Below are 67,773 nucleotides of genomic sequence, written 5' to 3' on the forward strand. Positions count from 1 at the left end.
TCTGCATTACAGAGGGGTTCATCCCTCCCATTATATTCTCTCAGCCTTTCTTTAAAACACTTAAACATTGAGTTAAGTAGTTTCACGCTGAGTAGATTATGATGCCTTTAATAACCAGGAGAGACACACCTTTTGCACTTTGCATCGCACATTTCTGTTATTACAATAAGCAGGATTTACTTTCACAGAGTCATCTGTGCATGTAAACAGAGCCGCATGTGGTCACAGTAAACACAGACCGTAGAGGTTTAGGAACCCTCCGGTTCTGCTGTTAGAACCTCAGACTGCATTATGACTGACTCTAACCCTCAGTCACTGACAGCAGCATCAACGGGGTTTACAACAGAGTCAGGGAACGCCTTCATGGATACGTGGCTTTAATTCTTCATTTAAATACAGATATACAGAGGTGTAAAGTACCTGAGTACTTCTGCTTTAGCTCAGGTAAGAGATCTGAGTACTTCTACTTTCACTACAAGGTCTGAGTACTTCTACTTTCACTACAAGATCTGAGTACTTCTACTTTAGCTCAGGTAAGAGATCTGAGTACTTCTACTTTGACTCAGGTAAGAGATCTGAGTACTTCTACTTTCACTACAAGGTCTGAGTACTTCTACTTTCACTCAAGTACAAGGTCTGAGTACTTCTACTTTGACTCAAGTACAATGTCTGAGTACTTCTACTTTCACTCAAGTACAAGATCTGAATACTTCTACTTTAGCTCAGGTAAGAGATCTGAGTACTTCTGCTTTCACTCAAGTACAAGATCTGAATACTTCTACTTACACTACAAGATCTGAGTACTTCTACTTTTACTCAAGTACAGAATCTGAGTACTTCTACTTTTACTCAAGAACAAGATCTGAGTACTTCTACTTTCACTCAAGTATAAGATCTGAGTACTTCTACTTTTACTCAAGTACAAGGTCTGAGTACTTCTACTTTAGCTCAGGTAAGAGATCTGAGTACTTCTGCTTTCACTCAAGTACAAGATCTGAGTACTTCTACTTTAGCTCAGGTACGAGATCAAAGTACTTCTACTTTAGCTCAGGTACGAGATCAAAGTACTTCTATTTTAGCTCAGGTACGAGATCAAAGTACTTCTACTTTAGCTCAGGTACGAGATCTGAGTACTTCTACTTTTACTCAGGTACGAGATCTGAGTACTTCTACTTTTACTCAGGTACAAGATCAAAGTACTTCTACTTTAGCTCAGGTACGAGATCAAAGTACTTCTACTTTAGCTCAGGTACGAGATCAAAGTACTTCTACTTTAGCTCAGGTACGAGATCAAAGTACTTCTACTTTTAGCTCAGGTACGAGATCAAAGTACTTCTACTTTAGCTCAGGTACGAGATCAAAGTACTTCTACTTTAGCTCAGGTACGAGATCAAAGTACTTCTACTTTAGCTCAGGTACGAGATCAAAGTACTTCTACTTTAGCTCAGGTACGAGATCAAAGTACTTCTAGTTTAGCTCAGGTACGAGATCAAAGTACTTCTACTTTAGCTCAGGTACGAGATCAAAGTACGTCTACTTTAGCTCAGGTACGAGATCAAAGTACTTATACCTTAGCTCAGGTATGAGATCAAAGTACTTCTACTTTAGCTCGGGTACGAGATCAAAGTACTTCTACTTTAGCTCGGGTACGAGATCAAAGTACTTCTACTTTAGCTCAGGTACGAGATCAAAGTACTTCTACTTTAGCTCAGGTACAAGATCAGAGTACTTCTACTTTAGCTCAGGTACGAGATCAAAGTACTTCTACTTTAGCTCAGGTACGAGATCAAAGTACTTCTACCTTAGCTCAGGTATGAGATCAAAGTACTTCTACTTTAGCTCAGGTACGAGATCAAAGTACTTCTACTTTAGCTCAGGTACGAGATCAAGTACTTCTACCCTTAGCTCAGGTATGAGATCAAAGTACTTCTACTTTAGCTCAGGTACGAGATCAAAGTACTTCTACTTTAGCTCAGGTACGAGATCAAAGTACTTCTACTTTAGCTCAGGTACGAGATCAAAGTACTTCTACCTTAGCTCAGGTACGAGATCAAAGTACTTCTACTTTAGCTCAGTTACGAGATCAAAGTACTTCTACCTTAGCCTCAGGTACGAGATCAAAGTACTTCTACTTTAGTTCAGGTACGAGATCAAAGTACTTCTACTTTAGCTCAGGTACGAGATCAAAGTACTTCTACTTTAGCTCAGGTACGAGATCAAAGTACTTCTACTTTAGCTCAGGTACGAGATCAAAGTACTTCTACTTTAGCTCAGGGTACGAGATCAAAGTACTTCTACTTTAGCTCGGGTACGAGATCAAAGTACTTCTACTTTAGCTCGGGTACGAGATCAAAGTACTTCTACTTTAGCTCAGGTACGAGATCAAAGTACTTCTACTTTAGCTCAGGTACGAGATCAAAGTACTTCTACTTTAGCTCAGGTACGAGATTCAAAGTACTTCTACTTTAGCTCAGGTACGAGATCAAAGTACTTCTACTTTAGCTCAGGTACGAGATCAAAGTACTTCTACCTTAGCTCAGGTACGAGATCAAAGTACTTATACCTTAGCTCAGGTAGGAGATCTGAGTACTTCTACTTTAGATCAAAGTACTTCTACTTTAGATCAAAGTACTTCTACTTTAGCTCAGGTACGAGATCAAAGTACTTCTAGTTTAGCTCAGGTACGAGATCAAGTACTTCTACCTTAGCTCAGGTACGAGATCAAAGTACTTCTACTTTAGCTCAGGTACGAGATCAAAGTACTTCTACTTTAGCTCAGGTACGAGATCAAAGTACTTCTACTTTAGCTCAGGTACGAGATCAAAGTACTTCTACCTTAGCTCAGGTAGGAGATCTGAGTACTTCTACTTTAGATCAAAGTACTTCTACTTTAGATCAAAGTACTTCTACTTTAGCTCAGGTACGAGATCAAAGTACTTCTAGTTTAGCTCAGGTACGAGATCAAAGTACTTCTACTTTAGCTCAGGTACGAGATCAAAGTACTTCTACTTTAGCTCAGGTACGAGATCAAAGTACTTCTACTTTAGCTCAGGTACGAGATCAAAGTACTTCTAGTTTAGCTCAGGTACGAGATCAAAGTACTTCTACTTTAGCTCAGGTACGAGATCAAAGTACGTCTACTTTAGCTCAGGTACGAGATCAAAGTACTTATACCTTAGCTCAGGTATGAGATCAAAGTACTTCTACTTTAGCTCGGGTACGAGATCAAAGTACTTCTACTTTAGCTCGGGTACGAGATCAAAGTACTTCTACTTTAGCTCAGGTACGAGATCAAAGTACTTCTACTTTAGCTCAGGTACAAGATCAGAGTACTTCTACTTTAGCTCAGGTACGAGATCAAAGTACTTCTACTTTAGCTCGGGTACGAGATCAAAGTACTTCTACTTTAGCTCGGGTACGAGATCAAAGTACTTCTACTTTAGCTCAGGTACGAGATCAAAGTACTTCTACTTTAGCTCAGGTACGAGATCAAAGTACTTCTACTTTAGCTCAGGTACGAGATCAAAGTACTTCTACTTTAGCTCAGGTACGAGATCAAAGTACTTCTACTTTAGCTCAGGTACGAGATCAAAGTACTTCTACTTTAGCTCAGGTACGAGATCAAAGTACTTCTACCTTAGCTCAGGTACGAGATCAAAGTACTTCTACTTTAGCTCAGGTACGAGATCAAAGTACTTCTACTTTAGCTCAGGTACGAGATCAAAGTACTTCTACCTTAGCTCAGGTACGAGATCAAAGTACTTCTACTTTAGCTCAGGTACGAGATCAAAGTTACTTCTACTTTAGCTCAGGTACGAGATCAAAGTACTTCTACCTTAGCTCAGGTACGAGATCAAAGTACTTCTACTTTAGCTCAAGTACGAGATCAAAGTACTTCTACCTTAGCTCAGGTAGGAGATCTGAGTACTTCTACCTTAGCTCAGGTACGAGATCAAAGTACTTCTACCTTAGCTCAGGTACGAGATCAAAGTACTTCTACTTTAGCTCAGGTACGAGATCAAAGTACTTCTACTTTAGCTCAGGTACGAGATCAAAGTACTTCTACCTTAGCTCAGGTACGAGATCAAAGTACTTCTACCTTAGCTCAGGTAGGAGATCTGAGTACTTCTACTTTAGATCAAAGTACTTCTACTTTAGATCAAAGTACTTCTACTTTAGCTCAGGTACGAGATCAAAGTACTTCTACCTTAGCTCAGGTACGAGATCAAAGTACTTCTACTTTAGCTCAGGTACGAGATCAAAGTACTTCTACTTTAGCTCAGGTACGAGATCAAAGTACTTCTAGTTTAGCTCAGGTACGAGATCAAAGTACTTCTACTTTAGCTCAGGTACGAGATCAAAGTACTTCTACTTTAGCTCAGGTACGAGATCAAAGTACTTCTACTTTAGCTCAGGTACGAGATCTGAGTACTTCTACTTTAGCTCAGGTACGAGATCAGAGTACTTCTACTTTAGCTCAGGTACGAGATCTGAGTACTTCTACTTTAGCTCAGGTACGAGATCAAAGTACTTCTACTTTAGCTCAGGTACGAGATCAAAGTACTTCTACCTTAGCTCAGGTATGAGATCAAAGTACTTCTACTTTAGCTCAGGTACGAGATCAAAGTACTTCTACTTTAGCTCAGGTACGAGATCAAAGTACTTCTACCTTAGCTCAGGTACGAGATCAAAGTACTTCTACTTTAGCTCAGGTACGAGATCAAAGTACTTCTACCTTAGCTCAGGTACGAGATCAAAGTACTTCTACCTTAGCTCAGGTAGGAGATCTGAGTACTTCTACCTAGCTCAGGTACGAGATCAAAGTACTTCTACCTTAGCTCAGGTATGAGATCAAAGTACTTCTACTTTAGCTCAGGTACGAGATCAAAGTACTTCTACCTTAGCTCAGGTACGAGATCAAAGTACTTCTACCTTAGCTCAGGTAGGAGATCTGAGTACTTCTACTTTAGATCAAAGTACTTCTACTTTAGATCAAAGTACTTCTACTTTAGCTCAGGTACGAGATCAAAGTACTTCTACTTTAGCTCAGGTACGAGATCAAAGTACTTCTACTTTAGCTCAGGTACGAGATCAAAGTACTTCTACTTTAGCTCAGGTACGAGATCAAAGTACTTCTACCTTAGCTCAGGTACGAGATCAAAGTACTTCTACCTTAGCTCAGGTAGGAGATCTGAGTACTTCTACTTTAGATCAAAGTACTTCTACTTTAGATCAAAGTACTTCTACTTTAGCTCAGGTACGAGATCAAAGTACTTCTAGTTTAGCTCAGGTACGAGATCAAAGTACTTCTACCTTAGCTCAGGTACGAGATCAAAGTACTTCTACTTTAGCTCAGGTACGAGATCAAAGTACTTCTACTTTAGCTCAGGTACGAGATCAAAGTACTTCTACCTTAGCTCAGGTACGAGATCAAAGTACTTCTACCTTAGCTCAGGTAGGAGATCTGAGTACTTCTACTTTAGATCAAAGTACTTCTACTTTAGATCAAAGTACTTCTACTTTAGCTCAGGTACGAGATCAAAGTACTTCTACTTTAGCTCAGGTACGAGATCAAAGTACTTCTACTTTAGCTCAGGTACGAGATCAAAGTACTTCTAGTTTAGCTCAGGTACGAGATCAAAGTACTTCTACTTTAGCTCAGGTACGAGATCAAAGTACTTCTACTTTAGCTCAGGTACGAGATCAAAGTACTTCTACTTTAGCTCAGGTACGAGATCAAAGTACTTCTACCTTAGCTCAGGTAGGAGATCTGAGTACTTCTACCTTAGCTCAGGTACGAGATCAAAGTACTTCTACCTTAGCTCAGGTATGAGATCAAAGTACTTCTACTTTAGCTCAGGTACGAGATCAAAGTACTTCTACCTTAGCTCAGGTACGAGATCAAAGTACTTCTACCTTAGCTCAGGTAGGAGATCTGAGTACTTCTACTTTAGATCAAAGTACTTCTACTTTAGTAGCTAAGAGATCAAAGTACTTCTACTTTAGCTCAGGTACGAGATCAAAGTACTTCTACTTTAGCTCAGGTACGAGATCAAAGTACTTCTACTTTAGCTCAGGTACGAGATCAAAGTACTTCTACCTTAGCTCAGGTACGAGATCAAAGTACTTCTACTTTAGCTCAGGTACGAGATCTGAGTACTTCTACTTTAGCTCAGGTACGAGATCAGAGTACTTCTACTTTAGCTCAGGTACGAGATCAAAGTACTTCTACTTAGCTCAGGTACGAGATCTGAGTACTTTCTACTTTAGCTCAGGTACGAGATCTGAGTACTTCTACTTTAGCTCAGGTACGAGATCAAAGTACTTCTACTTTAGCTCAGGTAGGAGATCTGAGTACTTCTACTTTAGATCAAAGTACTTCTACTTTAGATCAAAGTACTTCTACTTTAGCTCAGGTACGAGATCAAAGTACTTCTACTTTAGCTCAGGTACGAGATCAAAGTACTTCTACCTTAGCTCAGGTACGAGATCAAAGTACTTCTACTTTAGCTCAGGTACGAGATCAAAGTACTTCTACTTTAGCTCAGGTACGAGATCAAAGTACTTCTACCGTAGCTCAGGTACGAGATCAAAGTACTTCTACTTTAGCTCAGGTACGAGATCAAAGTACTTCTACCTTAGCTCAGGTACGAGATCAAAGTACTTCTACCTTAGCTCAGGTAGGAGATCTGAGTACTTCTACCTTAGCTCAGGTACGAGATCAAAGTACTTCTACCTTAGCTCAGGTACGAGATCAAAGTACTTCTACTTTAGCTCAGGTACGAGATCAAAGTACTTCTACTTTAGCTCAGGTACGAGATCAAAGTACTTCTACCTTAGCTCAGGTACGAGATCAAAGTACTTCTACCTTAGCTCAGGTAGGAGATCTGAGTACTTCTACTTTAGATCAAAGTACTTCTACTTTAGATCAAAGTACTTCTACTTTAGCTCAGGTACGAGATCAAAGTACTTCTACCTTAGCTCAGGTACGAGATCAAAGTACTTCTACTTTAGCTCAGGTACGAGATCAAAGTACTTCTACTTTAGCTCAGGTACGAGATCAAAGTACTTCTACTTTAGCTCAGGTACGAGATCAAAGTACTTCTACTTTAGCTCAGGTACGAGATCAAAGTACTTCTACTTTAGCTCAGGTACGAGATCAAAGTACTTCTACTTTAGCTCAGGTACGAGATCTGAGTACTTCTACTTAGCTCAGGTACGAGATCAGAGTACTTCTACTTTAGCTCAGGTACGAGATCTGAGTACTTCTACTTTAGCTCAGGTACGAGATCAAAGTACTTCTACTTTAGCTCAGGTACGAGATCAAAGTACTTCTACCTTAGCTCAGGTATGAGATCAAAGTACTTCTACTTTAGCTCAGGTACGAGATCAAAGTACTTCTACTTTAGCTCAGGTACGAGATCAAAGTACTTCTACCTTAGCTCAGGTACGAGATCAAAGTACTTCTACTTTAGCTCAGGTACGAGATCAAAGTACTTCTACCTTAGCTCAGGTACGAGATCAAAGTACTTCTACCTTAGCTCAGGTAGGAGATCTGAGTACTTCTACCTTAGCTCAGGTACGAGATCAAAGTACTTCTACCTTAGCTCAGGTATGAGATCAAAGTACTTCTACTTTAGCTCAGGTACGAGATCAAAGTACTTCTACCTTAGCTCAGGTACGAGATCAAAGTACTTCTACCTTAGCTCAGGTAGGAGATCTGAGTACTTCTACTTTAGATCAAAGTACTTCTACTTTAGATCAAAGTACTTCTACTTTAGCTCAGGTACGAGATCAAAGTACTTCTACTTTAGCTCAGGTACGAGATCAAAGTACTTCTACTTAGCTCAGGTACGAGATCAAAGTACTTCTACTTTAGCTCAGGTACGAGATCAAAGTACTTCTACTTTAGCTCAGGTACGAGATCAAAGTACTTCTACTTTAGCTCAGGTACGAGATCTGAGTACTTCTACTTTAGCTCAGGTACGAGATCAGAGTACTTCTACTTTAGCTCAGGTACGAGATCAAAGTACTTCTACTTTAGCTCAGGTACGAGATCTGAGTACTTCTACTTTAGCTCAGGTACGAGATCTGAGTACTTCTACTTTAGCTCAGGTACGAGATCAAAGTACTTCTACTTTAGCTCAGGTACGAGATCAAAGTACTTCGACTTTAGCTCAGGTACGAGATCAAAGTACTTCTACTTTAGATCAAAGTACTTCTACTTTAGCTCAGGTACGAGATCAAAGTACTTCTACTTTAGCTCAGGTACGAGATCAAAGTACTTCTACTTTAGCTCAGGTACGAGATCAAAGTACTTCTACTTTAGCTCAGGTACGAGATCAAAGTACTTCTACTTTAGCTCAGGTACGAGATCAAAGTACTTCTAGTTTAGCTCAGGTACGAGATCAAAGTACTTCTACTTTAGCTCAGGTACGAGATCAAAGTACTTCTACCTTAGCTCAGGTACGAGATCAAAGTACTTCTACTTTAGCTCAGGTACGAGATCAAAGTACTTCTACTTTAGCTCAGGTACGAGATCTGAGTACTTCTACTTTAGCTCAGGTACGAGATCTGAGTACTTCTACTTTAGCTCAGGTACGAGATCTGAGTACTTCTACTTTAGCTCAGGTACGAGATCTGAGTACTTCTACTTTAGCTCAGGTACGAGATCTGAGTACTTCTACTTTAGCTCAGGTACGAGATCAGAGTACTTCTACTTTAGCTCAGGTACGAGATCAAAGTACTTCTACTTTAGCTCAGGTACGAGATCAAAGTACTTCTACTTTAGCTCAGGTACGAGATCAAAGTACTTCTACTTTAAAAAAGTACTAAGGTCCTGAGTTTTTGTTACACAGAAGTGTCATTGAAGCCTTAACACCTCGGACGTTACACTAGTATTTATCATGTAAACACCATGATGTCCATGTAGAGACGCAGTCAGTGTGTTTCACTGGAACCTCAGTTCGATAAGAGATTATTTTCTGAGTTCTTTAACTTAGGTACTCTCTCTCTCAAAATGATAATATGCATTATGTTTTAATTATACTTCTTATCATTCAGAAGCTTGTTGTGTGTGTTTATGTTTTACTGAGTGCTTATTGGCCATTTCCATCCCAGTATTCAGTCAACTGTTTATTTTCTGTGCACATTACATAGACTAGCTAATATTCTACCTACTGCTTGGGACTTTGAGTCTTCAAAATGTCCAATGCCACAGACTGGGACTTACTTTAGAGTCAGTTGTATTTACATTCAGTATGACTTGTTATGATTCAATGTGAAAGAGTATACTGCTCAATACATAATGATCACTTCACCACCTCTCCTGACATCGAGGCGCTTGAGAGTGAGTCAGAGGCAGAACGCAGGGACAGTGGAGAGAGGTCCGTTGCTGAGGTGAGTGATGAAAGGGAAGTGACAGTTTAGAGTCAATTGTGATGTGGACTCTCATCCCAGAGTGTTCAGGAAGTCAGTGGGGATATTGAACAGGAAGCATTTCAGTCAAGGGGCATCATGTGACCAATATAGACAGAAGAGCAACATTTAAGTCAGTGATACCATTCCTAGGTGAACTTAACATCCGTATGGAGTCAGATCAGTCTCGATGTTAATAAATGCTCACAGAAGGATTCACAAATGTATTTTGTGATTTATATATAAATGACTCTCCACAACAATATCTCTCAATGCACTCACAAATATTTATTGTTGTATATAAATGTACAAAAAAATGGGCATTTAAACTGCTTTTTATTAATTCAAAGACGGCTCTGAATTAATAATCAAATATGTTTCCTTTCTTTACGACTGGATGGAATTACAAAATGTACCCATCATTTCCCTCATGCTAGTATAGCCACAAAGAAGTATCAAACCAACTGTTAGAATGCACCAGAATACAAGAAATCTATTTGTTTTTTTCGTGGTGGTGGGCGACCCCCACACCCCCCCGTTTAAAAATGTCCCCCCCACATTCAGGATGCTTCCTACGCCCATGGCTTCACCTCTGCAGAGAACATCACCAGGTGAAGAACAGCTGTGATATTAAGAATGTATCTACTCCTTTCTTCCTCAGGTGTTTCTTACACGACCACTAGAGGTGCTCAACTAGGTCGTGATAAGCTGCTGAACAATCGACCTCTTTTTGGAGGAGGACAGGCTGCAATGTCTACCTGTTTGGCTCCCTCTAGTGTCCCAATGGCTGCATGACATCTCCATCTGAGTGTCTGATCAGCAGCTACTTAAACTCAGGTGTGTGAGTCTCACGTTGAATCACTGTGTCTCTCTCACATCACTCCTCTACCAGGTAAAGCCACTCCCTTATAACCCCAAAGTGTGTTCTCTGCCCATCAGATGGCTGTTTGGAAACTCAGCCAGATGTTCATTATGATACCTCAGCACAAGAGCCACTCCGATGGGACGTGCTAATCAGTGAGATCAGTAGGTGTGGCTGTTCATTTTGGCAGCTATTTTTGATTTAGAAAATGCTTGTTAGTTTTAGTCACATTTGAGTCCTTCATAGTTTTAGTGTAGTTTGAGTGGAAATGAACATGGTGTGGTGCAAGGTGTTGAATGCCAACAGATCCTCAGCAGAGAGACACTCTGGCTCGGGCCTTCCACTGCTCAGGTACCGGTGCCCTCAATCAGTGCTGATAGGGAGGAAGGGAGATCGTGACACACACACACACACACACACACACACACACACACACACACACACACACACACACACACACACACACACACACACACACACACACACACACACACACACACACACACACACACACACACACACACACACACACACACACACACACACACACACACACACACACACACACACAGGGGTCGTCACAATACAACATTTTGAGTTTACACAAAGTGAAGTGTTAACAAGGAGCACACATCTGATGGCTATGCAAACACCACAGGCTTTATGTTGCACTTGTATGAACACTTGCTTCAGGGTTATGAATCCATACTGGTAGTATAATGATAACACATTATTGCTCCACTGCGGACAGAAGCTAAGAAGGACGACTGGATTGCACTTTGTTTACTCGCTTCCAATGCCTTTAAACGGCTCTCAGTGTTTCAGCACGTCATGTGACTTTCAACTGCTTTTACTCATGTTTTCAGATTTCATCCAGTAAGGCTTTAGAACATGTTGGATTGTGTTTTTGTGAAGGGGACAAAATAATCCGATATCGTTCAATTTCTATCAAAACAGATTTGACTTGATTTGGATGAGTTTATGCTGTTTTTCATGACTATACATCGGCCCTGAAATATGACTGGTTTTGTGTGAAGGCTGCTTTCTACGGCGCACAGAGTGTGAGATCGTATTTGGGCTTTCTTTTGTTTCAGAGCTGACTCGGTTGTTTCAAAATCAAGCTTTCAAGCTGGCGTAGGTGCAATGCTCTTTGATGCTGTTGGTAGATGTGGAGGTATGTACATGTGATGTTGTGCTTCGTGTGGAACCTACTTGCTGACAAAGATCAATGGGACCTGCCTGGTTAAGTCGAGGTTTGATGTGAAACATTGCACCTTGTGGATCTGGCTGGTTCAGAAAGGCAAAAGAAAACCAAAGCAATCGTTTGAAGGAAGGTAACTGAAAGTGTTGCTGACCTGTATTTCTATGCTGTCTTACTGCATTTCTGTTCTGATGCCATTCCACTCATCTTTAGGCATCAGCATCAACCGTGTCCTTTGTCTGGGTAATGATCCGTGCCGTGGGGATGAAGGCAAGCAGACACGCTTTGTCCCGTACAGAGACTCCAACCCGTCTGCTTCAAGGCACGCTTTGATTTTACAGTTCAAAAGTTAGCGCTCAAACAAATCTCTGATTGCTTTGAGGAACTTTAGACATCAGCCAATCCTGTTTGCACAAAAACAACTGCTTTATTGATTGCATCGTTAAATAGGGATGTCTCATGTTGGCCATGTTAAACAGGATCTGTGTATGGACACCAGTGGCGGCGCCAGCGTATGGCTGGGGTAGGCTACAGCCATACCAAGAGATGGCTTAGCCCCACCATGAACAATGATCTTGAAGTAAGCAAATTCAATTAGATAATAAGCTAAATGTTGAGAACACGGCTTGCGAAAATATACGGGTCGTGTCCACAACACACAAACTGATCCTGCTGTTACAACAAGTGCACGTTACTGATGCAATATGGTTGAGACCATTCGGGCTTGTGCTAGAAGAGGGGTGCAAGGAACAGTCTAAGTAGTGGGGGAGTTTTATACACTAAAAGGTGTGGAAATTCTCTGGCGTTATAATATCAGCGCGGCCGCGGTCAGATCAAAATGCCTCCGAATGCAATTTGAATAGAGTCAGACCTACAGCCAATCAGAGCAACGAAACGTTGCGTCATGCTGCATTAATGATTGAGATCAATCGGAACCGCCATTCAGTATCCCATTTGAATCTTCAACGTGTACTATCATACGTCACGTGCACAGTGATCCCTTTTTATTTACTACAAGACAAATGTGCCGTTTTATTTCATACAGTTCCATTTTGATTGAGACAGGGAGATAATCTAAACCTCACGCATGGCGTTTCACTGTCAAGGGGGCGATATAGCGTGTATGTAATTACATTGCAAATACTGACTTGAGCCCCACCACTGATGGGTTAGCCCCACCATAGATTACCCAACACAAATACTCTGGCGCCGCCACTGATGGACACCAAACCAGCTGTGTTTGCACTTTACTACTTCATATGGCCCTTTTGACCTGCTATGCCACTTTTCTTTAACCGTGTAGGATTGATTAAGCATGAATGTATTGTCAGTACTTTTACTCAAGTACAAGACCTGAGTACTTCTACCTTTACTACAAGATCTGAGTATTTCTACTTTTACTCAAGAACAAGACCTGAGTACTTCTACCTTTACTACAAGATCTGAGTAGGCCTACTTCTACTTTTACTCAAGTACAAGACCTGAGTACTTCTACCTTTACTACAAGATCTGAGTAGGCCTACTTCTACTTTTACTCAAGTACAAGATCTGAGTACTTCTACCTTTACTACAAGATCTGAGTAGGCCTACTTCTACTTTTACTCAAGTACAAGACCTGAGTACTTCTACCTTTACTACAAGATCTGAGTACTTCTACTTTTACTCAAGTACAACATCTGAATACTTCTACTTTTACTCAAGAACAAGACCTGAGTACACTACTTTTACTCAAGTACAAGATCTGAGTACTTCTACTTTTACTCAAGCACAAGATCTGAATACTTCTACTTTTACTCAAGCACAAGATCTGAATACTTCTACTTTTACTCAAACACAAGATCTGAATACTTCTACTTTTACTCAAGTACAAGATCTGAGTACTTCTACTTTTACTCAAGTACAAGATCTGAGTACTTCTACTTTTACTCAAGCACAAGATCTGAATACTTCTACTTTTACTCAAGCACAAGATCTGAATACTTTTACTCAAGTGCAAGACCTGAGTACTTCTTTCTTTACTACAAGATCTGAGTACTTTTACTCAAGAACAAGACCTGAGTACACTACTTTTACTCAAGTACAAGACCTGAGTACTTCTACCTTTACTACAAGATCTGAGTACTTCTACTTTGACTCAAGAACAAGATCTGAGTACTTCTACTTTTACTCAAGTGCAAGACCTGAGTACTTCTTTCTTTACTACAAGATCTGAGTACTTTTACTCAAGAACAAGACCTGAGTACACTACTTTTACTCAAGTACAAGACCTGAGTACTTCTACCTTTACTACAAGACCTGAGTACTTCTACCTTTACTACAAGATCTGAGTACTTCTACTTTTACTCAAGTACAACATCTGAATACTTCTACTTTTACTCAAGAACAAGACCTGAGTACACTACTTTTACTCAAGTACAAGATCTGAGTACTTCTACTTTTACTCAAGCACAAGATCTGAATACTTCTACTTTTACTCAAGCACAAGATCTGAATACTTCTACTTTTACTCAAACACAAGATCTGAATACTTCTACTTTTACTCAAGTACAAGATCTGAGTACTTCTACTTTTACTCAAGTACAAGATCTGAGTACTTCTACTTTTACTCAAGCACAAGATCTGAATACTTCTACTTTTACTCAAGCACAAGATCTGAATACTTTTACTCAAGTGCAAGACCTGAGTACTTCTTTCTTTACTACAAGATCTGAGTACTTTTACTCAAGAACAAGACCTGAGTACACTACTTTTACTCAAGTACAAGACCTGAGTACTTCTACCTTTACTACAAGATCTGAGTACTTCTACTTTGACTCAAGAACAAGATCTGAGTACTTCTACTTTTACTCAAGTGCAAGACCTGAGTACTTCTTTCTTTACTACAAGATCTGAGTACTTTTACTCAAGAACAAGACCTGAGTACACTACTTTTACTCAAGTACAAGACCTGAGTACTTCTACCTTTACTACAAGATCTGAGTACTTCTACTTTTACTCAAGCACAAGATCTGAGTACTTCTACTTTTACTACAAGACCTGAGTACTTCTACTTTTACTATTATGCTTTTATTCTGAAAGCCAACCGTCAAGCTGCGCAGTGGGCCAGTGCGCAGCTTGACTGTTATCACAACAGATCAGACTTTGGCCGGAGAGAGTGAAGTTCTTCACTTCGGAGCACATCTTTTTGTTCTTTTTACGGGTTTTTAAGGCTTTTTTATCGTTGGACTTTGCACGCGTTACTTCCAGGATGGTCAAGGTGTCTTTTAACTCCGCTCTGGGCCAGAAGGATGTGAAAAGGACGCAGAATCTCTTATTCCCGAAGAGGACAAAGTGAGTAGAAAATGGCTAACTGTGCTAATGCTAACTGTGCTAGTGCTAACACTAAGAGTTAGCTCCAGGAAGAAGACGCAGTCGAGAAAAACCCAGTATTTCTCTTAAATTAAACCTTAAAACAATATTTCTGCATTGTTTATAGAGGTTTCTCAAGTAATTCATGTTCATGTTGCACAATTACGGTTACTTCCTCTTCCTCCTTTTGTATTTGTTTATCTTTAATGCATTTCTAAAGTGTTATATTCTGAATCTTTCACACATTTCAACTATTCTGCACCTTTTGGGTGTTTTTCCTCATTTTAAATGCGTATTAAAATCAAATATCGGCATTATTGTATAGAGGTTGCTGTTGCGTAACAAGGGTTACTTCCTCTTCCTCTCATTTCATGTCATTTATTACTTTCATAAACACTTTAACTTCATGTTGAATGTTTTTGCATTTTAAGAAACTAACATAACACAATAAACACAGATAGAAACATAAAATAACTTCTGCTTTTACTACAAGACCTGAGTACTTGTACTTGTACTACAAGACCTGAGTACTTCTACTTTTACTACACGATCTGAGTACTTCTACTTTTACTACAAGACCTGAGTACTTCTACTTTTACTACAAGACCTGAGTACTTCTACTACAAGACCTGAGTACTTCTACTTTCACTACACGATCTGAGTACTATTACTTTTACTACAAGACCTGAGTACTTCTACTTTTACTACACGATCTGAGTACTTCTACTACAAGACCTGAGTACTTCTACTTTTACTACAAGACCTGAGTACTTCTACTACAAGACCTGAGTACTTCTACTTGTACTACAAGACCTGAGTACTTTTACTACAAGATCTGAGTACTTCTGTTTTTACTACAAGATCTGAGTACTTCTACTTTTACTACAAGATCTGAGTACTTCTACTACAACACCTGAGTACTTCTACTACAAGACCTGAGTACTTCCACTACAAGACCTGAGTACTTCTACTTTTACTACAAGACCTGAGTACTTCTACTACAAGACCTGAGTACTTCTACTTTTACTACAAGATCTGAGTACTTCTACTACAAGATCTGAGTACTTTTACTACAATACTTGAGTACTTCTACTTTTACTACAATACCTGAGTACTTTTACTACAAGACCTGAGTACTTCTACTTTTACTACAAGATCTGAGTACTTCTACTTGTACTACAAGATCTGTGTACTTTTACTACAAGACCTGAGTACTTCTACTTTTACTACACGATCTGAGTACTTCTACTTTTACTACAAGACCTGAGTACTTCTACTACAAGACTTGAGTACTTCTACTTTTATCCCTACTCTTAGCGGCTCTGTCTCTTCTTCTGTGGTCTCATCAAAAGAGAAACCAGTTTGTTATCTGCTTGTTTGGTATAAAACCTGCGTCACTATCCCAAAGAGAGAGCACACATGGTGGTGACAGGTCCATGGTGCTAAACAAGTGTCATTGAAGCTGCAGCAGCTACTAACTTCTCTGTAGTGTTGGGCACATCTCTGCAGAGAATGCCATGGAGATGTACATGAAGAGTTTAGTTGTTGAAATGAGACAGAGGCTGCTTCCTGCCTCAAGCTGCAACAGAGAGGAGGAGTCACATAGAAGTTATGCAACGGCTTCTTTCCCGGAGGTTGAAGAGCTTACAGAGAACTTTAACATGTCAGTAAAAGTTAGGACAACAAAGGTTTCCTGAAAAGTCAGAAAGAGCCAAACGGCGTCTTTGAATGTGGGTTTTATTCCAGTCGAGTATGAGCTCCGACGGATTGGATGAGTGATAATGGATCCCTTCAAACTGCTGAGGCGTGTTCGTGTCTCTCTCCGGGAACAAAGTCGAGTTCAAACTCGTCTCCTCCGCCCTGTTGTGAAAGAGAGAAAGTCGTTCCTCTCATGAAGGCTCAGAGGTTATAGATTGCATCACAAGAGATGAGAAATCCCCTAGTTTTCCAACTGAAAAGCAAACATGTGTGCACTCACATCCATCATGTGAGCCGCAAGACTGTTCCAGATGAGATGGATTTATAGTTCTTTAATGTATCTGAGTGGTCTTTTCTACTTTTAAGTATTTGTACACACTGGTCCTGTAACAATACCTACCTACCTACCTACCTACCTACCTACCTACCTACCTACCTACCTACCTACCTACCTACCTACCTACCTACCTACCTACCTACCTACCTACCTACCTACCTACCTACCTACCTACCTACCTACGTAGTGTGACAGTGTGTGTCACTGTGTGTGTTCTTCAAAACAGAAAGAGAAACTAAAGATGGAGTAGTTTCTCTTTCTGTATGAGGGGATGTTGGCATTGAACCCAAACATAGAGAACTCATCAGCAATCGATCAAACAACTTCTGTAGCTGTGAATAAAGGATTGATGAGGAACTGGTTCATCATGATCAGAGGACAGCAACACGTGTCTCTGTGTCAAACGGCTCTCTTTCATCTCACGGCCGTCTTGTTTTGATTCCTCTGCAGCAGTTTGTGTTCAGGAGGTTCAACTGAGATAAAGTGATCAGCTAAAGCCGGCGCTCAGACATTCATAGAACCAGAAATAGAGCAGGCTAAGCATTTCAAACTCAGCAGGCCCACTTTAGATTCCCCTGCTTCCTTTGTAGACGCCTCAAAAGCCCCAACTCTGCATGTTGGGTTCAAGTACAGGCATTCAGATGTATTCATCAAAGTACCAATGAACACTTTGTATTATTGAATGTTCCTCAGTGGGATTCATTTATAATAAACTATGTATATTTCTTAACATATTACTTTATATACAGCTTTTGAATTTCCCCCCAGATATCATAAGATAATATATTTATTCTGATGCATTAATCCCAATTGAGAATATAATCATATTGAATATAGTTGATAGAAAGAAGCAGGAAATACTTTTAAAAGTAATGTTTTGAGTCATTTAGTGGAAAAGCTGCTGTTATTGAACCAGAGTACATCAGAGCTGATGCGTGTCTGATCGTCTTCACTGTGCTCGACTTTGTGCTGATGAACAATCTGCTTGTTTCAAACACTACCCCTCCTTAACGACGACGCTCATTAAGACACGATGAGTCAGCAGAAAGCAGTTCTCTCTTTGTAAAGTGAGCAGCTTCATTTTGTCTTTGAGGAATCTGTGGCTTCCTTTGTTTGGATTGATTTACTTTATAATATCAGAAAAGTGATATTTGTGATATTTGTAACGCCTGTCAAAGCATTTGGTGGGTGATTGAAGAACAAGTGTGTGAGAGATATTCAGTGTGACTGTGTGTGTGTGTGTGTGATATTCAGTGTGACTGTGTGTGTGTGTGATATTCAGTGTGACTGTGTGTGTGTGTGTGTGATATTCAGTGTGACTGTGTGTGTGTGTGATATTCAGTGTGACTGTGTGTGTGTGTGTGTGTGATATTCAGTGTGACTGTGTGTGTGTGATATTCAGTGTGACTGTGGTTTATTCTGTGTGTGTGATATTCAGTGTGACTGTGTGTGTGTGTGTGTGTGTGTGTGATATTCAGTGTGAGTGTGTGTGTGTGATATTCAGTGTGACTGTGGTTTATTCTGTGTGTGTGTGCTCGTTTGTACTCTCGTCCTGATGGAGGGACACGGCGGTCCTCAATGAGGTGTTTCTGGCGCTGCAGCTTCTCGAGAGGAAAACATGACACAGTAAATATTTACATATCAACAACAGAGAGGAAGCGAACACCAGATGCTCCGAGGCGTAGACTAGCAAGGAGGTGTTCCACATTGAGCTACACACACAGAGCAGAGAGTAGACTAGCAAGGAGGTGTTCCACATTGAGCTACACACTCAGAGCAGAGAGTAGACTAGCAAGGAGGTGTTCCACATTGAGCTACACACTCAGAGCAGAGAGTAGACTAGCAAGGAGGTGTTCCACATTGAGCTACACACTCAGAGCAGAGAGTAGACTAGCAAGGAGGTGTTCCACATTGAGCTACACACACAGAGCAGAAAGTAGACTAGCAAGGAGGTGTTCCACATTGAGCTACACACACAGAGCAGAGAGTAGACTAGCAAGGAGGTGTTCCACATTGAGCTACACACTCAGAGCAGAGAGTAGACTAGCAAGGAGGTGTTCCACATTGAGCTACACACTCAGAGCAGAGAGTAGACTAGCAAGGAGGTGTTCCACATTGAGCTACTCACACAGAGCAGAGAGTAGACTAGCAAGGAGGTGTTCCACATTGAGCTACACACTCAGAGCAGAGAGTAGACTAGCAAGGAGGTGTTCCACATTGAGCTACACACTCAGAGCAGAGAGTAGACTAGCAAGGAGGTGTTCCACATTGAGCTACACACTCAGAGCAGAGAGTAGACTAGCAAGGAGGTGTTCCACATTGAGCTACACACTCAGAGCAGAGAGTAGACTAGCAAGGAGGTGTTCCACATTGAGCTACACACTCAGAGCAGAGAGTAGACTAGCAAGGAGGTGTTCCACATTGAGCTACACACTCAGAGCAGAGAGTAGACTAGCAAGGAGGTGTTCCACATTGAGCTACACACACAGAGCAGAGCCGTAGACTAGCAAGGAGGTGTTCCACATTGAGCTACACACACAGAGCAGAGAGTAGACTAGCAAGGAGGTGTTCCACATTGAGCTACACACTCAGAGCAGAGAGTAGACTAGCAAGGAGGTGTTCCACATTGAGCTACACACTCAGAGCAGAGAGTAGACTAGCAAGGAGGTGTTCCACATTGAGCTACACACTCAGAGCAGAGAGTAGACTAGCAAGGAGGTGTTCCACATTGAGCTACACACTCAGAGCAGAGAGTAGACTAGCAAGGAGGTGTTCCACATTGAGCTACACACACACAGCAGAGAGTAGACTAGCAAGGAGGTGTTCCACATTGAGCTACACACTCAGAGCAGAGAGTAGACTAGCAAGGAGGTGTTCCACATTGAGCTACACACACAGAGCAGAGAGTAGACTAGCAAGGAGGTGTTCCACATTGAGCTACACACTCAGAGCAGAGAGTAGACTAGCAAGGAGGTGTTCCACATTGAGCTACACACACAGAGCAGAGAGTAGACTAGCAAGGAGGTGTTCCACATTGAGCTACACACAGAGCAGAGAGTAGACTAGCAAGGAGGTGTTCCACATTGAGCTACACACACAGAGCAGAGAGTAGACTAGCAAGGAGGTGTTCCACATTGAGCTACACACACAGAGCAGAGAGTAGACTAGCAAGGAGGTGTTCCACATTGAGCTACACACTCAGAGCAGAGAGTAGACTAGCAAGGAGGTGTTCCACATTGAGCTACACACTCAGAGCAGAGAGTAGACTAGCAAGGAGGTGTTCCACATTGAGCTACACACTCAGAGCAGAGAGTAGACTAGCAAGGAGGTGTTCCACATTGAGCTACACACTCAGAGCAGAGAGTAGACTAGCAAGGAGGTGTTCCACATTGAGCTATACACACAGAGCAGAGAGTAGACTAGCAAGGAGGTGTTCCACATTGAGCTACACACTCAGAGCAGAGAGTAGACTAGCAAGGAGGTGTTCCACATTGAGCTACACACACAAAGCAGAGAGTAGACTAGCAAGGAGGTGTTCCACATTGAGCTACACACACAGAGCAGAGAGTAGACTAGCAAGGAGGTGTTCCACATTGAGCTACACACACAGAGCAGAGAGTAGACTAGCAAGGAGGTGTTCCACATTGAGCTACACACTCAGAGCAGAGAGTAGACTAGCAAGGAGGTGTTCCACATTGAGCTACACACACAGAGCAGAGAGTAGACTAGCAAGGAGGTGTTCCACATTGAGCTACACACACAGAGCAGAGAGTAGACTAGCAAGGAGGTGTTCCACATTGAGCTACACACTCAGAGCAGAGAGTAGACTAGCAAGGAGGCAGTGTGCGAAAAAGTGCACGTCCCACCGTCCGGGACGGGTTATTCACAACATTGGACAAGTAGATTTTTAAATTGACTTGTCCAATGGACAAGTGACATTTTTCGCCGCTATTTATTGACAAATTATTGATAAATTCAGCTTACAAAAGGCATAACTCATTCGCAAATTGTCCGTGTCTGCCGTTGTTGTTTGCAACCGCTTTACGTTTTTTTACTCACTTACGTCGTGTCGTAAAACTGTGTGAAAATGAAATACGATGGCGAAGAAGAAGGTTCTAGTGGCCCCAAGAGGGCAACAAAAGATTTCTTTCTTTTCTAAGGTTTGTACACATCATTCTCACAGTTGTAAAATGGTGTGTTACATTAACAAGGAAAATAATTGAAATAAATTATGTCCGAAAATAGTGGATTAAGTGCTTGAAAGGGGACTTTTATTAATCCATTACATTACATTGCATTTAGCTGACACTTTTATCCAAAGCGATTTACAATCCCTGTGGGGAAATTCAGTAGGCAACAGGGTAAGGGTGAAAAACAGGACAGCACAGATTCACACAGGTTCATCAAATCAAAAATAAAATCGAAGATAAAAATAAAAATAATGAAAAACTATTAAATAAGAAATTAATAAAAATAATAATAAAAAAGGGGTAGACCTATGTAAAATACTTTTTTCTTTTAAAAGGGGGGGATTGAAAGGGGCTCTTTATGTACCAAGGGGCTTGAAAGGGGCATATCAAATTATTTCAGAAAAAAACCCCAAAAAATGCAGAAAGGTTTGTGGGGAGTCTACGAGTACCTAACATTCATGTTGACAAAAATCTATAATTTGTCTGCAAGAACAGGAGTCTGAACAACAGCCTGAACATGCTGAAACGAGCCCTCAGAAAGTCCCAGAGTGTGAGCAGAACGATGGCCCCCCCAGTCACGAGAAAGTCTCTGCTAAAAGGCCATGTTCCGTTATCTCACCAATGGCTGGTCCATCTAAAAAGGCCAAGAGTGACATCGCCCTGACACCCAAGAGGAAAAGAACATTCATTGAGACTTGGAAAACCCAGTTTCCATGGGTAAGATGTGTGGACGACATCATGTTCTGTGAGGTCTGCAGAGAATATCCATCCATTGCTGACCACAGCAGTAAACTGTACGAGCGTGTCACAGGGTCAAAACGCATTGAGACACTTCAGTCACACGAATCCAGCAAATATCACCTTCTCTGCATTCAAAGGAAAGAGGTCACAGAGAAAGGCACAGGGCCAATGTTTGTGGCTCTCAAGAAGCAGGCAGAAAATATGGACGACCAACTGAAACCCATGTTCAACACTGCGTTTTATGTCGCCAAACAAAAGTTGCCTTTCCGTTCATTTGAGGGCCTCATCGAACTTCAAGAGAAGAATGGCATTAAAATGCCTACACAGTACCGGAACGATAAGGGGTGCAAGGCATTTGTGCAGGCCATTGCAGAAGTCGAGAAGGACAGAGTTTCTGAAGACCTCAAGGCTTCAAGATTCTTCGCTCTGATGGGAGATGGATCCACGGATATATCTGTGACAGAACAGGAGAATGTATATGTTAGGTAATTATTATTTTGAATTCTTTTGTAAGTCTTATTTAAGTTACATTTTATCTCCAAAAGGGCCTTTTGTTTATGAGTAATTAATTCACAATCATTTTATTGATGAATTTTATTAGTTTAAATTTTCAGTTAACTTAAAAGTTTTTAACAGGTAAAGTATATACATAAATTGTTTAAAGCGAATGAAGGTGAAGTTGCTTTTTAGTGTTCTTGGTCTTAAAAAAAGGTGAAGGCAACACTGGTGTGGGAAGGTTTATATAAGATAATCATTTAAAAAAATGTTATTGCACTTTATTGATGTACTTTATTTATTTTCTATCTTCAGGTATGTCAGATGGACTTCCAGCGACAGAGTTCATTGACATCATGGCTGTAAAGTCAGCTGATGCTAATGGTGTTCTGGCAGCTCTCCTCGAGGCACTACATCATGTCGACCTAACAGATGGAGACATAAAGAAGAAAATAATAGGCTGCACATTTGATGGTGCCAGCGTTAACCAAGGTGCCAAGGGAGGAGTTATTGTGAAGTTGCGGGAATTGTTGGGGCATGTGCTCATTTCGATTTGGTGTGCTCCACATAAGCTGGAGCTGTCGCTCCTAGATGCCACCAAAGCCACTGACTTCATTGACATCGTAGAGAAAGGAGTGGACCCCATCTACAGATTCTACTATGGATCTGGTAAACGTAGGAGGGAGGTGAACGCCATATCAGCCGTTATAGACGAGGATCCTGTCTATTTCTCAGCACCCTGTGGCACTAGGTGGATGGCGTCAAGACTCCGGGCATACAAGGCTGTAATAAAAAATTACAACTCCGTCATCCTACACATGGAAGAGGCTTCAAACAGAAAAACAGACGAAGGAGCTAAGTGTGTGGGGTACTTGAAGGTACTGAAGTCTGCAAAGTTTGTTGATGGGCTCCACTTTATGGTAGATGTCTTGGAAGTGTAGAGTAATGATCTGTTCATTTATGATGTTGATGTAAAGTTGTGTGAGGCCAGGATCAAGTTGGAAGGCCTTAAGCATAATAGAGGTGATGTCTACACTGCCTACATGGCAACCTGCAAGGATGGCAAGTTTGACAGTAAGAGCAATGGACACATCACTTCACTGAAAGGAACAGGTATTCCAGAAACAGTGAAGAATTCCTTCTTGGAGAATTGTGTGAAGTTCCTAGAGAAGAGATTTTCCTTCCTGAAGGATACCCCTTTCAGTGATTTCCATGTTCTTGACCCCAGGAACGTCCCAAGATCAGACGCACAACTAGCTACATATGGTGATGTTCAGGTTATGAACATGGTGACCCACTTCGAGTCCGTTCTCAGTGAGGAGGAGGTAACCAACATCCCTAGACAGTGGCCAGCTCTCAAGGCCAGACTGAAGTACAGGCAGAGGCAGCCCGCCAAGGAGGTCATAAGTGACCTTCTCACTGAGAACCACCCAGATGTGAAGGACGTCCTGGTTCTGGTGTACATGATGGTCACCCTTTCTCCCTCCTCTGCTGCCGTGGAGCGTGGATTTTCCCTCATGAACCTCATAAAAACATCCAGAAAATCCCAGATGACCAATGAAACTCTGGGGTCACTCATGAGGGTCAGCCACATCACCACCACAGTGGCAGAGTTTGACCCAGAGCCAGCCATCCAGAAATGGAAAACATCTGCTAAGACCAAGAGGTATGTCAAAGCTGCCCCAAAGCCTGCTGCAGTGAACAGCAACTTACCTGTGCCTGTTGCCTAGGGTGCATCAAAAAACACAATTCTTGAATTTTGATATGGCTGGGTGCTAAAAGTGTTCCAATATATGTAGAAACAACACATGCAAAAATATTTTTCCAATACATGATGATTTAGGGGTGCCACTGTACATCTGTTTTTGTTGGATAAAGTGGTAAACAGTGCTCAATGGGCGCCATGGAGATCTGAGGTAAACAAGACTGCAGCTCAAGAAAACTGAGGTGATCTTTCTGTTTTTGTGTTGGGTATGTATTATTACATATTACTGTCATATCTGTAGTTGTGTCTTTGTATACTTAAGTCATATTTATACAGGTATGTGGTGCTCATTACATCTAGCTAACAATCTAACAATCTAACAATCTAGCTAGCAATAGTTTGCTAACCACAGTTAGCTATCTATGTTAGCTAAGCTATTAAGCTTAACATCAACAGTAGCAGCTATTCTAGAGTGGACAATGTCATATTCAGAGTATTGATGTCTCATGTTTATTGAGACGTAGCATTGTAGTTGTTACAGTAAATTAACATTTTAAATATAAGTATATTTGCGAGCACAGCTAGCTACTCTGGTAGTAACGGTAAGTTATGTTGAAGTTAGACTATGTACAGCTAAAATGTGAGGCTTATGCAAGCATGGGTTATCATAATTGAGTGATATTAAGTATGCCAAGATATGATTTTAAAATCTATCCTTGTCCTTGTATTAAATTAACATTTTAAACATAGGTATATTTTCAAGCACAGCTAGCTACTCTGGTAGTGATGTAAGAGTAAGTTATCATTGTAATGATAAAGTTGGACGATGTACAGCTAAAATACAGCATGGTTTATCCTAATTGAGTGATATTAAGTATGCTAAGATATGATTTTAAACACTATCCTTGAGCTTGTGTCCTTTTCATTCCCAGGCACTGCACAACACAACCTACCCCAGGATCCAGCTCTCCTAAGATGCTGCCCTCACCAACTGGTCCCTGCCAGACTAGCAGTCGCAGCCTGGTCTTTGGTCTAGGCCCCAGCATCACCAGTGAGGATGGCATCATCACCGGCGCCAAACTGCCAACTGGTCGTCAGATCTTACGCTGCATGCTTGCCAAGAAACCTGGTGCAAACGGAGCGTTGTCGCAGTTCGAGGCAACCAAGGGTGTCCTGGAGCAGGTGCGGCTATTTTACAAGAAAGCCAACATCCCAATGATGAGCGACAAGCGGGCCTGCCACAAGATGGTAGACTTAGTCAATGCTAACAACAAGCTGCTGAAAATCTCCCAGGCCAAGCGCTCCAGTGAGACTACAGCGAAACAATTGGAGAAAATGGAGTGCAGACTTGATGCCACATTTCCGCTGTGGCCTCCAAATGTTGAAAAGCTGATTGATAACCCAGAAGACCTAGCTTTCTTGGCCAGCATGAAGACCGACAGAGTGGCCACATTTGGTGTATTGGACAAAAAGCTGCAGCTCAAGGTGAAGCGGCGAGAGGAGCGTCAAGCTGCTGCAGCAGCCAGGCAGTCCCGCTGTGAAAAGGAGCTGGAGGAGATGACGGCAATGTCCAGCTTGGTGTCGGAGAGTGATGAGGAGCCAGAGGAGGATACTAACACAGTCTGTCCAACATCTGAGGGCGAACCATCCCACAAGCGTAAGAAGACTGGAACAAACGTCTTCATTCCACATGACATCCTTAGCCGACCAAGTGTTGTGTCACTGGCTACAAGGTTGAAGATGTCACCAACGCAACAGGCTGCCTTCACGCGTGGCCTGGTTGCAGAGTTAGGCGGTGACTGTACACATCTCTCTGCATCTTACGCAACAGCTGACCGAGCAAGACGCCAAGTGCTGGAGACAATCAGTGAGGAACGGCACAAACAGTGGACACCACCTCCATTGTGCACCCTACACTGGGACATCAAGTTAACACCGATGCTCACCAATGTGCGCCAGTTGGAGGAGCTTCTTACAGTGGTGGTTGGAGATGCAGAGCGGCTGAAACTGCTTGGTGTCCCGGCGTATAAGAAGCAGACCAATGAGGCATGTGGAGTGATCATTGCCCGGTTGACATGCAAGTTGCTGCAGGACTGGTGCTGCGCTGACCAGGTTGTCAACATGGCATTTGACACCACTGCGCCAAACACCGGCCATCTCACAGCAGCCTGCATTGCCATATTGCTCTCACTGGGCCGACCACTGCTTTGGTCTGGGTGCCGGCACCACATTGGTGAGGTCCTCCTGAACCAGGTTTTTACAGACCTGAAGGTGGAGACATCACGCTCGCCAGAGGTTACCTTGTTCACACGTCTGAGAGAGAAATGGAACCTGTTACCACAATAATCCAGCAGCCAATGGTCCCGTTACATTCCTGGCAACACCGAGCAACCACTCCTGGGCAAGTTACGTGCTGAACTTGTCAGGTGCGCAAAAGAAGTGACTGACCACAAGCGAGGTGACTACCGTGAGTTTGTGCAGCTGTGTCTTGTGTTTCTGGATGAAGGTGGTGAAGAGCAGACTGCAGTGACCTTCCAACGACCGGGAGCGCTCCACAAGGCACGATGGATGGCCAAGCTGCTCTATACTCTCAAGCTGGCTTTGATGAAGCAGCACATCGCGTTGCTTCCCCAGGGCACAATTACCACACGGCAGCAGGTGCCGAAGATTCGGGCATTTGCCATTTTCATTACACACATCTATGCAAAGTGGTGGTTGACCTGCGATAAATCTGTAGATGCTGCCTGGAATGACCTGACACTCTACCACCACCTGCAGGCATACAAGGCTGTAGATGAAGGCATTGCAGCATCAGCGATCAAGGCACTGGAGAGGCATCGCTGGTACCTGACAGGTGAGATGCTACCCCTGGCTCTCTTCAGCAGCAAGGTGCCCAATGAGGACAAGCGTGCACTTGCCAGTGCGATCTTGGAGCACAAGCCCGCTGATCTCCCCATGCACATCCCTGAGCAGCGCTTTGGCACTGGCTTTGGCAAGCCAAAGTTCCCCACCCTCTTGCCAACCACCAGCTTGGCTGATCTCGCCAATAGGATTGCTGGTTTGGGATGCACCAGCTGCACATTGATCCAGAATTGATGTCTCTCGATGTGAAGGAATGGGCGACCAATGCTGCGTTAAAAAAAAGTGAGGTCAATGTATGTGCAATGAACGTGGTCAATGACTGTGCCGAGCGTGGCGTCAAGCTCACGTCCGACTTCGTCGCAGTGGCCAGGAAGGAGCAGCACCTGCAGAATGTGCTGCAGGCAGTTGAACATGACCGCAGCCAACAGCCAAACCTTCGCCGCTGCAAGCTAATCGCAAGCTTGCGATAGGACGGTTACTCTTGGGTGGCGGGTGGGGAGACATATCTGGAGGGAGACGCACGGGCTAGGTTCAGAGTTCAGGTTCCATTTCCTCTCTCTTTCTCCCTGGTGATGTTGCTCAGTGGAGCGGAGTCTGGCACAGACTGAGCAATTAAGTTTGAAGTTTAGTTAGGGTTTGTTCTTTTAAGTGTGTCAGTATCGCCCCTTGTGTTTAACAATAAAGTCAATTAAACTTTATGTGTGTCCGACATCCATCACTGCTGTACAAAACTCAGGGTAACGTGAACATGTCCCATTGAGCTCCATTAATTGTGTCTATAGGACAAATGAATGGAGAATCTTGAAAGTTGAATTCTGAGAAATGCCTAAGTTGCCCAAAGGGCAAACTAACAATTTTTACTTTGATAACCCTATAGAACATGTTACTGTATAAAAGTTCACTGTACTCAACATTTCCAGGTCAACCTTTTGGCAATTAGACAAATTTGAAATTTCACAAAAGTTCATGTCTTTGGTGGCACCCCTACATCTCAATGGAATTCCTCAAAACTTTGCAAATGTCATTTTTATGTAATTGGAACACAATGCAATGCCAGCCAAATTGATATTTTGAAATTAAAATTTCCCATTCAAATTTGATGCACCCTACGTGTTGCCCCATAGCTCGGTGTGAGGAGAACCACTGGAGTGCTGCCCCACAGTTCGGGAGACAGCTGCAGTGAACAACCACCCTGAGCCTGAAGCCATACCTTTCTGCTAGCATGTCTACTAGTCCCACAGAGGAGAAAACATTATATTGTTAGTACTTAGTTGTTTTATCTTATTATTTTATATCTGTCATTCATTTGATGTGCCTTGATGGTAGAAGTTCAGAAACCAGACACTGTGAACAATATGAACAAATAAACAATAAAATGTTTCCTACAGTAATCTAGATTCTTGTGTGCTTTATGTTGATATGTAATCATATTTAAAATAGGTGCAGCAATGCATGCACAAAGTATAGATATGGACAAGTGAAAAATGTATTCGGACAAGTACATTTCCAAACTCACTTGTCCATGGACAAGTACTCTCTAAAAACTTTTTCTCACACTGGGAGGTGTTCCACATTGAGCTACACACTCAGAGCAGAGAGTAGACTAGCAAGGAGGTGTTCCACATTGAGCTACACACACAGAGCAGAGAGTAGACTAGCAAGGAGGTGTTCCACATTGAGCAACACACACAGAGCAGAGAGTAGACTAGCAAGGAGGTGTTCCACATTGAGCTACACACTCAGAGCAGAGAGTAGACTAGCAAGGAGGTGTTCCACATTGAGCTACACACTCAGAGCAGAGAGTAGACTAGCAAGGAGGTGTTCCACATTGAGCTACACACACAGAGCAGAGAGTATACTAGCAAGGAGGTGTTCCACATTGAGCTACACACACAGAGCAGAGAGTAGACTAGCAAGGAGGTGTTCCACATTGAGCTACACACTCAGAGCAGAGAGTAGACTAGCAAGGAGGTGTTCCACATTGAGCTACACACTCAGAGCAGAGCCGTAGACTAGCAAGGAGGTGTTCCACATTGAGCTACACACTCAGAGCAGAGAGTAGACTAGCAAGGAGGTGTTCCACATTGAGCTACACACACAGAGCAGAGAGTAGACTAGCAAGGAGGTGTTCCACATTGAGCTACACACGCAGAGCCGTAGACTAGCAAGGAGGTGTTCCACATTGAGCTACACACTCAGAGCAGAGAGTAGACTAGCAAGGAGGTGTTCCACATTGAGCTACACACACAGAGCAGAGCCGTAGACTAGCAAGGAGGTGTTCCACATTGAGCTACACACTCAGAGCAGAGAGTAGACTAGCAAGGAGGTGTTCCACATTGAGCTACACACACAGAGTAGACTAGCAAGGAGGTGTTCCACATTGAGCTACACACTCAGAGCAGAGAGTAGACTAGCAAGGAGGTGTTCCACATTGAGCTACACACTCAGAGCAGAGAGTAGACTAGCAAGGAGGTGTTCCACATTGAGCTACACACTCAGAGCAGAGAGTAGACTAGCAAGGAGGTGTTCCACATTGAGCTACACACACAGAGCAGAGAGTAGACTAGCAAGGAGGTGTTCCACATTGAGCTACACACTCAGAGCAGAGAGTAGACTAGCAAGGAGGTGTTCCACATTGAGCTACACACACAGAGCAGAGAGTAGACTAGCAAGGAGGTGTTCCACATTGAGCTACACACACAGAGCAGAGCCGTAGACTAGCAAGGAGGTGTTCCACATTGAGCTACACACTCAGAGCAGAGAGTAGACTAGCAAGGAGGTGTTCCACATTGAGCTACACACACAGAGCAGAGAGTAGACTAGCAAGGAGGTGTTCCACATTGAGCTACACACTCAGAGCAGAGAGTAGACTAGCAAGGAGGTGTTCCACATTGAGCTACACACACAGAGCAGAGAGTAGACTAGCAAGGAGGTGTTCCACATTGAGCTACACACACAGAGCAGAGAGTAGACTAGCAAGGAGGTGTTCCACATTGAGCTACACACTCAGAGCAGAGAGTAGACTAGCAAGGAAGTGTTCCACATTGAGCTACACACTCAGAGCAGAGAGTAGACTAGCAAGGAGGTGTTCCACATTGAGCTACACACTCAGAGCAGAGAGTAGACTAGCAAGGAGGTGTTCCACATTGAGCTACACACTCAGAGCAGAGAGTAGACTAGCAAGGAGGTGTTCCACATTGAGCTACACACAGAGCAGAGAGTAGACTAGCAAGGAGGTGTTCCACATTGAGCTACACACACAGAGCAGAGAGTAGACTAGCAAGGAGGTGTTCCACATTGAGCTACACACACAGAGCAGAGCCGTAGACTAGCAAGGAGGTGTTCCACATTGAGCTACACACACAGAGCAGAGAGTAGACTAGCAAGGAGGTGTTCCACATTGAGCTACACACAGAGAGTAGACTAGCAAGGAGGTGTTCCACATTGAGCTACACACACAGAGCAGAGAGTAGACTAGCAAGGAGGTGTTCCACATTGAGCTACACACACAGAGCAGAGAGTAGACTAGCAAGGAGGTGTTCCACATTGAGCTACACACTCAGAGCAGAGAGTAGACTAGCAAGGAGGTGTTCCACATTGAGCTACACACTCAGAGCAGAGAGTAGACTAGCAAGGAGGTGTTCCACATTGAGCTACACACACAGAGCAGAGAGTAGACTAGCAAGGAGGTGTTCCACATTGAGCTACTCACACAGAGCAGAGAGTAGACTAGCAAGGAGGTGTTCCATGTCTTCTTGTCTCTTAGCGGCTCTGTCTCTTCTTCTGTGGTCTCATCAAAAGAGAAACCAGTTTGTTATCTGCTTGTTTGGTATAAAACCTGCGTCACTATCCCAAAGAGAGAGCACACATGGTGGTGACAGGTCCATGGTGCTAAACAAGTGTCATTGAAGCTGCAGCAGCTACTAACTTCTCTGTAGTGTTGGGCACATCTCTGCAGAGAATGCCATGGAGATGTACATGAAGAGTTTAGTTGTTGAAATGAGACAGAGGCTGCTTCCTGCCTCAAGCTGCAACAGAGAGGAGGAGTCACATAGAAGTTATGCAACGGCTTCTTTCCCGGAGGTTGAAGAGCTTAAAAGTTATGATAAAATACCTTTTTGTTTTTTTGTTTCCTGAAAGAGCCAAACGGCGTCTTTGAACGCACCACAGACAGAACAACAACGATCAGAAGAGCACTTGAATGCACCATTTTCCTCTGTCATTCCAGTTATTGTTATGGATGCATTCATGCTTTAATCACACATGAACAAGTGAAGGCATCCTGTAGTTCTGGGTCAGGCTCATTCATTCATACAGCTCCTTTCAGCACACGGATATTCAAAGTGCTTTACAGATATACAGGTATAGAATACATGGTAACACTTTATATTAAGGTACACAAATTCACTTATTCTGCATGACCATATTCTACAAGTAATAAGCCGTTAGTTGAGAGTTTTTCCTCAATAACCCTCTAATTAGTGCTGATTTGTTGCAAGTAAGGAAGTTGTTGTACGTGAGTTTTGGTCTTAATATGCTCTGCTCACTATGGGCCTAATAAGGCAGCAGTACCACAAGAATAGTAATTCCCCCATAATAACAGTCATGGACGAGGGAAGGGGGGGTGCTGAGGGGGCTTCAGCACCCCCATCGACGAGGCTCCACTAGCACCCCCAAACGCGGCACACCTACAGTGTTAGCGCGCCACAGTTTCGCCGCTACGAGGCTCCACTAGCACCCCAGCGCGTCAGTGTCGCCGCTGAGACTCTACTAGCACCCCCCCCCCCCCCCCCCCCCCCCAGCTCGCCACAGTTACGCCACTGCAAGGCTGCACTAGCATCCCCCCCAGGGCGTCAGAGTTTCGCTGCTACTAGCACCCCCCGCAGCGCGTCATCGTTTCGCTGCTACTAGCACCCCCCCAGCGCGTCACATTTTCGTTGCTACTAGCACCCCCCCAGCTCGCCACAGTTACGCCACTGCAAGGCTGCACTAGCATCCCCCCCAGGGCGTCACAGTTTCGCTGCTACTAGCACCCCCCGCAGCGCGTCATCGTTTCGCTGCTACTAGCACCCCCCCAGCGCGTCACATTTTCGTTGCTACTAGCACCCCCCCCAGCGCGTCACAGTGTCGCCGCTGAGAGATCCTACTAGCACCCCCCGCAGTACGTCACAGTTTCGCTGCTACTAGATCCTACTAGCACCCCCCGCAGTGCGTCACAGTTTCGCTGCTACTAGCACCCCCCCCAGCGCGTCACAGTTTTGCCGCTGAGAGACGCTACTAGCACCGCACCCCCAACTCTGACTGACTTCCCGCGTCCCTGATAACACTTAACAAATATGATCTATTATGTAACAAGACATGAAACTATAAGTATTTCAACTCTCAACTAACGGCTTATTACTTGTAGAATAAGGCATTAATAAGTGTTTTATAATGACTAAGAAAGAGCCAATAAACTGCTAATACGCATGTTAATGAACAGCCAGTTGATGGTGAATTTGTGTACCTTAATATAAAGTGTCACCGAATACATGAATGAAAGTTATACTGCAGTGTGGATATGAACAGCTCACTCAAAAGCAGCGACAAAAAGATACGTTTTCAGTCTGGATTTGAAAGTATTTAGAGTTTATTAATAACTTGTAATAGTCTGATCAGCGTCGTTGAGATGCCTGAAGTGTAAACGTGTTTTTATAGCAGCAGTAATGCATTCAGAGGGGGATTTATTCACAGTTTGCTGTGAACTCAGGAAGGAATATTTATTCAGACTGAAAACACTGAATTATTTGTATAAGTGCGAACACACGATACTTTCTCCTTTTTTAAATCGGGTCAACTGGTGGAAACACGTGACACCAGAGCGCAGCTGGTGCACACACTCATACATTACTGATGACTTGGGTTTAAGTGTCCCAGGCAACTAGTCCATTGCATATCATTAAGATCAGATAAGAAGAGCTTTATTGATTCCAAATTGGGAAAGGTTTGCGTTCCAGCAGCATAAACAACAAGGCATTGAACATTAGAGAAATTAAAAGAGTAGAAATAAACAATCCAAAAAGTAAACATCTCAAATAGAAATAAAATAGCCTTAAAAAAGTAGAAAATATACATGTTTGCAGTAACAAGATATAAAGCAGGATATTATATATACATTAACAGTGTAAGGAATGTATTTGGTAGTGGTTGAGTCATTTTTCTAAATAAAATGCCACGCTTTGTCTAGTTGCATTTTCTCAGTCTGGAGAACATTGAATACATTTAAAACAAGACACTTATTGCAGTTTTCTGATAATTTATCGACCACATAATGACTCAGTTAGTCAACAGGCTGATGCTGAAACTGAGCGTTTCTTTTACTCCTTTTTTCTGAAGAGGAAGTAAAGAAACCGTGACTCTGGATTTATTTGTTGTTTGAGATGCGAAATATGACTCGGCAGCTTTAAGACATGAAGACACTTTTATTTTCTGCTCGCTCTAATGCAGTATTTTCACCCTAAAGTGGGCGGGGCCATAAAAGCCACATTAACGCCCTCATGCTTAGGGGTGCATACCGGTATCACCGAAATACCGGACCCCCCTAGAGGAGGTGAGGTCCCCCCTAGAGGAGGTGAGGTCCGTCCCCACTCATAAAAAAATAGCACTTTACCCCCTCTCTATATGCCGTGAGCTGATTATGGAGCCTTCATCGTAACAGTAATTCAGATGCAATTAGCCTATAAAAGGCCTCAAATTGGAAGCACTGCCTGGGCCGTCTTTTTCACTTAATTCTGCAATAGGTAGATCTCGCCTTTCACCTAGGCCGAGGTCGGTGATCTTGGGCTTAAAAAGGTTGGTGACCACTGGTCTAAAGCATTTCTGGCTTTTTTTGGTTACAAATTCCCTGATTCTGGTCAAATATAGTTCAAAATAAGTTTTCCCAGCTAAATACAAGATCTCATTTATCTCAAGAGGCGCTTTCACACCGGAGTACTTTTCCCAGGAATAGTTCCGATAGTTCTTGGGATTTTGCGTTCACACCAAAAAGATCTGGAACTAGAACTTAGTTCATGAGAACCTTTCCACCCCTTTTCAGTCTCTGCTAGAGGGTGTTTCTCAATGTCGAGGAAGGCTGCTCCAGAGCCACTATTTCAAGGATGCTACGTCATCGAGTGCCGCCGAAGGACTGTTCCAATGTCCAGGATCCTTGGAATTCTACCGAGGCCGGCGTACTTCGTTGCGGGAAATGTTGAGGCTGCACATGTGTAGACTCTGCGGTCTTAAAATCCCCACAATGCTTTGCGCACGGACCAATTTCCCAAATCTTTGACGGAAAATGTAAGGCGGGGCCTCTCATATGACGCACACCTGCACACTTGCTAGCCTGTTCCATTCTTCGTTCTCCGAATGCCAGGAAGGATTCTTGCCTAGCTTCTGATGGACCTGACTCGGAAGGACACGTCCCACCAAGGAAGCGTCCTCGACATTGAGAAACACCCAGAGAGCAGGTACTTTCCTGGGGAGGAAAAGATTCCAATTTCTGATTGACTGGGCGAATTGCAAACCACGGCCCGTAAAACTCTGCAATGTTTTGTGAAGCCGCCATTTTATTTGCTCGCATTAGCATTATTAGCATTAGCCCAGCGCACCAACGGAGAGAGACTAACTTATGGCAACACAAAAGAAAACATGGGAGCGGTGGAGTGATGAGGAGGTGTCGGCGCTTCTGGCGATTTACTATCTATTAAATTGCAATGAATTGTGTAAATGTAGGAAGCTGAATTGGCAGGACCCTCAAACAGGAAGTGGTTCCTCTTTTTTAAATCTGCACACATTTCAACAATAGGCTTTGTTTTGTAACGAGGTCTTCCTACCAAATGAAAGCCTGGGTCAAACATATGGAGTTTCCCTCCCAGACGTCTGCCTCTTGCTGCACGAGATTACAGAGTTTTCTACGGTAATGATCTGGATTATCTCTTCTTCTTCTTCTTCTTCTGGTTGTTCCTCTCGCTGTGTGTCATCTGATCGGCTGCAGAGAGAGGGAGAGGATTACTTTAAATCGCTCAGAGAGAGAGACTCAGCCGGGGTGATTTAGCAGCTCCTGCAGTGACGCTAAAACTCAAGAAGAAGATATTAATAAACAACCTCGACCCCTCTAAACCCCCCGACCCAGACGCCCTTCACTCAGTTCACACACAGAGACTAGGACTGCACGATATTGGAAAAAACTGACATTGCGATTTGTTTCCCCCCTGCGATATATATTGCGATATGAAAACATACAGGAATTGAAGAAAATACCGTTTTTTTTCCCCCGCAAACCATCCTTTCTTGAACTTTAATGATACAATTGGTATTTTTTAAACTATATTTAACCGGATGAAGGCTTTTAGTCACGGACGTCTGGATCTTAAGTTATCAGAGCAACAAGCTGAGCTAGCTCGGTTAGTGTTTCTACCTTTGATCTCCGGGTCTGTTTGCTTTGGAGATCTGATGGTGATTGGTGGTTTGCTGTCACTCACTCAAGAACCCCTGACATGAGAGCCGCATATGTTTTCCTTTTGTAGCAAGCAGCAAAATAATTGTAACATGACGTGTTTGAGTTAATTTGCCTATTTAATATCGCAAGACGATAATCGCGATTCTCTTATAAAATTCAAATGATTTGTACATGTCCCCTGAATATCTCACTAAACTGTGTTATTCAGTGTGTCGGGTTCCTCTGCCTTCACATATTCAGAGGATGGAGTTTCAGTGAAATGAATTTGTTCTGGACACTGAGGACTCACCTGAGACCAGTGTTTCGTGTGTGTGTGTCCTCAAAAACAAACAACAATGGGACATTTTGAGATATTTTCCTCTTTTTAAAACACTTATTTTTACATTTGCATTAACTTCTTTGTATCAGTAATGGGAATATTATTTAGTTTAAGCTTCATCATCCACACAAATAATCATCTTGTTGTTGCCATACTTCACTGTGTAGACACGTGAGGGTGTGTGTATATGTGTGTGTGTGTGTGTTGGAGTTATGAAATGCTGGTTTTTAGACCTGTTGGGACTTGATTTATGACGCTGTTGTGAAACACGAAGAACCCTCTTGTTTTTATGAAAGTCAAACAGGGGAAAAGTTCAATGATCATTAAACTCTCATAATCAATAACATTTAGGAGGATCAGACTAGGTGATGAGATACATAATGTGTAATGTTTTATTTGTACATTTCTTAAAGGGGCCCTGTTGCTTTTTGAGCCCTCTCCTGTAGTGGAGACTCTTTAAAGTAGAGACACTACATACTGATATACACCTGAACATCAGCAGGAGAGGACTCTTTAAAGTAGAGACACCACATACTGATATACACCTGAACATCAGCAGGAGAGGACTCTTTAAAGTAGAGACACCACATACTGATATACACCTGAACATCAGCAGGAGAGGACTCTTTAAAGTAGAGACACTACATACTGATATACACCTGAACATCAGCAGGAGAGGACTCTTTAAAGTAGAGACACTACATACTGATATACACCTGAACATCAGCAGGAGAGAACTCTTTAAAGTAGAGACACTACATACTGATATACACCTGAACATCAGCAGGAGAGGACTCTTTAAAGTAGAGACACTACATACTGATATACACCTGAACATCAGCAGGAGAGGACTCTTTAAAGTAGAGACACTACATACTGATATACACCTGAACATCAGCAGGAGAGGACTCTTTAAAGTAGAGACACTACATACTGATATACACCTGAACATCAGCAGGAGAGGACTCTTTAAAGTAGAGACACCACATACTGATATACACCTGAACATCAGCAGGAGAGGACTCTTTAAAGTAGAGACACTACATACTGATATACACCTGAACATCAGCAGGAGAGGACTCTTTAAAGTAGAGACACTACATACTGATATAAACCTGAATATCAGCAGGAGAGGACTCTTTAAAGTAGAGACACTACATACTGATATACACCTGAACATCAGCAGGAGAGGACTCTTTAAAGTAGAGACACTACATACTGATATACACCTGAACATCAGCAGGAGAGGACTCTTTAAAGTAGAGACACTACATACTGATATACACCTGAACATCAGCAGGAGAGGACTCTTTAAAGTAGAGACACTACATACTGATATACACCTGAACATCAGCAGGAGAGGACTCTTTAAAGTAGAGACACCACATACTGATATACACCTGAACATCAGCAGGAGAGGACTCTTTAAAGTAGAGACACCACATACTGATATACACCTGAACATCAGCAGGAGAGGACTCTTTAAAGTAGAGACACTACATACTGATATACACCTGAACATCAGCAGGAGAGGACTCTTTAAAGTAGAGACACTACATACTGATATACGCCTGAACATCAGCAGGAGAGGACTCTTTAAAGTAGAGACACCACATACTGATATACACCTGAACATCAGCAGGAGAGGACTCTTTAAAGTAGAGACACTACATACTGATATACACCTGAACATCAGCAGGAGAGGACTCTTTAAAGTAGAGACACTACATACTGATATACACCTGAACATCAGCAGGAGAGGACTCTTTAAAGTAGAGACACTACATACTGATATACACCTGAACATCAGCAGGAGAGGACTCTTTAAGTAGAGACACATACATACTGATATACACCTGAACATCAGCAGGAGAGGACTCTTTAAAGTAGAGACACTACATACTGATATACACCTGAACATCAGCAGGAGAGGACTCTTTAAAGTAGAGACACTACATACTGATATACACCTGAACATCAGCAGGAGAGGACTCTTTAAAGTAGAGACACTATATACTGATATACACCTGAACATCAGCAGGAGAGGACTCTTTAAAGTAGAGACACCACATACTGATATACACCTGAACATCAGCAGGAGAGGACTCTTTAAAGTAGAGACACTACATACTGATATACACCTGAACATCAGCAGGAGAGGACTCTTTAAAGTAGAGACACTACATACTGATATACACCTGAACATCAGCAGGAGAGAACTCTTTAAAGTAGAGACACTACATACTGATATACACCTGAACATCAGCAGGAGAGGACTCTTTAAAGTAGAGACACTACATACTGATATACACCTGAACATCAGCAGGAGAGGACTCTTTAAAGTAGAGACACTACATACTGATATACACCTGAACATCAGCAGGAGAGGACTCTTTAAAGTAGAGACACTACATACTGATATACACCTGAACATCAGCAGGAGAGGACTCTTTAAAGTAGAGACACATACATACTGATATACACCTGAACATCAGCAGGAGAGGACTCTTTAAAGTAGAGACACTACATACTGATATACACCTGAACATCAGCAGGAGAGGACTCTTTAAAGTAGAGACACTACATACTGATATACACCTGAACATCAGCAGGAGAGGACTCTTTAAAGTAGAGACACTATATACTGATATACACCTGAACATCAGCAGGAGAGGACTCTTTAAAGTAGAGACACTACATACTGATATAGTCCTGAACATCAGCAGGAGAGGACTCTTTAAAGTAGAGACACTGCATACTGATATACACCTGAACATCAGCAGGAGAGGACTCTTTAAAGTAGAGACACTACATACTGATATACACCTGAACATCAGCAGGAGAGGACTCTTTAAAGTAGAGACACTACATACTGATATACACCTGAACATCAGCAGGAGAGGACTCTTTAAAGTAGAGACACTACATACTGATATACACCTGCACATCAGCAGGAGAGGACTCTTTAAAGTAGAGACACTACATACTGATATACACCTGAACATCAGCAGGAGAGGACTCTTTAAAGTAGAGACACTACATACTGATATACACCTGAACATCAGCAGGAGAGGACTCTTTAAAGTAGAGACACTACATACTGATATACACCTGAACATCAGCAGCAGGAGAGGACTCTTTAAAGTATAGACACTACATACTGATATACACCTGAACATCAGCAGGAGAGGACTCTTTAAAGTAGAGACACTACATACTGATATACACCTGAACATCAGCAGGAGAGGACTCTTTAAAGTAGAGACACTACATACTGATATACACCTGAACATCAGCAGGAGAGGACTCTTTAAAGTAGAGACACTACATACTGATATACACCTGAACATCAGCAGGAGAGGACTCTTTAAAGTAGAGACACTACATACTGATATACACCTGAACATCAGCAGGAGAGGACTCTTTAAAGTAGAGACACTAAATACTGATATACACCTGAACATCAGCAGGAGAGGACTCTTTAAAGTAGAGACACTACATACTGATATACACCTGAACATCAGCAGGAGAGGACTCTTTAAAGTAGACACTACATACTGATATTCACCTGAACATCAGCAGGAGAGGACACTTTAAAGTACAGACACTACATACTGATATACACCTGAACATCAGCAGGAGAGGACTCTTTAAAGTAGAGTCACTACATACTGAGATACACCTGAACATCAGCAGGAGAGGACTCTTTAAAGTAGAGACACTACATACTGATATACACCTGAACATCAGCAGGAGAGGACTCTTTAAAGTACAGACACTACATACTGATATACACCTGAACATCAGCAGGAGAGGACTCTTTAAAGTAGAGACACTACATACTGATATACACCTGAACATCAGCAGGAGAGGACTCTTTAAAGTACAGACACTACATACTGATATACACCTGAACATCAGCAGGAGAGGACTCTTTAAAGTAGAGACACTACATAATGATATACACCTGAACATCAGCAGGAGAGGACTCTTTAAAGTAGAGACAATACATACTGATATACACCTGAACATCAGCAGGAGAGGACTCTTTAAAGTAGAGACACTACACACTCATATACACCTGAACATCAGCAGGAGAGGACTCTTTAAAGTAGAGACACTACATACTGATATACACCTGAACATCAGCAGGAGAGGACTCTTTAAAGTAGAGACACTACATACTGATATACACCTGAACATCAGCAGGAGAGGACTCTTTAAAGTAGAGACACTACATACTGATATACACCTGAACATCAGCAGGAGAGGACTCTTTAAAGTAGAGACACTACATACTGATATACACCTGAACATCAGCAGGAGAGGACTCTTTAAAGTAGAGACACTACTGATATACACCTGAACATCAGCAGGAGAGGACTCTTTAAAGTACAGACACTACATACTGATATACACCTGAACATCAGCAGGAGAGGACTCTTTAAAGTACAGACACTACATACTGATATACACCTGAACATCAGCAGGAGAGGACTCTTTAAAGTAGAGACACTACATACTGATATACACCTGAACATCAACAGGAGAGGACTCTTCAAAGTAGAGACACTACATACTGATATACACCTGAACATCAGCAGGAGAGGACTCTTTAAAGTAGAGACAATACATACTGATATACACCTGAACATCAGCAGGAGAGGACTCTTTAAAGTAGAGACACTACATACTGATATACACCTGAACATCAGCAGGAGAGGACTCTTTAAAGTAGAGACACTACATACTGATATACACCTGAACATCAGCAGGAGAGGACTCTTTAAAGTAGAGACACTACATACTGATATACACCTGAACATCAGCAGGAGAGGACTCTTTAAAGTAGAGACACTACATACTGATATACATCTGAACATCAGCAGGAGAGGCACTCTTAAAGTAGAGACAATACATACTGATATACACCTGAACATCAGCAGGAGAGGACTCTTTAAAGTAGAGACACTACATACTGATATACACCTGAACATCAGCAGGAGAGGACTCTTTAAAGTAGAGACACTACATACTGATATACACCTGAACATCAGCAGGAGAGGACTCTTTAAAGTAGAGACACTACATACTGATATACACCTGAACATCAGCAGGAGAGGACTCTTTAAAGTAGAGACACTACATACTGATATACATCTGAACATCAGCAGGAGAGCACTCTTTAAAGTAGAGACAATACATACTGATATACACCTGAACATCAGCAGGAGAGGACTCTTTAAAGTAGAGACACTACATACTGATATACACCTGAACATCAGCAGGAGAGGACTCTTTAAAGTAGAGACACTACATACTGATATACACCTGAACATCAGCAGGAGAGGACTCTTTAAAGTAGAGACACTACATACTGATATACACCTGAACATCAGCAGGAGAGGACTCTTTAAAGTAGAGACACTAACATACTGATATACACCTGAACATCAGCAGGAGAGGACTCTTTAAAGTAGAGACACTACATACTGATATACACCTGAACATCAGCAGGAGAGGACTCTTTAAAGTAGAGACACTACATACTGATATACACCTGAACATCAGCAGGAGAGGAACTCTTTAAAGTAGAGACACTACATACTGATATACACCTGAACATCAGCAGGAGAGGACTCTTTAAAGTAGAGACACTGCATACTGATATACCCTGAACATCAGCAGGAGAGGACTCTTTAAAGTAGAGACACTACATACTGATATACACCTGAACATCAGCAGGAGAGGACTCTTTAAAGTAGAGACACTACATACTGATATACACCTGAACATCAGCAGGAGAGCACTCTTTAAAGTAGAGACACTACATACTGATATACACCTGAACATCAGCAGGAGAGGACTCTTTAAAGTAGAGACACTACATACTGATATACACCTGAACATCAGCAGGAGAGCACTCTTTAAAGTAGAGAGACTACATACTGATATACACCTGAACATCAGCAGGAGAGGACTCTTTAAAGTAGAGACACTACACACTGATATACACCTGAACATCAGCAGGAGAGGACTCTTTAAAGTAGGGACACTACACACTGATATACACCTGAACATCAGCAGGAGAGGACTCTTTAAAGTAGAGACACTACATACTGATATACACCTGAACATCAGCAGGAGAGGACTCTTTAAAGTAGAGACACTACATACTGATATACACCTGATCATCAGCAGGAGAGGACTCTTTAAAGTAGAGACACTACATACTGATATACACCTGAACATCAGCAGGAGAGGACTCTTTAAAGTAGAGACACTACATACTGATATACACCTGAACATCAGCAGGAGAGGACTCTTTAAAGTAGAGACACTACATACTGATATACACCTGAACATCAGCAGGAGAGGACTCTTTAAAGTAGAGACACTACATACTGATATACACCTGAACATCAGCAGGAGAGGACTCTTTAAAGTAGAGACACTACATACTGATATACACCTGAACTTTAAAATGGCCACATTTATTATTCTTCTGTTTATTGTGCCTTCACTTCCTCTTTTCATTTGCCTAAGATGGCGATCAGGAAATGTTTCTGCATGGCGAGCATTTTAAAATATTCTCCCTCACTTCCTCTTCTCTGCTTCATCAACATTGGGGACTTTTTGTCTGTTGTTTTCTGTTGAATCAAACATCAGGTCAGCCCTCACATTTCCTCCTGTAGCTGAGGGGTTTTATAAAATGCTGAGTGGCCTTTCTCAAGCTGCATTTTCTCACATCGCTTCAATGACAAACTGCTGCTGGTGTCAGGAGAAGCATTCTGTGATTCTGCAGGACATCACCTCGTTAAGAGAGTGTTCTCAAGATGGGTCAATTCAATCCTACATTCAATGCAGTTAGTTGTGGTTTTGTATTTGTATTTTGTATTCATTTATAGAAGGACCATGCATACAAAAACATGAATCTCAGCCAAGAGCAGAGATGCCAGATTGTAGCTAATAGCTCATTAAATCTGTGCTCCTCAGACAGGTTCATAACAATCAATACACACATAATAGCATTGCATGATCTCTATCAGTCAAACCATTTCAAACCTGATTTAAGTAGCTCAATACATTAATACATAGTACACTTGAAGTACACTTACATGATCTCGGTCACTCAAATAATTACAAAGCCTGATTTAAATTCAGGTTACGAACATAACACTTAGTACACTTCAAATACACTTAAATAAAATATCTACGATATAGTATGACGATACAGTTCAACTTAAAAACACTCAGATTACAGTGTAATTCATGTTGGCATGACTGGTTGCTTAATATCATTCTTTGCACCATAGGAAAACGAGTTAAAGTCAGTTCAGGTTTTAAGTTCAGCTGGAAGAGTGTTCCAGTGCTTGATGGCCGTGAACCAAAATGTTGATGGTCCAAAGGCAGTGTGCCTCAGAGGGAGGTCAGATCTGCATTTGATGAAGATCTGGAGTTTCTGCAACTCTGCTCACGGTTATAGTTCAGAGTCCATTGATCTCCTGACAGTTGAAACCCAGATCCTCACATTGATCCTGAGTGTCAGAGGATCCTCCTGAAGATTCATCAAAGCCTCCGAGATGACCAGCTCCGACACTTCTGATCGTGACGGGGCTTAAATACGCTTTCTTTGGACGGATGAATGATGTCATGAAAGATGACAAAATAAACCCTTTGTCGTTGCGTCCAAACTGAACAGGTTGCCCCGTGAAACCTAAAGGGAATGTTAACTTGTTTTAGTCTAAAATGATACTTTCTGCAATCTTTTCTTAAACCTGACCAAGTAATGCTCCGTTACATGTTTGGATTGATTTGACTATGCTGCTGAAAGACGACACTAAAAGGTAGCAATTGCATCTAAAGAGTTGGGAGGCCGTTGTTTATATTTGTGACTTTGTTAAACTCCCGTTAACTTCCAGAAACTCACTACGCTCACTCACAGTATCTTATCCTCTCTCTCTCGTAAAGGGATAGGCTGATATCCTACTGTTCCTTTACAAGTTACAGCAAAACATCGACACAATTGTTACAGTAAACACGGCATCGGCTGAAAAATGTCAAATCGATGCATCACTTATCTTGAATATAATACATGTCTTCCTCCTCCTTCATCTCATCCTCTTCCTCCTCCTCTTCCTCCCCTTCAAGTGTGGACTATTTTACATAAACTGCCTTTTGAACAAAACGTACATTTGACTTTTTTGTGGACGTGATTATAATACATCCCCTCCTCCTCCTCTCCCTCAGGATGTGGAGGCCGCCCCCCTGATTCGCCCTGCGTCTCGCGCCTGGTGCTGCTGCATGTGTCTTGGTTTGGCCCTCATGCTGTCGGGGGTCGTTGTGGGCGGAGCCTATCTGTACCGCTACTACATCCTGGAGGTGAGACACCCATCCATAGCTGAGCTGGAAGACCAGGTAAATAGAGCGGTGCAGGGATGACGTATTTACCCTGAAGGAAGCTGCTGCTTCCCTCGACAACAAAGCAATGTGATTTTGGAAAATAGCTGGAAACATGGTCTGTGGGAAACGAAGCTGTTTGATAAATGCACGTTTTGTTCAGGATCATCTCCACATGTCTACTTTTATAATGTTCTAATCATAACTCTAATGGCCAGAAGCAACATGCTAACGTTATGCTATAAAGGAACTACAGCAGCACGACTTCAACGTCACGCCGACTTCAGATCCAGATTCAAACACACAGATTCTAGATGGAACGAGTTGAAGCGTTTGTTTGAACAGTCTGCAGGAGGCAGGGACTTGCTTTCAAGCAGAACAGAAACTAACTCAGAGGAGTGTTTACGTGTTCGGCGTAATGACGTACAACGGCCTCCACGACTTCTGTAGTCCTATTCAGCCACTTGGTAACAACCATAGTTTCTCAGACACGTCCACTCTTCAGAAATCACCAGTGCTGATGGTTTAATGTCCTAGAACAAAACCTGATCCGTCTCTTCAATGAGTCTCAACCACAGACCTTATTTCCAGCTATCTTCCTAAACCCTATGGAGAGATCCCATTGGCTCTGAGACCAGGGAACAGGAAGTGGAGACATGCTGACTCACTTCCGGGTTTTAGGACTCGTCCCTGCACCGCTCTATGGAAACGTATCGGTCGTCTATCTGCCAGCTCAGTGTTGTTGTAAAGTATGAAATGTTGAGAGCCCAAAGTGTTCTGATAGAAAGGTACAGTACGGGACGGCAGCGCATAGAAACTGCCGGATGCTAACCTGCATATGTTGGGAAATTAGCACATTAGCTTATGTGGACAATAGTTTATTTAGGAGTGTCTATGGGGGTTATTCAGCACAGTCTCAGGATAAACACATTGAGTCGTAACCAGCGAGTGGCTGTATTCGTACTCTGGGATCATTTGATTACTTTTGGGTCGATGTTTTAGTGGACTCTGGATCATTTGGATTTCACACAAATTGCCCACAGTAATAATACATATATTTATCTTGTGCTCTCTATGTCCAATGGTTGCAACACTAGAACAATCATTTGAAGGTTAACACCAGCCTGAGTTTAGTGCAATATGAAAATGATATTTCACAAAATAAAATCCTGCGGTTTTTGCTTGTCTTTATTTTGAAAACACTGCGAATGTCTCAATGAGTGGTTTCTCATCTGGTGTTTCTAACGTCTCTCCGCAGCATGGGCAGGTGTTTGTGTGCGGAATGAACTACCGTGAGGAAGACTACATGATGCAGGAGGAAGATGAGGTACGAAGAAGCTTTTATCACAACTCATTAGATAATCTCTGTTTCAGCCCTGTTCCAAAAGTGCTGATTCTGTGTCTGTAGCTTTAAATGCTAATGAGCTGCTGCTGGCCACGCCCCTCTGACAGGTGATTGGTTTAAAAAGAACTCAATGGTGCTCTAGGTCAGGAGGAGATTCAGGTGATAAGGGGGGGGGGGTACCTTGGTTGCTGATTGGCTAATGGTTACACAAGACAAAACATCGTTATGACATCAAGCGGCCAAAATGTGATCAGCTCATTTTCAGACAGGTTTTTATAGAAATGGATCAAAAAGAGAGAGAATCTTTGATCATCATAAATATATATATTTTCTTTTTGCATGAGCCAGGACTCCTGTGTGATTTGAAGTATCCTAAAACAATGAAACATAATAGCAACAATAGCCTTCCTAGAGTCCGGCAGTGGCTCAGTCCGTAGGGCTGTGAGCCGTCAGTCCCCGAACAGACCTGAGTGTGGACTGCTACTTGGAGAGGTCCCAGTTCACCTCCTGCCCCTGCCGTGGGGCCCTTGAGCAAGGCACCGGACACAAACAGGCATTAGAAAGCAAAGATAATAAAATAAACACACCAGGTGTAGAGTACATGAATAAAAGCCATACTGCAGTGTGGATAGGAACAGCTCACTCAAAAGCAGCAGCGACGAAAAGATAAGTTTTCAGTCTGGATTTTAAAAGTACTAAGAGCTACATGCCTACTAATAAACAGATCATATTTAAGTTTTTCCCGTTTGACCGGTACATTCTGGTTCAGACTTGTCTGTGAAGCTTCTTGTCCTCCAGCTGGAGAACAAAGGCTCTGAATAACCTCAGGGGTGATGTCTAACGTGTTGAGCTGGTTTCAGATGGAGCTGGATCTGCACCACAAGATGCCTCTGTGGCGCCTGGAGCAGAGGATCGAAGTCCTGGAGGCGGAGCAGGTGGCGCTGATCAGCGTTCCCGTGCCCGAGTTCGGATTAGGAGACCCGGCCGACATCGTGCACGACTTCCAGAGGGTGAGACTAATCCTCGAGAAAAACAAAACACGACTTCTTCACAAATACAGACTCGATTATCTCCGATAGAGACATGCTTTTAAAAGAGCGGGTCAGAGTTAAAGTACTTAAAGCAATACGAGTGAAACAGGGATTTTTATTTTCATGCTCTCTGGTTTGGTTCTATTCCTGTTTTGAGATAAAAATATAACCCTCTCTACGGAGCCCCTAGAGCAGGGGTGTCAAACTCAAGGCCAGCGACTTCACTTGATGCGGCTTGCAAAGAATATAATATGTTTATAGAAGCACGTTGCCCATAAACTACTTGTCCCACAATGCATCTCAAATTTGACTTTTCTTTTTAAATCATTTTGTGACATACTCACTGAAGAGACTTGCAATTATTTGCCCTAGACTTCTGCTTTCAGACGTAGTTACTTATGAAGTTATTACCCTATCCCATAACAATCCAATGCAGAGGCAATCATGAGATATAGTACATTATTTTATATATATGTATTTTGATATAGTCTTAAAGTTATAACCGGCCCTTTGAGTGCAACCATTATGCTGACGAGGCCCACGATGAAATAGAGTTTGACCCCCCTGCCTTAGGGGCTCCGTAGAGAGGTTTATTTCTACTCTTTTAATGTGTTGGTATGTGCCTTGTTTTGTTTTATACTGCAACAACAAGAATTCCCAAATTGGGATAAATACATTTGATTGTCTATGACTTAGTAAAACAGGATGTAGATCATTGGCATGATATACACATATTAATACATATTTATGTATATATTACATATATAGTGCAGGTCAAGATACTTTGAAATATAAAAAAATATATTTAAAAAAAGGTAGAAAATAAAATGTCCATAATAAAAAAGTATTTATACAAACAAGAAATCAAAGAAAGAATGTGAGATAAAAAGATACAATAAAATCAGATATTTACCTAAACACAAGAAGTTGGAAGTAAAACTGTACAAAAAACACCCGTAAATAAAAAAATAGACTAAAGTAGTTGTGGGGGAAACTTCTGAAGCAATTAGAGTCAGGACTCAGAGAGACACGAGGAGAGCTGGAGCTCTGATGGAGTCAGGACTCAGAGAGACACGAGGAGAGCTGGAGCTCTGATGGAGTCAGGACTCAGAGAGACACGAGGAGAGCTGGAGCTCTGATGAGTCAGGACTCAGAGAGACACGAGGAGAGCTGGAGCTCTGATGAGTCAGGACTCAGAGAGACACGAGGAAAGCTGGAGCTCTGATGGAGTCAGGACTCAGAGAGACACGAGGAGAGCTGGAGTTCTGATGGAGTCAGGACTCAGAGAGACACGAGGAGAGCTGGAAGCTCTGATGGAGTCAGGACTCAGAGAGACACGAGGAGAGCTGGAGCTCTGATGGAGTCAGGACTCAGAGAGACACGAGGAGAGCTGGAGCTTTGATGGAGGTCAGGACTCAGAGACACGAGGAGAGCTGGAGCTCTGATGGAGTCAGGACTCAGAGAGACACGAGGAGAGCTGGAGCTCTGATGGAGTCAGGACTCAGAGAGACACGGAGAGCTGGAGCTCTGATGGAGTCAGGACTCAGAGACACGAGGAGAGCTGGAGCTCTGATGGAGTCAGGACTCAGAGACACGAGGAGAGCTGGAGCTCTGATGGAGTCAGGACTCAGAGACACGAGGAGAGCTGGAGCTCTGATGGAGTCAGGACTCAGAGACACGAAGAGAGCTGGAGCTTTGATGGAGTCAGGACTCAGAGAGACACGAGGAGAGCTGGAGCTCTGATGGAGTCAGGACTCAGAGAGACACGAGGAGAGCTGGAGCTCTGATGGAGTCAGGACTCAGAGACACAAGGAGAGCTGGAGCTCTGATGGAGTCAGGACTCAGAGACACGAGGAGAGCTGGAGCTTTGATGGAGTCAGGACTCAGAGAGACACAAGGAGAGCTGGAGCTCTGATGGAGTCAGGACTCAGAGACACGAGGAGAGCTGGAGCTCTGATGGAGTCAGGACTCAGAGAGACGAGGAGAGCTGGAGCTCTGATGGAGTCAGGACTCAGAGACACGAGGAGAGCTGGAGCTCTGATGGAGTCAGGACTCAGAGGAGACACGAGGAGAGCTGGAGCTCTGATGGAGTCAGGACACAGAGGACACGAGGAGAGCTGGAGCTCTGATGGAGTCAGGACTCAGAGAGACACAAGGAGAGCTGGAGCTTTGATGGAGTCAGGACTCAGAGACACGAGGAGAGCTGGAGCTCTGATGGAGTCAGGACTCAGAGAGACACGAGGAGAGCTGGAGCTCTGATGGAGTCAGGACTCAGAGACACGAGGAGAGCTGGAGCTCTGATGGAGTCAGGACTCAGAGACACGAGGAGAGCTGGAGCTCTGATGGAGTCAGGACTCAGAGAGACACGAGGAGAGCTGGAGCTTTGATGGAGTCAGGACTCAGAGACACGAGGAGAGCTGGAGCTCTGATGGAGTCAGGACTCAGAGAGACACGAGGAGAGCTGGAGCTCTGATGGAGTCAGGACTCAGAGAGACACGAGGAGAGCTGGAGCTCTGATGGAGTCAGGACTCAGAGAGACACGAGGAGAGCTGGAGCTCTGATGGAGTCAGGACTCAGAGACACGAGGAGAGCTGGAGCTCTGATGGAGTCAGGACTCGGAGACACGAGGAGAGCTGGAGCTCTGATGGAGTCAGGACTCAGAGACACGAGGAGAGCTGGAGCTCTGATGGAGTCAGGACTCAGAGACACGAGGAGAGCTGGAGCTCTGATGGAGTCAGGACTCAGAGACACGAGGAGAGCTGGAGCTCTGATGGAGTCAGGACTCAGAGACACGAGGGGAGCTGGAGCTCTGATGGAGTCAGGACTCAGAGAGACACAAGGAGAGCTGGAGCTTTGATGGAGTCAGGACTCAGAGACACAAGGAGAGCTGGAGCTCTGATGGAGTCAGGACTCAGAGAGACACGAGGAGAGCTGGAGCTCTGATGGAGTCAGGACTCAGAGAGACACAAGGAGAGCTGGAGCTTTGATGGAGTCAGGACTCAGAGACACAAGGAGAGCTGGAGCTCTGATGGAGTCAGGACTCAGAGACACGAGGAGAGCTGGAGCTCTGATGGAGTCAGGACTCGGAGACACGAGGAGAGCTGGAGCTCTGATGGAGTCAGGACTCAGAGAGACACGAGGAGAGCTGGAGCTTTGATGGAGTCAGGACTCAGAGACACGAGGAGAGCTGGAGCTCTGATGGAGTCAGGACTCAGAGACACGAGGAGAGCTGGAGCTTTGATGGAGTCAGGACTCAGAGACACGAGGAGAGCTGGAGCTCTGATGGAGTCAGGACTCAGAGACACGAGGAGAGCTGGAGCTCTGATGGAGTCAGGACTCAGAGACACGAGGAGAGCTGGAGCTCTGATGGAGTCAGGACTCAGAGAGACACAAGGAGAGCTGGAGCTTTGATGGAGTCAGGACTCAGAGACACGAGGAGAGCTGGAGCTCTGATGGAGTCAGGACTCAGAGAGACACGAGGAGAGCTGGAGCTCTGATGGAGTCAGGACTCAGAGACACGAGGAGAGCTGGAGCTCTGATGGAGTCAGGACTCGGAGACACGAGGAGAGCTGGAGCTCTGATGGAGTCAGGACTCAGAGAGACACGAGGAGAGCTGGAGCTTTGATGGAGTCAGGACTCAGAGACACGAGGAGAGCTGGAGCTCTGATGGAGTCAGGACTCAGAGAGACACGAGGAGAGCTGGAGCTCTGATGGAGTCAGGACTCAGAGAGACACGAGGAGAGCTGGAGCTCTGATGGAGTCAGGACTCAGAGACACGAGGAGAGCTGGAGCTCTGATGGAGTCAGGACTCAGAGACACGAGGAGAGCTGGAGCTCTGATGGAGTCAGGACTCAGAGACACGAGGAGAGCTGGAGCTCTGATGGAGTCAGGACTCAGAGAGACGAGGAGAGCTGGAGCTCTGATGGAGTCAGGACTCAGAGAGACGAGGAGAGCTGGAGCTCTGATGGAGTCAGGACTCAGAGACACGAGGAGAGCTGGAGCTTTGATGGAGTCAGGACTCAGAGAGACGAGGAGAGCTGGAGCTTTGATGGAGTCAGGACTCAGAGAGACGAGGAGAGCTGGAGCTCTGATGGAGTCAGGACTCAGAGACACGAGGAGAGCTGGAGCTCTGACGGAGTCAGGACTCAGAGAGACGAGGAGAGCTGGAGCTTTGATGGAGTCAGGACTCAGAGAGACGAGGAGAGCTGGAGCTCTGATGGAGTCAGGACTCAGAGAGACGAGGAGAGCTGGAGCTTTGATGGAGTCAGGACTCAGAGAGACGAGGAGAGCTGGAGCTCTGATGGAGTCAGGACTCAGAGAGACACGAGGAGAGCTGGAGCTTTAATGGAGTCAGGACTCAGAGACACGAGGAGAGCTGGAGCTTTGATGGAGTCAGGACTCAGAGACACGAGGAGAGCTGGAGCTTTGATGGAGTCAGGACTCAGAGACACGAGGAGAGCTGGAGCTCTGATGGAGTCAGGACTCAGAGACACGAGGAGAGCTGGAGCTCTGATGGAGTCAGGACTCAGAGAGACACGAGGAGAGCTGGAGCTTTGATGGAGTCAGGACTCAGAGAGACGAGGAGAGCTGGAGCTCTGATGGAGTCAGGACTCAGAGACACGAGGAGAGCTGGAGCTCTGATGGAGTCAGGACTCAGAGACACGAGGAGAGCTGGAGCTCTGATGGAGTCAGGACTCAGAGAGACACGAGGAGAGCTGGAGCTCTGATGGAGTTAGGACTCAGAGAGACACGAGGAGAGCTGGAGCTTTGATGGAGTCAGGACTCAGAGAGACGAGGAGAGCTGGAGCTCTGATGGAGTCAGGACTCAGAGAGACGAGGAGAGCTGGAGCTCTGATGGAGTCAGGACTCAGAGAGACGAGGAGAGCTGGAGCTCTGATGGAGTCAGGACTCAGAGAGACACGAGGAGAGCTGGAGCTCTGATGGAGTCAGGACTCAGAGACACGAGGAGAGCTGGAGCTCTGATGGAGTCAGGACTCAGAGAGACACGAGGAGAGCTGGAGCTTTGATGGAGTCAGGACTCAGAGACACGAGGAGAGCTGGAGCTTTGATGTCAAACACTGACGGTTTATTTTGAGTTACGGCCGGAGAATTGACGAGACAGGTGGTGTGTCACGAGCTGACACAGCGGTCGCCAAACCAATTCTGAAGAACTCCTCTGTAGTTCCAGGTTTTAACTAGTTCGGAGTGTAATAATCAACATTCTTCATCAGTGAGACTAAAGCAATATGGACCCTGAATCTAACTAGAGCTCACTAACTAGGAAAGAATGTGCTCCAGGGAACCTGCGTCCCTGAACAGTAAACCACCTCATGTCAGCTTGTGCTCGGTCACAGACTGGCAACAACAATGCGCCCAAGCTGCATTAGAACTATGCCATGCGGAAAGAGACGGTAAAGGGAGAAAAGTATGAACTGTGTCGAAGGTTGAATACCTAAGCAAATTATAACAGACGTTTTTAGTTAAATCCTAAAGCATACCATGTCTCAACAATCAGCCCGGTTTATATTCTAACAAAAACAAGGTTCATGTGATCATTTTAAAAAGAAAAATACTGCATTTGAAATACTAATATTCTCTCTGTGTGTTTTGTGTGTCAGAGACTCACGGCCTACCTGGACCTGAGTCTGAACAAATGCTACGTGATCCCGCTGAACACCTCCGTCGTGATGCCGCCCCGAGACTTCCTGGAGCTGCTCATCAACGTTAAGGTGAAACACCTCAGAGAGATATTTAATCATTGATATGTGTCTCTGTGACATCATCAGGGGTCAAGCTTCATAATATTTTATCTTGATTGCGTACTGTGGCTCCCTTTCTTTCTCCAGAGGTACTTTCAGACGGATCCAGGCTAGCTGTTTCCATCAGTTTCCAGTCTTTATGCTAAGCTAGGCTAACAGTTTCCACCTGTTCCAACTCTTTATTTCAAGCTAGGCTAACATTTTCCGCCTGGTTCAGCACTTAATGCTAAGCTAGGCTAACAATTCCCGTCTGTTTTCATTCTTTATGCTAAGCTAGGCTAACAGTTGCCACCTGTTCCAACTCTTTATTTTAAGCTAACAATTTCCGCCTTGTTCAGCACTTTATTTTAAGCTAGGCTAACAGTTTCCGCCTGGTTCAGTACTTAATGCTAAGCTAGGCTAACAATTCCCGTCCGTTTTCATTCTTTATGCTAAGCTTGGCTAACAGTTTCCACCTGTTCCAACAGTTTACTTTAAGCTAGGCTAACAATGTCCACCTGTTTCAGCCCTTGTATGCTAAGCTAGGCTAACCATCCCATCTGTTTTCAGTCTTTGGCTAAACATTTCCACCTGTTTCCAGTCTTTATTCTAACCTAGGCTAACATCTTCCACCTGTTAACAGCCTTATGCTAAGCTAGGCTAACATCTTCCATCTGTTAACAGCCTTATGCTAAGCTAGGCTAACATCTTCCACCTGTTAACAGCCTTATGCTAAGCTAGGCTAACCATCAGTTTCCAGTCTTCACTCTAACCTAGGCTAACATCTTCCATCTGTTAACAGCCTTATGCTAAGCTAGGCTAACATCTTCCATCTGTTAACAGCCTTATGCTAAGCTAGGCAAACATTTTCCATCTGTTAACAGCCTTATGCTAAGCTAGGCTAACATCTTCCACCTGTTAACAGCCTTATGCTAAGCTAGGCTAACCATTCCCATCAGTTTTCAGTCTTCACTCTAACCTAGGCTAACATCTTCCACCTGTTAACAGCCTTATACTAAGCTAGGCTAACATTTTCCACCTGTTAACAGCCTTATGCTAAGCTAGGCTAACAACTTCCATCTGTTAACAGCCTTATGTTAAGCTAGGCTAACATCTTCCATCTGTTAACAGCCTTATGCTAAGCTAGGCTAACATCTTCCATCTGTTAACAGCCTTATGCTAAGCTAGGCTAACATCTTCCATCTGTTAACAGCCTTATGCTAAGCTAGGCTAACATCTTCCACCTGATAACAGCCTTTTTGCAAATAATGTAAAATAAAAAAACATGTATATTATATATATATATTTGTTCACGTATTAAAATGCTCCTCAGATCATGAGCGCAGCTCTGAGCGTGTTGTATTGATTCCTGTATTGGTGACGGTGTGTTTCAGGCGGGCACGTACCTGCCTCAGTCATACCTGATGCACGAGGAGATGGTGGTGACGGAGCGCCTGGAGGACGTGGAGCAGCTGGGACACTTCATCTACAACCTCTGCCGCGGGAAGGACACCTTCAAGCTGCAGCGCCGCGACCGCATCTACGGTAACTATCACAAGCCGCTCACATGTGTATTTTGTGTATTTGTACAAGTGTGTATTAATATGCAGTTTATGGGGCGTTAGTAGTTATTTGTAGTATACTGTTTTACGGGTATTTATACAGAAGTTTAGTGTGTATATGCAGTTTTTGGGGTATTTGTACACAGGTTTAGAGTAACTACCAGACGCCGCTCAGCAATAATAGCGCTTGCTAGCCGTATAGAGAGGACAGAGTACCCGTCGTGGCCTGTGGGACATATGTGGTAGAATAAAACCCCTCGGCTGGTGTTAACCACAGACCTTATGTCATCATAACAATCAGAAACCTACTCAGGTTGAAGAGAACCAAGAAGTGATTAAATGCTGAGTAATATCTGGGTTTTAGGGCTGATTTTTGCACCTCTCTCTTCATATACACAACCCAGCTTCCGGTTTTGAGCAAACTGTGTGCGCATCACTCACTCCCCAATGGTAATGTTTAGATGGATTTAGGACTTCCCCTCGATTCTATTGGCTCTAACGGTTAAAAAGAGATGTCAATCATCAAAATCGACCAATGGGTTCCAGAGAAATGGAAAATGACCTGCTAAATCTGTCTAAAAAGGTCAAATATCACTTGTTTTGCATCAATCTTGATACAGGGTACTTATTATATGTTGTAGTTTGGATTCCTAAAGCTTTTAGTAAGTAATGTAATGTTTTTTTTTGGACGGACACTATAATTTACAGTTTTTTACTGTGTTCAATCTGAATTTACTTTAAAATAAAAAATTCTATATTGATTCTGACTGTTCTACATCCAACTCACAGGTTTATCATTGCTTTGAGAACAAAGATTATTCATTTACCCCTTTTAGAAGTGAAGATATAGTCATTTGTTCTGGGAATAGGTGCTTTCACACCAAGTACTCAGAACTCTTTAGTCCCTGGAACTTTTCCTAGCAGATCGCGTTCACACCGGAATAAGTCCCTGAGGGGAGGATTAGGCAAATGAAGCCGCTGACGTCACTTCTTCTTCTTCTGCTTTGGGTTTACTGGCAGGCCGCAAACCACTTCACAGCGTATACTGCCACCCGGAGTCCCCGGCCGGGAGTCCCCGGCCGGAAGTCCCCGGAGTTGGGGAAGGCTTCAGTAGAAGCTGCTGGGAGTCCCAGCAGCTTCTACTGAAGCCTTCAGAGTAAATCACCAGAACGCCGACACCTCCTCATCTCCACCGCTCCCATGTTCTTTTTTGTGTTGCCATAAGTTAGTCTCTCTGCGCTGGGCTAATGCTAATAATGCTAATGCGAGGAAAATAAAATGGCGGCTTCACAAAACTTTTTGGGAGTTTTACGGGGCGTGGTTTGCAATCCGCCCAGCCAATCAGAAATAGGAACCTTTTTCTCCCACGAAAGTATGTGCTCTCTAGCAGGGACTGAAAAGGTTCTCATGAACTAAGCTCTAGATTTTTTTGGTGTGAACGCACATTTGCGGAACTATGTTGGAACTAAAGTGGGAAAGGTAGTCCGGTGTGAAAGCGCTTAATGTCATTTTCGAGCCTGAGACCTGGAAATCAGGCTTAACAGGTTAAAAGGTTCAGGTGGTAACAACTTTATATATAGATATATACGAAGAGAGAAGTGCAACAATCTGCTGGAGGAGCCTGGGACTTCAGGTGTTCAGTGCCATGTCTACATGTAGCTGCTGAGCACATGGTGATGGAGCCTGACTCCTCTAACACTCTGGAGCCTGGGACTTCAGGTGTTCAGTGCCATGTCTACCTGTAGCTGCTGAGCACATGGTGATGGAGCCTGACCCCTCTAACACTCTGGAGCCTGGGACTTCAGGTGTTCAGTGCCATGTCTACCTGTAGCTGTTGAGCACATGGTGATGGAGCCTGACCCCTCTAACACTTTGGAGCCTGGGACTTCAGGTGTTCAGTCCCATATCTACCTGTAGCTGCTGAGCACATGGTGATGGAGCCTGACTCCTCTAACACTCTGGAGCCTGGGACTTCAGGTGTTCAGTGCCATGTCTACCTGTAGCTGCTGAGCACATGGTGATGGAGCCTGACCCCTCTAACACTCTGGAGCCTGGGACTTCAGGTGTTCAGTGCCATGTCTACCTGTAGCTGTTGAGCACATGGTGATGGAGCCTGACCCCTCTAACACTCTGGAGCCTGGGACTTCAGGTGTTCAGTGCCATGTCTACCTGTAGCTGTTGAGCACATGGTGATGGAGCCTGACTCCTCTAACACTCTGGAGCCTGGGACTTCAGGTGTTCAGTGCCATGTCTACCTGTAGCTGCTGAGCACATGGTGATGGAGCCTGACCCCTCTAACACTTTGGAGCCTGGGACTTCAGGTGTTCAGTGCCATATCTACCTGTAGCTGTTGAGCACATGGTGATGGAGCCTGACCCCTCTAACACTCTGGAGCCTGGGACTTCAGGTGTTCAGTGCCATATCTACCTGTAGCTGTTGAGCACATGGTGATGGAGCCTGACCCCTCTAACACTCTGGAGCCTGGGACTTCAGGTGTTCAGTGCCATATCTACCTGTAGCTGTTGAGCACATGGTGATGGAGCCTGACCCCTCTAACACTCTGGAGCCTGGGACTTCAGGTGTTCAGTGCCATATCTACCTGTAGCTGTTGAGCACATGGTGATGGAGCCTGACCCCTCTAACACTCTGGAGCCTGGGACTTCAGGTGTTCAGTGCCATATCTACCTGTAGCTGTTGAGCACATGGTGATGGAGCCTGACCCCTCTAACACTCTGGAGCCTGGGACTTCAGGTGTTCAGTGCCATGTCTACCTGTAGCTGTTGAGCACATGGTGATGGAGCCTGACCCCTCTAACACTCTGGAGCCTGGGACTTCAGGTGTTCAGTGCCATGTCTTCCTGTAGCTGCTGAGCACATGGTGATGGAGCCTGACCCCTCTAACACTCTGGAGCCTGGGACTTCAGGTGTTCAGTGCCATATCTACCTGTAGCTGCTGAGCACATGGTGATGGAGCCTGACCCCTCTAACACTCTGGAGCCTGGGACTTCAGGTGTTCAGTGCCATGTCTACCTGTAGCTGCTGAGCACATGGTGATGGAGTCAGACCCCTCTAACACTCTGGAGCCTGGGACTTCAGGTGTTCAGTGCCATATCTACCTGTAGCTGCTGAGCACATGGTGATGGAGTCAGACCCCTCTAACACGCTGTTCTGTTTTATTTCCTCAGGTATGCAGAAGCGCGAGGCTCTGGACTGCCACAAGATCCGTCACTTTGAGAGCCGCGTTGTCGTGGAGACGCTGATCTGCGAGGCTTGAGTGGTGTTTCTAACCCTTTCTACTTCCCCTTCTTTACTTCAGGTAGTTTGTGTGTGAGAGAGAGAGCAGTGCGATGCCAAGCTGTCTGCTAGATATCCATTGATTGTGATCAAATAAAATAAAAGGTGTGTTTTTTTCCACTCTTCTGTACGGGGAATCTTTTCATAAAATAATCAAAAGAATCTGCTAAATTATTGTAATCAAACTGCGATTGTAGCGTGTGTTTAAATGGGGTGATATTGTTTGAGACGCTTCCTGTCTTCTGGAGACTCTGCAGCTGCTCCTCAGACCAGAGAGCGCTCCTCTTGGTTTAGACAGCACAGCTTCCACGTCTTTCTCACGGTCGCTTTCTCTTTGTGTCGTTCTGGAGAACTCTTCTGTACTCATCGTGTATATAATCTCTTTAAAGATATGAACAGAGCAACACAATAAACAAGGAGAACTGACTTTGTGCTGTCGTCTGGTTTCATTTCAGTGTCAGGATGCAGTTCTGGGGGTAGTTAAACCTGTCTGCCTTTTTTCCCCTACCCCCCCCCCCCCCCCTCCCCTACCCGACTTGTAAAGCGACCTTGGGTTTCCTGAAAGGCGCTATAAAAATATTATATATTATTATTATTATTATTATTAGTTGTACACAGGTTTAGCGTGTATTAGTACACAGGTTTAGCGTGTATTAGTATGCAGTTTTTCGGGTATTTGTACAAAGGATTTAGAGTGTATTAGTATGCAGTCTTTGGGGTATTTGTACACAGGTTTAGTGTGTATTAGTACACAAGTTTAGCGTGTATTAGTATGCAGTTTTTCGGGTATTTGTACAAAGGTTTTTAGAGTGTATTAGTATGCAGTCTTTGGGGTATTTGTACACAGGTTTAGTGTGTATTAGTACACAGGTTTAGCGTGTATTAGTATGCAGTTTTTCGGGTATTTGTACAAAGGTTTTAGAGTGTATTAGTATGCAGTCTTTGGGGTATTTGTACAAAGGTTTAGAGTGTATTAGTATGCAGTCTTTCTGGTATTTGTACAAAGGTTTTAGAGTGTATTAGTATGCAGTCTTTGGGGTATTTGTACAAAGGTTTAGAGTGTATTAGTATGCAGTCTTTCTGGTATTTGTACAAAGGTTTTAGAGTGTATTAGTATGCAGTCTTTCTGGTATTTGTACGCAGTTTTACTATGCCGTTTATAGGGTATTTGTACACAGGTTTAGCGTGTATTACTATGCAGTTTCTGGGGTGTTAGTAGTTCTTTGTAGTATGCAGTTTTGGGGGTATGTGTACTTATTTTTAGTATGCTGTTTTTGGGGTATTTATACGCAGTTTTAGTATGCTGTTTTGGGTGTATTTATACACAAGTTTAGTGCGTATTAGTATGCAGTTTTTGGGGTATTAGTACACAGGTTTAGCGTGTATTAGTATGCAATTTTTCGGGTATTTATACACAAGTTTAGTTTGTATATGAGTTAGGTTTTTGGGGTATTCAAACAAAGGTTTTAGAGTGTATTACTATGCAGTCTTTGGGGTATTTGAACAAAGGTTTTAGAATGCAGTCTTTCTGGTATTTGTACGCAGTTTTACTATGCCGTTTATAGGGTATTTGTACACAGGTTTAGCGTGTATCAGTATGCAGTATTAAGGGTTATTTGTACACAGCGCGTGTAATAGTATGCAATTCTTTGGGTATTTGTAAGCAGTTTTTTGGTTATATGTAAATAAGTTTAGTGTGTATTACTATGCAGTTTTGGGGATATTTGTACACAAGTTTAGTGTGTATTAGTACGCAGTTCAGTTTAGTGTGTATAAGTATAGTTGGATCAGCTTCTTGTCATCATTAAGGATATTACTGTTGTCTTGTGTAATAGTACACAGTGTTGTGTCACCTGATCCGGTGTGAACTGGTTCCTGATTAAAGCTGCTGGACAGAGAGGATCATGGGAGATGAGGCAGGTGTGGAGTCACCTTCACGCTTCAGAGGGTTTGTGGCTGAAGTCCAATAGTCCATTTCTCTTAGGACCCTTCCTAACGGAGTGAAATGACCCGGAAGTCCCTCAGTGGCAGCCATGATAAGTGCCGTTCCAATTCTCTAGATGAAAGGAAAGGAGGTTTCAAACTTCCTTTATAACCTCCTTTAGCTTAGGAACCACTGGACCTCCCTAACCGAAAGGAGAGGAGAAAGTGCTGCCCCACAATGCATTGCAGCCGCAGCATTTGCCATCACTCAACAGTCGGCCGTTCACGGAAACAACCGATTATGACGGAGAAATGATATCATGAAAGTTACGGTGCTTATTAAGCATTTTAAAACGTATGTGGTAAGTTGCCAAAGTGCTTTGTTCTGAACGTTCATCAGTGTTATAATCAAAGAGAGAAATATGAACGTTAGTTTTTACTGAAATGATCAAATAAAGTCAACATCTCAGTCTTTACTGAGCTGTGGGGTTTGTTCAACTTTTAAAAGATGTTTGAATGGTGATAAGCTGTTGAAGGAAGTTTTTCCATTAATTAGCACTTATTTATTAAATATTATGAATATGTCTTTATTATCAGGCTATGTTCCACAATCATTCAAAGTAGCAGTGATAAAACCGCTTCTTAAAAAGCACAACCTCGATCCAGAGGTTTTAGCCAATTATAGACCTATTTCCAATCTTCCGTTCCTCTCAAAAATTCTTGAGAAAGCGGTCGCAAAACAGTTGTGTGATTACTTAAAAAACAATGATTTATTTGAAGATTTTCAGTCTGGCTTTAGAACACATCATAGCACAGAGACAGCTCTGGTTAAAGTCACAAATGACATTCTAATAGCCTCTGACAAGGGACGTGTCTCTATTCTTGTTTTGCTCGATCTCAGTGCTGCATTTGATACTATCGACCATGATATCTTATTGCAAAGACTAGAGCACTTAGTTGGCATACAGGGAACTGCTTTAGACTGGTTTAGGTCCTATCTATCTGAACGCTCTCAGTTTGTACGTGTCAATGATGAATCTTCCACGCAAACCAAAGTTAGCCATGGAGTGCCGCAGGGCTCAGTGCTCGGACCTATTTTGTTCACATTATATATGCTTCCGTTAGGCAATATTATAAGGAATCATTCTGTAAACTTTCATTGTTATGCGGATGATACTCAACTATATTTATCAATCAAGCCTGATGAAATTAATCATCTAAATACAATTCAAGACTGCCTTAAGGACTTAAAAACGTGGATGACCTTAAACTTTTTGATGTTAAACACGACCAAAACTGAAGTTATTGTACTTGGCCCGAAGAATCTACGAAACAAATTATCTAAGGATATATTAACCATGGATGGCATTAATTTGGCCTCCAGTGAGACTGTAAGGAATCTTGGTGTTATATTTGATCAGGATTTATCCTTTAACGCCCACATAAAATCAATTTCAAGGACCGCCTACTTCCATCTACGTAACATTGCAAAAATCAGGCATATCTTGCCTCAAAACGATGCAGAGAAACTAGTCCATGCATTTGTTACTTCAAGGCTGGATTATTGTAACTCTTTATTATCAGGGTGTACCAAGAAGTCAGTCAAGTCGCTTCAGCTGATTCAAAATGCTGCAGCTCGTGTACTAACCAGAGTTAGGAAAAGGGACCACATTACTCCTGTTCTGGCTGCCTTACACTGGCTCCCTATAGAACACAGGATAGAATTTAAAATTCTTCTTCTCGCCTACAAAGCCCTTAATGGGCAGGCGCCATCTTACCTTAAAGAACTCATTATACCCTACTGTCCTACTAGGGCATTGCGTTCCAAGAATGCAGGGTTGTTGGTTGTTCCTAGAGTCTCTAAAAGTACAATGGGAGCCAGAGCCTTTTCTTATCAAGCTCCACATTTGTGGAATCAGCTTCCAGTTTGTGTTCGGGCGGCAGACACCCTATCCGTTTTTAAGAGTGCGCTTAAGACCTTCCTTTTTGATAAAGCTTATAGTTAGGGCTGATTAGATTCAGCCCCTAGTTTTGCTGATATAGGCTTAGTTTGTCGGGGGGACATCTTACTTCTTCCTTCTCTCTGTCTATACCTGTGTACTCTCATGTTCCGATTAACCCAGCTTCCCCAAATGTCTTTCTTTTGGTGTCTGTATACGCCGGGATCCGGAGTCATGGATGATCCTGCGCTCCTCTGTCCTGGATCTTGAGTCGTGGCTGTGGTCCTGGATCATAGGTCCTGGATGGATATCCTCGTGGATTCATCTTCCTATTATACACACATGCATTTCTAAACATTTGGACTACCTATGTTGCAAATGTATTATCTTTTCAATTTACACACGGCATCTATTGCACGTCTGTCCGTCCTGGGAGAGGGATCCCTCCTCTGTTGCTCTCCCTGAGGTTTCTCCCATTTTTCCCTTTAAACTGTGGGTTTTCTTCGGAAGTTTTTCCTTGTACGATGTGAGGGTCTAAGGACAGAGGGTGTCGTATTGTCATACTGATATTTTGTACAAACTGTAAAGTCCACTGAGACAAATGTAACATTTGTGATATTGGGCTATATAAATAAACATTGATTGATTGATTGATTGATTGATATAAACGGAGACCCTCTGTCTCAGTGGAGGTTTTTAAGGGGCAGCTAAAGACTCACCTTTTCCGACAGGCCTTTGGGGCGCCGGAGGAGGTGAGTTTGTAGCTGTTTTTCATTGGTGTTTTATCCTATGTTTTACCTGCTGTGTTTTATGCCTTTTATTCTACATGTTATAGTTGTACTATGGATTGTGTATTGTGTACTGTATCCAGGGCTTCTCAAACTCCGGATCCGGACCGAACTTCAAATCAATCCGGACCGAACCCTGTGTCCCATTATAAAAAAAAAAATAAAAATAAAAAAGGGAAAACAAATTATGATTCTGATGTAAATTAAAGTGGACCTATTATGCTATATTGGATAATAATATATATAATAATATATATATATATATATATATACTAATATACTGTGAAGCACTTTGTACATTCGTGTTGAGAAGGGTGCTATATCAATAAAGTTTTACTTACTTTATTAAATTATTACTAATGTGTGCTTTCTTCTGGTTATTTAATAAGTTGGGTTCTTTATTAATGCACTTGGTTATTTAATAAGTTGGGTTCTTTATTAATGCACTTGGTTATTTAATAAGTTGGGTTCTTTATTAATGCACTTGCTTATTTAATAAGTTGGGTTCTTTATTCATGCACTTGGTTATTTAATAAGTTGGGTTCTTTATTAATGCACTTGCTTATTTAATAAGTTGGGTTCTTTATTAATGCACTTGGTTATTTAATAAGTTGGGTTCTTTATTAATGCACTTGGTTATTTAATAAGTTGGGTTCTTTATTAATGCACTTGGTTATTTAATAAGTTGGGTTCTTTATTAATGCACTTGCTTATTTAATAAGTTGGGTTCTTTATTAATGCACTTGGTTATTTAATAAGTTGGGTTCTTTATTAATGCACTTGCTTATTTAATAAGTTGGGTTCTTTATTAATGCACTTGCTATGCCACTTGTTACTGTAACACTGAAAGGAATCCTGGTTCTGACACTGAAACCAGCTGAGACTACACCTCCCAGCATACCTTGCGCTTCCCTTTTCTTTACTCCTCACTCAGACACGTTAACGTCTCTCCGGTTAAAACCGTTAAAGCTCGTTGTCGCCGCTCGTCATGTGACCACGTGACTCCCGACACACCGACACGGTAAGGCTGGACACGTCTCGCGGGGACAGACACGTTGACACCGCTTTTAAACCTGTCCACAGTCTACTTATGTTAGCATGCTAACGTGGGAGCTAGCTGTCTGTGTACCTGTCTCCATGGCAACGGGAGAAAGAAACCGTTAAAGTTTTACTAACGGTTCGTTTACATAGTAACGGTATCTGTGTCCATGGCAACGGGAGAAAGAAACCAGGTTTTACGTTTCTTTAACATAGTAACGGTATCTGTGTCCATGGCAACAGGCTCAATTTATTTATTTATTTAACAATCTTTAACAACAGAGTTTTGTCTTTTTTAATAATTCATAAAATGTGGGACATTTTATTTTGTATTTGTATATAACAGTCAGTCACAAACATTTAAGACACGTATTTCCGGTCGGTAACATTGAGCAAATTCAGTATACAGTAGGCCTATAGATCAAATAAAAAATAAACAGTTTACATTTGACAGAAATAGAGATTAACAAACACAAGTGATATATACATTAACAATAACAAAACACAACACAGTAACATACACAACCTAACTATATACAGTGTTTCCCATACATTGATTTCATTGTGGCGGGCCGCCTGGAACACCACCACTAGTGTGCCCTTGAGTGAGGCACTTAGCCCTCAGTTACTCCAGGGAGAGTGTCCCTGTAATTGGTCATTGCAAGTCGCTTTGGAATAGGGCTAAATGCCTAAATTGTAAATTATATTTTTGGGAGAATAAACCCCACAGATCCTCAACTCCGGTGTGTCTCACTCATTAACAACGCAACACAGAGCAACACGAACGTTATCTACAGTAGCCATGAACTCACATGTATTTTCTTATTTGAGGGGGGGGGTGGATGTGTGGGCCACCCGAATAGGTTAAGGGGGGGGGGGGGGGGGTGGGGTGCGGTGCCCCCACAAATAAAATCTAATTCTGTGGGAAACACTGATATATATAGATATATATATCTATATATATATATGAATGAATCTATATTTCTGTCGCTGCAGTGTTCTGGTTTTTATAGAACATTTTAATTCCTCAATAACTCCCAAAAACACTCCAAAACTGTCCGTTTTTATTATCCAGCTTTAATCAGAATGGGTTTTATTACCAGGTTTACACAGACGAGTGATGAGCCTGGTGTTTGAGGTACAGAGACAAAGAGAGAAGATAATACCATTAACGCTAATCAACACAACTTATCCTAACTGCAAATGGCCCAACATATGCAAGTGAGCATCCAGCGGTTTCTATGTGCTGGGTGGAAAAGGGAATATAATTAGCATTTCATTGATATATCCTGAAAACTGGACCAATAATAAACCACTTTGAGTTTTCTTAAAGGTCCCTGCCCCCTCCCCTGCAGGTGCTCAGGTGAGATGGAGAACTACGAGGTGGTGCGTCTGATTGGAGAGGGTGCGTTTGGGAAAGCCTTCCTGGTGGCAGAGCGTGGGGCGGGTGGAGACAGACGGTGTGTGGTCAAACAGATCAACCTCACTAAGGTAATAGTGCATACCTCATTGTTTTATTTTATTAATATTTGTATTGAAGACACATAGAAAATACATTTGGTACATTGATAGGAACCACAGTTAGTAATGTTCAACAGTTCAAAGCTACCAGTGTTCAGAATCAGAATACCTTTATTGATCAGGTTGGGGAAATAGAACCCAAGTGCAGTTCAAAATACAAAAAAAGGTTTGGTAACAAAAACAAGCTTTATTTTCAAAAGCCGATGACAAAACAAAACAAGGATTAACTTAAAGTGGACCTATCATGCTATATTTGAAACATATATTGTAGGGCCATGCCTCTATAAAACATGTCTGTGAAGTTTTTTTTTCAAAATACCAAACAGATCCTGCATTTTAGCCATGCCTCATTTCGCTCTATTCCAGCCCTGTTTTTGCAAGGGCTGATTCTGTGACTACAGCGCCACTTACAGGCCAGGCATATGTACTACAGCGTCTCCAGCGCTTTTGAGCGGTCTTGTGTGAACGGACACGTTCGTGGCCCAACCCCCCATTCCCCTGATAGGTGGAGAGTTGCCCATATAGGCGGAGCTCCCCTTTTCTGACGTCAGGAAAGTTCAAATAATGATCAGCTCCGTTGCAGCCCCGTTTTTAGAGATTTGGGTATGGAGGAAAAGAGAGAGGTTGTTTTCTGACACTTGGTGAGTTCCCTGACACACCGGGGACATATTCATCTATAAAAGACGTACAAAAGTGCATTTTGCAAGATAGGTCCCCTTTAACTTTACCAAAGCCAGGGAGCACGAGGAAGGATCAGGACAACTTCAGACACAGGGAACATGGACATGAAGAGACACAGGGAACATGGACATGAAGAGACAAGGCAGGGAACATGGACATGAAGAGACACAGGGAACATGGACATGAAGAGACGCAGGGAACATGGACATGAAGAGACACAGGGAACATGGACATGAAGAGACACAGGGAACATGGACATGAAGAGACAAGGCAGGGAACATGGACATGAAGAGACAAGGCAGGGAACATGGACATGAAGAGACGCAGGGAACATGGACATGAAGAGACAAGGCAGGGAACATGGACATGAAGAGACGAGGGCAGGGAACATGGACATGAAGAGACGCAGGGAACATGGACATGAAGAGACAAGGCAGGGAACATGGACATGAAGAGACACAGGGAACATGGACATGAAGAGACGTAGGGAACATGGACATGAAGAGACGCAGGGAACATGGACATGAAGAGACAAGGCAGGGAACATGGACATGAAGAGACGAGGCAGGGAACATGGACCTGAAGAGACACAGGGAACATGGACATGAAGAGACACATGGAACATGGACATGAAGAGACACAGGGAACATGGACATGAAGAGACGAGGCAGGGAACATGGACATGAAGAAACGTAGGGAACATGGACATGAAGAAACGCAGGGAACATGGACATGAAGAGACGAGGCAGGGAACATGGACATGAAGAGACACAGGGAACATGGACATGAAGAGACACAGGGAACATGGACATGAAGAGACGAGGCAGGGAACATGGACATGAAGAGACACAGGGAACATGGACATGAAGAGACACAGGGAACATGGACATGAAGAGACACAGGGAACATGGACATGAAGAGACACAGGGAACATGGACATGAAGAGACTAGGGAACATGGACATGAAGAAACACAGGGAACATGGACATGAAGAGACACAGGGAACATGGACATGAAGAGACGAGGCAGGGAACATGGACATGAAGAGACGAGGCAGGGAACATGGACATGAAGAGACACAGGGAACATGGACATGAAGAGACACAGGGAACATGGACATGAAGAGACACAGGGAACATGGACATGAAGAGACAAGGCAGGGAACATGGACATGAAGAGACACAGGGAACATGGACATGAAGAGACGCAGGGAACATGGACATGAAGAGACGAGGCAGGGAACATGGACATGAAGAGACAAGGCAGGGAACATGGACATGAAGAGACACAGGGAACATGGACATGAAGAGACGCAGGGAACATGGACATGAAGAGACGAGGCAGGGAACATGGACATGAAGAGACGTAGGGAACATGGACATGAAGAGACGTAGGGAACATGGACATGAAGAGACGAGGCAGGGAACATGGACATGAAGAGACGTAGGGAACATGGACATGAAGAGACGAGGCAGGGAACATGGACATGAAGAGACAAGGCAGGGAACATGGACATGAAGAGACACAGGGAACATGGACATGAAGAGACGAGGCAGGGAACATGGACATGAAGAGACAAGGCAGGGAACATGGACATGAAGAGACACATGGGAACATGGAAGAGAAGAGACGAGGGCAGGGGGAACAGTGGACGGACATGAAGAGAAGAGGTCATGGGAACATGGACATGAATAGAGAACACAGGGAACCATGGCATGAAGAGACCACCAGGGGAACATGGACATGAACGAGAGGCACAGGGAACACATGGACATGTAAGAGACACAGGGAACACATGGACATGAAGAGACGATGGCAGTCGAACCAGGACATGAAGAGAACAGGGAACATGGACATGAGAGCACAGGGAACATGGACATTGAAGAGACAAGGCAGGGAACATGGACCTGAAGAGAACACAGGGAACATGGACATGAAGAGACGGTCAGGTAACATGGACATGAAGAGAAGAGGGCAGGGAACATGGACATGAAAGAGACGAGGGCAGGGAACATGGACATGAAGAGACACAGGGCAACTATGGACAGGAAGAGAACACGGGAACATGGAAGAAGAGACGAGGAGGGGAACATGGACATGAAAGACCACAGGGAAAACATGACATGAACGAGAACCAAGGGAACATGGACTGAAGGAGACGAGCAGGAACATGGACTTGAAGAGACACAGGGAACATGGACATGAAGAGACGTAGGGAACATGGACATGAAGAGACGCAGGGAACATGGACATGAAGAGACGAGGCAGGGAACATGGACATGAAGAGACGAGGCAGGGAACATGGACCTGAAGAGACACAGGGAACATGGACATGAAGAGACACATGGAACATGGACATGAAGAGACACAGGGAACATGGACATGAAGAGACGAGGCAGGGAACATGGACATGAAGAAACGTAGGGAACATGGACATGAAGAAACGCAGGGAACATGGACATGAAGAGACGAGGCAGGGAACATGGACATGAAGAGACACAGGGAACATGGACATGAAGAGACACAGGGAACATGGACATGAAGAGACGAGGCAGGGAACATGGACATGAAGAGACACAGGGAACATGGACATGAAGAGACACAGGGAACATGGACATGAAGAGACACAGGGAACATGGACATGAAGAGACACAGGGAACATGGACATGAAGAAACACAGGGAACATGGACATGAAGAGACACAGGGAACATGGACATGAAGAGACGAGGCAGGGAACATGGACATGAAGAGACGAGGCAGGGAACATGGACATGAAGAGACACAGGGAACATGGACATGAAGAGACACAGGGAACATGGACATGAAGAGACACAGGGAACATGGACATGAAGAACAAG

The 67,773-nt window shown here is 43.4% G+C and overlaps 3 protein-coding genes across 6 annotated transcripts; all 3 read left to right on the plus strand.

Moving 5' to 3' along the window:
• Window positions 1-14,598: 14,598 nt before the first annotated feature.
• Window positions 14,599-57,450, plus strand: LOC117552837 (integral membrane protein 2B-like; the record flags this gene model as incomplete). The annotated part of the gene is given in 8 exon segments (XM_034226501.1): window positions 14,599-14,767; window positions 14,770-14,810; window positions 43,905-44,072; window positions 45,313-45,381; window positions 46,260-46,409; window positions 52,049-52,159; window positions 53,563-53,713; window positions 56,915-57,450. Coding segments are annotated over 8 exon segments (948 nt in total), but the record flags the coding sequence as incomplete, so codon positions are not given.
• LOC117552836 lies at window positions 18,299-31,586 on the plus strand. Of its 3 annotated transcripts, none has more exons than XM_034226499.1 (3): window positions 18,299-20,650; window positions 28,420-28,623; window positions 29,227-31,586. In XM_034226499.1, the coding sequence occupies exon 1, from the start codon at window positions 18,442-18,444 to the stop codon at window positions 19,363-19,365; it is 924 nt and encodes a 307-aa protein (XP_034082390.1). In that variant the 5' UTR covers window positions 18,299-18,441; the 3' UTR covers window positions 19,366-20,650; window positions 28,420-28,623; window positions 29,227-31,586. The 3 variants fall into 3 exon arrangements, with proteins under 3 accessions (XP_034082390.1, XP_034082391.1, XP_034082389.1); XM_034226500.1 differs by having other exon boundaries at window positions 28,420-28,572; XM_034226498.1 differs by lacking the exon at window positions 29,227-31,586 and having other exon boundaries at window positions 28,420-29,010.
• Window positions 23,819-27,554, plus strand: LOC117552835. Of its 2 annotated transcripts, none has more exons than XM_034226495.1 (3): window positions 23,819-23,955; window positions 24,168-24,260; window positions 24,927-27,554. In XM_034226495.1, the coding sequence occupies exon 3, from the start codon at window positions 24,970-24,972 to the stop codon at window positions 26,338-26,340; it is 1,371 nt and encodes a 456-aa protein (XP_034082386.1). In that variant the 5' UTR covers window positions 23,819-23,955; window positions 24,168-24,260; window positions 24,927-24,969; the 3' UTR covers window positions 26,341-27,554. The 2 variants fall into 2 exon arrangements, with proteins under 2 accessions (XP_034082386.1, XP_034082387.1); XM_034226496.1 differs by having other exon boundaries at window positions 24,168-24,236.
• Window positions 57,451-67,773: the final 10,323 nt, after the last annotated feature.

The sequence above is a fragment of the Gymnodraco acuticeps genome, unplaced genomic scaffold (genome assembly GCF_902827175.1).
Source record: "Gymnodraco acuticeps unplaced genomic scaffold, fGymAcu1.1, whole genome shotgun sequence".
Taxonomy (NCBI): domain Eukaryota; kingdom Metazoa; phylum Chordata; class Actinopteri; order Perciformes; family Bathydraconidae; genus Gymnodraco; species Gymnodraco acuticeps.

Bases quoted from the DNA above. Each gene is read 5' to 3' on its own strand.
- LOC117552836 (XM_034226499.1), top strand. From the start codon at position 18,442: ATGAGGTGTTTCTGGCGCTGCAGCTTCTCGAGAGGAAAACATGACACA.
- LOC117552835 (XM_034226495.1), top strand. From the start codon at position 24,970: ATGCTGCCCTCACCAACTGGTCCCTGCCAGACTAGCAGTCGCAGCCTG.